This window comes from Tasmannia lanceolata, unplaced genomic scaffold (genome assembly GCF_043159265.1).
Source record: "Tasmannia lanceolata isolate RefF3 unplaced genomic scaffold, GAP_Taslan_0.1 ptg000015l, whole genome shotgun sequence".
Classification (NCBI taxonomy): Eukaryota; Viridiplantae; Streptophyta; class Magnoliopsida; order Canellales; family Winteraceae; genus Tasmannia; species Tasmannia lanceolata.
In genome coordinates, this window is record NW_027518692.1 from 26,021,896 (window position 1) to 26,093,984 (window position 72,089).

The 72,089-nt window shown below is 38.2% G+C and overlaps 4 protein-coding genes across 4 annotated transcripts in view; 2 read left to right on the forward strand and 2 right to left on the reverse strand.

Annotated features, from left to right (window-relative positions):
• Positions 1 to 3,053: 3,053 nt before the first annotated feature.
• Positions 3,054 to 13,621, forward strand: LOC143845777 (uncharacterized). Its single transcript, XM_077354191.1, has 3 exons — positions 3,054 to 3,561; positions 3,849 to 4,105; positions 13,360 to 13,621. Exons 1-3 carry the CDS (start codon positions 3,156 to 3,158, stop codon positions 13,516 to 13,518), a joined length of 822 nt encoding a protein of 273 aa, XP_077210306.1. The 5' UTR covers positions 3,054 to 3,155; the 3' UTR covers positions 13,519 to 13,621.
• Positions 13,622 to 21,497: 7,876 nt separating this feature from the next.
• LOC143845779 (folate-sensitive fragile site protein) lies at positions 21,498 to 45,229 on the reverse strand. The gene is made up of 11 exons (XM_077354192.1): positions 45,001 to 45,229; positions 44,853 to 44,920; positions 34,897 to 34,978; positions 32,764 to 32,847; positions 30,693 to 30,732; positions 30,206 to 30,251; positions 27,888 to 27,946; positions 24,321 to 24,388; positions 24,007 to 24,090; positions 23,832 to 23,899; positions 21,498 to 21,941 (listed from the first exon to the last, which is right to left on the reverse strand). The coding sequence occupies exons 1-11, from the start codon at positions 45,054 to 45,056 to the stop codon at positions 21,853 to 21,855; spliced, it is 744 nt and encodes a 247-aa protein (XP_077210307.1). The 5' UTR covers positions 45,057 to 45,229; the 3' UTR covers positions 21,498 to 21,852.
• A 1,462-nt stretch (positions 45,230 to 46,691) lies between these two features.
• Positions 46,692 to 56,624, reverse strand: LOC143845852 (nuclear transcription factor Y subunit A-1-like). The gene is made up of 6 exons (XM_077354257.1): positions 56,410 to 56,624; positions 55,187 to 55,493; positions 51,890 to 52,002; positions 51,646 to 51,717; positions 49,839 to 50,003; positions 46,692 to 47,663 (listed from the first exon to the last, which is right to left on the reverse strand). The coding sequence occupies exons 2-6, from the start codon at positions 55,452 to 55,454 to the stop codon at positions 47,232 to 47,234; spliced, it is 1,050 nt and encodes a 349-aa protein (XP_077210372.1). The 5' UTR covers positions 55,455 to 55,493; positions 56,410 to 56,624; the 3' UTR covers positions 46,692 to 47,231.
• A 9,369-nt stretch (positions 56,625 to 65,993) lies between these two features.
• The window catches only part of LOC143847158 (uncharacterized), a 6,302-nt gene continuing 206 nt past the window's right edge, over positions 65,994 to 72,089 (forward strand). The window contains exons 1-2 of the mRNA XM_077355879.1: positions 65,994 to 66,279; positions 71,823 to 72,089. The exon at positions 71,823 to 72,089 is cut by the window's right edge and continues 206 nt beyond it. Of these exons, the coding sequence (XP_077211994.1) occupies positions 66,036 to 66,279; positions 71,823 to 72,070 (492 nt within the window). The 5' untranslated portion in view covers positions 65,994 to 66,035 and the 3' untranslated portion in view covers positions 72,071 to 72,089. The remainder of the gene's footprint in view (positions 66,280 to 71,822) is intronic.

A 72,089-nucleotide genomic window follows, 5' to 3' on the forward strand; every position in this document is an offset into this window, starting at 1 on the left:
GCGATATTGCCGTATTTCGTGTATGCATGCGAGAAATTTTATCTCTTTCGGTGAAGCATGCGCGAAAGTCAGTTGCTTTTAGCGCGTGCGTTCACGAAAGTCAGCATTTCGGCTATTGGTTTATTCGGTGATTGCATGCACAAACCTGCCTTCGTACAGCTATAAATACATGCAGAGGAATGAAACAGAAGAGAACAAGAGCAGAGTGAGATACACTAGCACAAGTGCAGTCACACAGCAAGCACTGACACGAGCAGTGCAATGAGAGAGAGAGAGAGAGAGAGAGAGAGAGAGAGAGAGAGAGAGAGAGAGTTCTCTAATAATTGTGTAACTCGGCGAAATCTGAGAGAAAATAATGAGAGCCAGCGTGTGAGGGGAGTATTAGCTACTCATGCCTATACATTGAAGGCACAACTTTTGTATGCACTCTGTAAGAGACTCATCCTGCAGGTGATGTTGTAACACATTATTTACTATACTGGAAGTTTTCAAGTGGACTACGGTCCCGTCATTTTTCCCTTCACCCTCTGAGGGTTTTCCACATAAAAATTTCTTATGTCATTTGTCAATTTACTTTTCGCTTCCATTTTATCCTATTTAATTTCATAGCTTCATAACAACTTTATTTGAGCCTGTAATTCCGCAATAATGACCTTTTTTCCCAACAGATAGGCATTTCTCTCTCCCTGATTCTTATGTCCCCTTCTTCCCCAATAAGTGCCACTCTCTTCCAGCCACCATCGTGGCCTCTTCTCATCATCTACTAATTAACATAACTCACTTCCAAAAACTCATTTGTGAAATTCAACAACACAAGAAAAAGGCCTCAAGACACCTATGTGGTTCGGTAAATTCCATCATAAGAATCTCTTGTTCAATCTGGTAGGGCCATGGCAAGTTAAACAATTTTTTTTTATGGTTTTAGATAGGTATCATGAGCCACTTCCTCAGTATACATGTCCATCAAGGTCCCCATCATTTTCAATCCGGTTAAAGAAGAACAAAAGCTGCTTCCAGAAAAAATGCATGAACTCAAAACCTCGAAGTCCCCTAAACTCTGATTTATGTGTTATTATAGACATATTGAGTTGCTATTGTCTCTTTGGGCAATATTCCCACCACATCATTTACTTGCACACATGCAACACACATGCATGTTTTGTATTTTTCCACTTTCAAAACCTTCTCTAGAAACATGCTGTGTTGACGGATATACTTGAAACTTTATGAAGACATGGTACATCAAAATTTGGGGTATGCGGCTCTGCGCATGATTGATAAATTTAAGAGATTTCACTAATTCTTGGATGATTTTCATTAACAAGAGGATGTGCTTATAATGAGCACTTACATGATAAACATAGAAATAAATCAAGATAGTCATGGAGGGAAAGAATTCTAATCAAATCTACTTTCTAATTACGGCCCGCTCGTAATTTACTGGTCTGGGTCATAGATTAATGACCCGTTTACTTTTCAACCCGGCCCGTACGGGTCATGGGAAAAGTTGCCCGGGCCGGGTGGACCTGCGGGTACCCGCGAGGGCCCGTGAAAAACACATGCGCCAAAAAAAATTTCCTTCACAGAAATAAATCCCATATTTTCACAAGGCCAAAGGAAACAAAAGTGAAAAAAAGAACTCACCCAAATGGCCAAACCCTGACCTCAAGTTATTGTCCGACGACCTTCCCGTTGCTCTCTCTCTCTCTCTCTCCCTCCGAAGCTAGGGTTTTGACTTTTGAGGTCTCTGTTGGCTTCTTTTTTTTCCTTACATGAACATGATTAACTTGGTCTTGAATCTATGTTTTGGACTGTAGATGATCCAAACCGTCCGATCAGAGGGCTACATAGATCAGAGGGCTAGGATCATCCTATGGAAATGATTTTTTGGGCTGAACCTATTTATGTTATTGCCCATCACATGGACGGTCTGGATCATCCTATTACAGTGTGGCTGTGTGGGCATAAAAACAGGAAAAAAATAACAGAAAATATGTCCAAAAATATGGCAAAACACCGGGTGACCCGTGGGTCGACCGGGCCCGTTCGGGCCGGGTGCAGGTCCAAGATCCGTGACCCGTATTTTTTTCCGGGTCATTATCACCCGGCCTGTTTGACTCGGACCCGTACGAGTTGGGTCAAACCCGGCCGGCCCACCCATTTGCCAGGTCTAGCAGGAAGAGAGGGGGGGGTGCTTGTTGGTGAAGGAGAGAGAGACTGTTTTAGCGGGCGTCCCAATAAGAAAACGGGGTGAATTTATTAGCTCCATACACAAGGTGTAAAATGGTGGCCCGACTCATTAAAAGAATAAAAGGGAGATGATATTTTCACCCCGAGTACGCATGCGCCCCTTGTTAACGTGCGAACCAAATCACGTTAACAGGGGCGCATGCTTACTGCGGGAGGTGAAAATATAATCGCCCGAATAAAAAGGGGCGGATATGCCGATACGTTAGCTCCAAACACGAGGTGTAAAATGGTGGGCCCTAGCCCTACCCATTAGAAGGCCCTACACATCAAGTCAAGATAACTCAACTCAACTAAGCCTTTGTCCCAAACCAAGGTTTTAAATTTCGACCGAAATCCGAAATTTCGGGTTTCGGTCGAGAGCGAAACCGAAATCGGGTTTACCCGAAATGGTATAAAATTTCGACCGAAATTTAAGGGATGAGATTTCGTCCGAAATTTTCTCAAGAATAAAATATTGTTTTATTTGATTTCGTTGAGGACCGAAATCACTCCAGAAACCGAAGTTTAAAACCTTGTCCCAGACTAGTTGGGGTCGGCACATCAAGTCAAGACACCAAATGCAAAATGGTAGCCCCAACCCAAGTATAAAATTGTTGGCTACACCCCACCAAAACATGATTTGTGAAATGGTGGGCTTCACCCATGCTTATTCCTGAGGTTGTATGGAAAAAAAAATAAAAATCTCAAGCCTAGCAAATGAGTTCTAACAAAATGCTGGAAAATTTTGTATTCCATGTAACCAACTTTCCAATAAAAAATTTCCATGGAAATTTGTCCTCTATTTATAGTCAGCTAAATGAACCCTAGTTAGGTTTTTCTCGCTTCACCTTCATAGTCCAACCTCTCTGTTTCTCCCCAAAACTACTCCCCCATTTGGATCTTCCCACCCCTTTCCCAAACCAACCATGGCCGAGAGAGGAGGAGAACGAGGAGGTTTCGGACGAGGATTCGGCCGTGGTCGAGGCGACCGTGGCCGTGGTGATCGTCGTGGAGGGCGACGCGGTGGGGGCCGCCGCGAAGAAGAAGAAAAATGGGTGCCAGTAACAAAACTGGGTCGTCTAGTAAAAGAAGGAAAAATCCGAAGCTTAGAACAGATCTACCTCCACTCGCTCCCTGTGAAGGAGCACCAAATCATTGAAACCCTACTCGGACCTCAACTAAAAGATGAGGTCATGAAAATCATGCCGGTTCAGAAACAGACCCGGGCCGGCCAGAGAACCCGGTTCAAGGCCTTTGTTGTTGTTGGTGATGGTAATGGACATGTGGGTTTGGGAGTCAAGTGTAGTAAAGAGGTTGCAACTGCAATTCGAGGTACTGTTAGAATGCATAGGATTTTATGAGATCTGATTTGATTTGATTAGGTAACCCTATTAGATTATGTATTAGGGCTAGATTATGTATTTGATTAGGGCTAGATCATGGTAACCCTATTTGATAACCCTATTAGATTATGTATTAGATAACAATGTTAGATTAAGCATCAGGGCTAGATTAGGTAACCCTATTAGATTATGTTTATTCTTTTAAGTACTCTATGTGAGCACTGATAAGGATCTTATGAATTCAACTGAGATTAGTGGAAATCTCTGATTTTACAGGTTCAATTATTCTGGCGAAGCTTTCGGTGATTCCGGTGAGGAGGGGTTACTGGGGTAACAAGATTGGGAAGCCTCATACTGTGCCCTGTAAGGTTACCGGAAAATGTGGGTCTGTGACGGTACGGATGGTGCCGGCTCCACGTGGGGCTGGGATAGTCGCCGCTAGGGTTCCAAAGAAGGTTCTGCAGTTTGCTGGGATTGAGGATGTGTTCACGTCCTCGCGTGGATCGACCAAGACCCTGGGGAATTTCGTAAAGGTTTCGTCTTCGTTCTCTTTCTCTATATATATATCTCTCCAAGTTAGGTCCATGTTTGTTTTGGATTTTGGGAACCAATTGTGAGCTTCAAAAAATCAGTGTACTCAAAATTACGTTTAATTTTGTGTCCAATTTATCATTTTTGACTCACTATTTTTTCTTAAAATCTAAAACAAAGAAGGTGTTAATTTTAGATGATTTGCTAGTTGAATTATTGTTATCTATTTTGAATTTATTGATTTATTTTTAAGTTATCAATGGGTTTAAATTTGATTCGATCGTTGGTGTTCTTATTGGGTGGAAATTGTTGATGAGTTTGTGGTTATATTAGATAATATTGGGGATTATTAGGTACTTGGTTTTGCAATTATTAGCATTTCATAGGTCTGATTTTTCTCTGACTCGGGGATTGGTTTCTCGATTTAGGCTCCGTCTTCCTTTTTTTGCTGCTCTATTTTTTTTTGTTTTTGTTCTTAATACATGCATGGTTTGATTGCTCCAAGTTGTTGATTTTGTTGGAATGGAGATTCAATGCATTATTTGCACAGTGAAGGATGATCTTGTCGGCGCACTTTCTTCATTATGTTCTTTAGTCACAGATTGGTTATTAACTTGTTGATGAATGCTATTGTAATGTATCTACCATTACTAGCTTTAAAGCTGATAGAAGCCTTTGAGTTTCATGTAAGTGTTTGGGGTAGTTAATGATACATGGAATGCAGCAGAGACATTTCACAGACGTAAAAATTAGTCAAGCTGTTTTGTAGGATTCTCTACTTAATTAGTTGTTTTGTTAACTAATTGAAACCCACAAATCTTCTTCCATGCAGAAGTTTCCTTCAATTTCAAGGCATGCAAATATCTTAATATCAAAGGCTTGACATGATAAGTTTGGAAAAACTAGATCGTGAGTTAAGGAAGTACTTTTTCTCTTCAACGGCTTGTTGGTTCTCTTCGTCTTGTGATGTATATTCTTAGAGTCTTTAACCTGCTTTGGGAACTAAAGTTGCTGCCCGTGTTGAATTGAATACTAATTCATGCTCCAACGTTCCCAGAAAAGTATTCTGTGAACCCTAGGTTTGCACCATCTGGCCGTAAAGGTGTTTGATCCTTTTTCTTCTTTGCACCATCTGGCCATAAGGTGTTTGTTCCTTTTTCATGTTTCACAATCATTAACCAGAGCATTAGGTTCTTCTTTTGAGCATGTTCCTCATCTCACTTCCTCATGTTCATGTTATGATTTCTAATTGTATGGTATAATACACTTCTTTATAGGCTAATAACTTCTACTTATTTGACTTCCTTTACACAAATGAAATATTTTTTTGAATAACAATATAAATTTCTTATTTGCAATTTCATCTCTATCAATCTTTGTCAGCCGAATAGAAGATGTTTATTTTAGACTCGTTTGGAACTAAATGCTTATCTTGAGACGTATTGTTACTACTTGATTCCCCCCTCCTCTCTCTCTCTCTCTCTCTCTCCAATTCTACATCCAAATCTCTTTGACATGTCATTTCTTCCCCATATCCATGTGCTCTCTCTCTCTCTCTCTGAATGGTATCCATGTTTTCTCTCTCTGCTTGCTGGGCTGCCCTCCCACCTCCACCTACCACTCGATCTTTTTTTCCCACCGCAATCGATCATTGCACCGTCTTTATTTTCTTAAATCATTATATAACTCCTGATTGCTACCACTATTCTTGCTGGAGATTTTTTTTGAGACTTTATTTCTCTGTTATAGATTTGTTTCAGTTTACGTTGAAAATATTTTGATAGGTTGTAGGCCAATAGTTTCATAGCTATTTGACTCCTTATATTCTAATGAGATTTTATTTTAAATAACAATATAAATTTATGATTTGTAATTTTATCTTCTTTATCTATCTTACTAATCCAAATAAAAGATGTTTATTTCAGACTTATTTGGATTTCGATGCTTATTTAAAGGTGTATTATTACTACTTCATTGTTCTGCTAACGATGAGCTTACATGATCATGAAAGTAAGTGTATATTTAAACTCATTAGGTATTTACTTATTCTATGTACCCTTAGTTAGTATACGTGTTACTATCAAACACATGATATTTTAAATATTTGTTTTCCTAGATGCGGTATGACTAATATGTTCTGGAATTAACCTGCCATCATAGAATTAAACGTTTGTGTATAAGGAGATCTTCTTAGCCCGGACATATCTGCCCTCTGTTCTTTCAGAAGTATTTGAGAAGTAATTTCCATATGGCACGACTAATTTTTTGACATGTTTCCATGTTGGCATTTGGATACAAATGTAATAAGATTGCTTATCTTCCGATGCATCTTTTGACTCGGACAACGCTCATGACCCGTCAAGATATTTCATGACAATTTTTAATTGTATGTGATATGAGTAAAAGTGTTGCTTAATTGTTCTTCAAGGATAATAATTGTTTCAGTTATTATAATGTATTTTTCTGTAAATTACTTAGAGGCCATGTTTGGCCACCATGAAAAAAAAATATCTAATTTAATGTTTGTGGGGGCATTTGTGAGAGATGGGCGAGAGACAGAGACTTTAGAGCTTGGGAGTGAAGGGAGCATGAAAAGCTCCTAAAATTAGGAAAACAAAAAACCAATTCTAAACAAGCATTTTCTTTTCAATAGTTTTTAGTGATTTTAGATGCTATCTCTATTCTCGCCCACTCAATTATCTCCTCAGCACCTCTCACCAAGTTGGGCAAGCAGATATTTAGTGGAATATTTTTTGTGGTTACCAAACGCGGCCATAGTTTGAATGATAAACATTGCCATAGTTTATCATTAAAAAACAAGACCATACTTTTTTCATTGGTAGATTTGCACATGTACATTAAGCCATTAACTTCTGAAGTTATCGAGACTGTCACTCTCAATTTCGGAATGTGCGGTTTTCATCGTAATGATGACGAAGGATTAATTTTTCATCCTCCAATGACATTAATATAAAGTGAGATTTTACCTTAAATTGGGTCGGGTTCGGGTTGACGTTTGCACAGCTAAAAATTGAAAGAATGTTGTTCATGTTTATGTTGATTGATTTTGCAATGACGAAAATGTCGTAATTAATCGTAGACAAATGCTGTACAATATTAATCTTTATGTGCAAAGCTTTAAAATATTGGATAGATTTTTTTTATTTTTTTTTGCAAATAATGCTATCGTTTGCCTACGTATATGAATCATGAGACAAAGATATCAAAATGTAGGACGATACAATCTCTCAACTATGTCCATGGATATAGATATTGAATAAAACGAACTATTTTCAGTGCCACTGTAATTTTGAAAATGCACATATAAATACCCCTCAAAAGTAAGTAAATATGTCCGAAACATATAAAATGCAGTTAATCCCGCTGGTCGTGATTAATCATTTGATATTTAAGTACGTATATGTACTTAAATAAGGTCATCCTTTCTGGAGTTTTGATAGAAGGATTCTTCTACCAATGTAGTCAACCCCATTCGTTAGAACAGGTTGCACAAGTGGTTGTTGATGAGCCTGCGATTGCTAATTGTCTTCCAATAATTATGGTCGATGCTTCGCGCCTAGCACAATCTTCGTTCTTCAATAGCAGCATAAACATTGCCACAAATTGTTGGAAGGCACAGCCGGACTTGCTAAGTGTGTGTTTTCTCCTTTCTAGGTCGATCCAGTAGACATAAATTCTTGCATGCTAACAATACTCTCTTTCGGTGGGCGGAATCAATATCTGACACGATCGGTATATTGATCCTTCAACCATCATCTTTATATAGAAATAGTAGATGATACTGAAGGGGCATATATAGGTGGGGTGACAGTCGTTTATCCCTTACAAGAATCCTTGATTGGTGTAAATAATGTTGTGGTGCTCTGCAATCTCTGACCCATTGCCACTGCATCCACTTCCAACGTAGTTGGGAGATTGTATTTTCTAGCATCTTAAGATCTTTGTTCTATGATTCGAATTTGTAGATTGATGATAGTACTGTTCTCTAAAAAGTCCCCTCCCCCAATATATAAAGCTTTGTACATAAGGATTTGTGTTGTCAAACATTTATCTTGGATCAGTTACGACATTCTTGTCAATGAAAAAACGACCTTCATAAACGTTAACATTCATTCTATTTTTGGTTTTATCTTTAATGACATTTACATATAGCTTTGTAAACTTTGGTTTGCAATTACGCCGATACGTCCAAATTCTGTATTGTTAGAACTTGATATCCTAAAAGAATATGGACAATGACCATCAACGATGATCAATATTACTGCCAATCGAAGTGAAGCTAAACATTGAATTATATGCACGAATAAGCTCTCTAAAGCATGGACGCTCATTATCATACTTCCCATCATGCAACACTTTTAAGTAAGTTGGTGTCTAATGAAGTAATGACAACTCAATCCGAAGTAATGACAACTCAATCCTTCCATCTTGACATCACATTGAAAATCTTGGGAATACTTGGAAGTAGATCCTTTTTTATACCACATCAATGCACTACACATTTGGGACACTATATCTAAGGGGTCGAAATTTGTTGTTTTTGTAAACCTATTAAATTCTCGCGGCCTGATAATAGCAGTTACCTAACCTATAATTTCTAAGTAGTACATTGATAATATACAATAGAGTTAAACAAAATCTTAATCTTCGGGGGAAGATTATTGTCCGACCATTGCTATTGTATGTTATGCAGACGATTCAAATTTGGAAGAGTCAATATCAATGCCATTGGATGATGAAAAACACATACTCACGGAGTTATCTTTTTCTTCCGAAATTAGGAGTGACAATCCCAAGAGCTTCATAGGTTAGTGGCTTGCTATACACGTCATATACTAATGCCCACTACACATTTACTGATGAAAATAAAAGAGTAATGATAGAATGAAGGGCACCCTTGCAAAAGCCTCCTTAAAGGCCGCCCCTATTGGTTGATTTTCTGCAAAGTCAACAGGTTTCCACTTTTTTAGGCGCCATCCACTTTTTTCGGCGCCACCCTATTGGTTGATTTTCTGCAAAAAAAAAGGTGCATTTATGTGGTGCTGAAAAAGTGGATGGCGCCTAAAAAAGTGGAAATCGTGTTAACTTTGCACAAATCATCCAATAGGGGCGCCCTTGAAGGTGGTTTTTACAAGGGCGCCCCTCATTCTATCATTCCTCAAATAAAAATATAACTAATTGACAGAAAATGTTTTATAATAACAAAAATAATTATTATCACTTGAAATAAAAATTAAGCAACAGTTTGACCTGCACATACCATTAACAACCATCATGAAATATCTTAGTTGATCATTAGCGTTGACATTCGTCCTTGAACGGCATCATGGAAACATGACAAAGGTTTAGTAATGTTAAATGGAGACAAAGCTTCTCAAATGCTCTTGTAAGTGCAAATGACAGATATGTTCGGCTTAACCGAGTATATCTCTTCATACCCAAATATTTAGTTCTATGGTGGCATGCCATTTTCATAACATATATTAGTCATGCAACATTTGGGATAACAAATATTCAAAATATCATGAGCCGGATAGTAACACGTATACTAAGGTTATGCTATAACATATGCAAATACCTAATGAGTTTAAATATGTACTCAACTGCAAGTTTATGTGAGGCCATTACAATTGCGACAACTAAGTGGCAACAATGTACACCAAAATAAGCATTCGATTTCAAATACGTCTGAAATAAACATCTTCTATTCGTATCTATCAATAAAACGGATAAAGAAGATGAAATTGCAAATGAGAAATTTTTATTGTTATTCAATGTAAAATTTTATTAGTGTATAAGAATTAAGAAGTTAAATAGGTATGAGGTTATTAGCGTATAAATAAGTTGAATGTATCATACAATTAGAAATCATTAAATTGAATTGCGTAATGAAACAAATAAAAATTATCAAAGGCCTAATAGTACATAATCTTCATCTATGAAAGCACATCTATGGAAAATATAAAAACTGTTAAACTTACCAACTTCTCCAAAAGCTTAAGCTGTTGGAGAAAGGCGTTATTTATCTTTTATACTTAACACTCCCCCGCACGTGTGGCCCACTTGGCAAACATGTGGCACATGTGGTCCCACTTTGGGCCGACCATCGCATGTGGATTTGTGCTATCTGGGAGGTTTGAACTCGAGACCGTTGGTTCTGATATCATGTTAACGTACCAACTTCTCCAAAAGCTTAAGCTGTTGGAGAAAGGCGTTATTTATCTTTTATACTTTAACAAAAACAAAGATGCAAACATTCCCAAATTCAGAAACCTAACAAAACAATAGCAAAATAACCCTAAAATTAAAAACCTATCAAAATATTTTCAAAGGAAACTGGAACAAATCTACACCAAAGAAACTAGGTCTGAAAAATGAGAAATTTTTATTGTTATTCAAAGTAAATTTTATTAGTGTATAAGAAGTTAAATAGGTATGAGGTTATTAGCCTATAAAGAAGTTGACTGTATCATACAATTAGAAATCACTAAATTGAAATGCGTTCTCCAAAAGCTTAAGCTGTTGGAGAAAGGCTTTATTTATCTTTTATACTTCAACAAAAACAAAGATGCAAACATTCCCAAATTCAGAAACCTAACAAAATAATAGCAAAATAACCCTAAAATTAAAAACCTATCAAAATATTTTCAAAGGAAACTGAAACAAATCTATACCAAAGAAACAAGGTCTTAACAGATTATCTTTCGCAAGAAAATTGGTAGAATCTGGCGTTACAGAGAACGGGGATTTAGGGGAAAAATATGGAGTGGTCGGTGGGGGTAGGGAAAAAAAGATGGTGGGGTGGTTGGTGGCGGCGGGGAGAGCAGCCCACTGGGTTAGCAAAGGAGAGAGAGAGAGAGAGAGAGAGAGAGAGAGAGAGAGAGAGAGAGAGAGAGCACCTGAAAATAATCACATGGTTCCAAATGTCTAAAATAAACATCTTCTATTTGGCTCAGTAAGACAGATAAAGGAGATGCAATCGCAATTGAGAAATCTATATTGTGACAATGCACCTCAAAATAATCACATGGTTCCAAATGTCTAAAATAAACATCTTCTATTAGGCTCAGTAAGACACATAAAGAAGATGCAATCGCAATTGAGAAATCTATATTGTTCTTCCAAATAATATTTCACTAGTTTACAGGGAGTCAAATAAGTATGAAGTATTGGCCTATAAAGAATGGCTGTGCTATACAAGCAGAAATTGTCGTACGAACCTGAGACAAAAACAATAGAGGTATTCAAGACAACAAATTTTAGGGACTACTATGAACAAATGAAAATTGCTGATTTACTTGTTATATTCATTCGTAGTCTCATGCATTGAATTCCTTTGCTTAATTGTGCTATTACCGCATTCATACCCTGAAGCGCAATGAGATTCAACATTAGTGTGGATGTAATAGAGAATTGCAAATAGTAGGTTTTTGGAATGGATACCTGCAGCCTTGTTGGTAGGTGGGTAATGACAATTTTTCCCATGTCCATCTTTTCATTTATGTTAGCCATCTTCTTCATTTTTTTTAAGTTTCACCTTCCAATCTACACAAGTGCCTCCCATCCTCAATCGCCATGTTTACAATATATGCGCTAGTCTTTTGGAAATTTACTAAAGCAACCTACATGTCACAGAAACAATTTTTTCTTCTTTTCGCTTTATTGCCAGTCACCGGTTAGCTAGCGGTTTCAATGCGCGCCAGTCGCCCATAACATTCTTTAACAATAAAAACATTTATAGGTCTCAGGTTCGATCCCAGCTTGCCAATAAAAAAACAATAAAAACATTTATCTTAAAGACGTTTTCTTCATTCTTTGATATGCTATAATCTCATTCGAAGATAACTCTTTGTGTCGGTAAGGACTTGATACATCCTCATTAAGTTTCCAAGTTGTGTCCACCAAAACTCCTGCTTGATATCCAAAATGTGTGTAGAAACTGGTTCGCCTTGGATTTCAAATTCATCCAATGGCCATTGAGCAAATACTTCAATGTAGGATTTAAGGTTTTGAAAGAAAGCCAGAATGCTGCTAGAGTGCTAGTCTCTCATGCAAGAGCATAAAGCAATAAGAGATGTAGTATTTGTTACATGCAGTAATTATAGTGTATTATGCACATTTTACAATTTAAGGAAGGCAAAGCATAACATAAGAATTTAAACAACATCGTTTGTGACAATTGGTATGCATCCTAGATGTTGACTGCATAAGCTAACCATTCTTGTTTCACTGTCTGGTGATATTTCTCAACAGCAATTCCTCGACTCCTTAGGGCCGGATAGTATTGAAAATGTACTATTCTTTTTAAGATCCCGTCGAGAGATTTACGACCTCTTTGGAAACCACATAAAAATAGTTGCTTATAATCTTATAAATAAATAATTTTGAAGTTAAATGTTTATTTGCAAATAATGGAATGCGAAACTCAAGGGCACCCTTGCAAAAACCAGCTACAAAGGCGCACCCATTGGACCATCTCACCAAAGTGCATGACGATGTCTGGTAGTGTCTTTGAAATTAATATGAATTTTTGTATCATTCATAATATTTGGCTGTGTCATGCACTACATGTAATGTTGCTCAATGCTTATTGATGGTCTTGTATCATTCATACTCATAGTATTTAGCTGTATCGTGCACTATATGTAATGTTACTCAATGCTTATTGACGGCCGAGTTCTGATGAGATCCCATTTTCAGTCCTAAACATTATCATAAGCTAAAGCCATGTTTATGCTGTCTTGTCCTTTGTCTCAAATGAATTGGTTGCTGACATTATTAAGGCTTTGTGTGCAACCTCGAAGTTGCAGTTTCATATGTCGCAGACAGATTTAGATAGTGAATCCTTGTATCATGCATAATATTGGGTTATGTGTCATTCACTATATGAATCTTTACATTATGCATAATATCGGGCTATATATATCATGCACTATATGCGATGTCTCTATGCTTATTGACGGTCGAGTTCTGTTGAAATTCCATCTTCAGTCCTCAACATTTCATAAGCTAAAGCCATGTTTATGCTGTCTTGTCCTGCGTCTCTTTCTTTTCCTTAGTGAAAGAGCCAAATGACTTGGTTGCTGACATTAATTGAGGCATTAAACCTGTAGCTCAACTGGTTGAGGCTTTGTGCCCAACCTTATCGCAGGTTCTGTTATTGCTATCAGTACTAATGCTTATGCTTTTTTTACTCTATTTGAAAATTCATGCTTATATATATATCCATGTGCAGGCAACATTTGATTGCCTGTTGAAGACATACGGTTTCCTTACACCGGATTTCTGGAGGGAAACTCGCTTTACAAAATCCCCATTCCAAGAATATACAGATCTGTTGGCAAAGCCTACTAAGGCCATCATCCTGGAGGACGTCGAGAAGTTAGAAGGTTAGTTTAATGAGGAGAATTTGAGGTTAGTTTTGTTGAAGAACAACTCAGTTTAAGACACTACTGTTGAGAATCTTTTCTATTTAAAAAGAGTTTTGTTTGATATTATTATGTCATTTGTTATCATTGGCTATTTTCTGTTAGTATTACGTTTTTTGAAATTCATCGTGAACCTTGGGAATTCAATTCATGTCTTATAGTAGTAGCTTATGCCACATTCTTTAGCCCTTCTTGGCCATCGCCCCTCTGCTTTTATTGTTGTGGAGTATGAAAAAAAAACAGAGAATGACATTTGGTAAATCCCACCCATTCCTTCCAATTCTCTTCCGCCATTTTTCAAAATCTCGTGTGATATTTGGCTTTGATTTGCTTATTCTTGGAGCGAAGAAGAGTTGCTCCAAATGATTCTGTTTTGCCCATTTTTGGCGGCTCCAATGACAGAAGAATGATGAGTGTCGAGGATCAAAACTGTTAACAATGCTCCAAAAATCTCTCATAGTTTTGTCTTATCCCGGAATCTGAAATGTGGAAACTTATCTGATGAATGGTGACTGTTGTTAGGTTTGGTACTTATTCTCTATCTTTGGTTCATGTCCACCATTTCCATCCTAACAGGTGAGAGGTTTAGATCACTGTTTCTCCTCACTGAATCTCTCTACTTACGTTATCTCATTTGGAAACTCCTTTGGGTGGCAAATATACAGTGTATCGCTTGGTAATCCTTTGTAGTATAGAAAATCTCATATATTTTTAGCACTGTAGGGTGTGTTTGGCAACAAACATTATATTACGGGATTCTCTATCCCAACAGCTATTCATGTTTCATATTTTTACCACCTTTATCGACTAAAAGTTAGGATATCCCTCCAGCTATTCCTCTTTCATATTTTTCACCACCTTTATCGACTAAAAGCTAGGATTCTTATGAGTCCAGTCGAGTCGCTTATGAAGATTCTCATTAGTCCCTTTTTTGTCGGTAATGGGATTAGGTCCTATTTGTTTTGGATTTTGAGAAACGCCGGTGTACAAAGCTGATAATTGGACTCAAAATTAAGGGCATGTTCGGCAACACTTCTCATTCTCGCCTAAAGAATCGGGCGGAAATGGAGTGATGAGAAATTTTAGTAACGGTTTTATCGTTTCGAGGAATCCTATGTTTTAGTTGAAAAAGTAGCAGAAATTTTTGAAACAGACCTTAGCGGGTCATTTAGCTAAACATGATTTTGAGATTTTTTTGGCTTTCGTCATTCTCCACCCCTAAAAAGGGGGGAAATCCCGTAAAAGAATAGTTGCCGAACACACCCTAAATATGAATTTGAGTCCAATAATCAGTATTGGACTCAGCAATTGGTTTCTCAAAGTCCAAAGAAACAGGGCCATACCGGGGCGGGAGAGGAAGAGGTCTGAGGAGAGTCAGAAGGCTGAAAAGCATTGAATGAAGGCTAGTGTCAAATAATAAAAGATCAAGATGAGTTAGTGCAATTATCAAAACACAATAGTAGCGAAAAAAAATATCCCAAACGTTATTTTGGACGTTGAATGTGACTGATTGAAAATTGTTTGTCTTCTTTTACGTTCCAAATGGTCAACATTCAATGGTAAAAAAAGATAGGAAAATGATATTTCTACCTTTTTTATCTGTCCCTTCTCCTCTATCCCCTTTTTCTTTTAAGAAAAAAGTTGCAAAACAGCTGATTCAAAGGTGTCACCCATCTCTCTCCCTCTCTAAGAAAAAAGCTGCAAAACAGCTGATTCAAAGGTGTCATCCATCTCTCTCTCTCTAAGAAAAAAGTTCCAAAACAGCTGATTCAAAGGTGTCACCCATCTCTCTCTCTCTCTAAAAATGCTGCTCTTACCTAATCTACGGCGCGTAAGGTTGGGAATGATATTTGCACTCCTTTTTTATAATAGCAGCCCTCACCTAACTAAACACTTTTTTGATTAGTTGTTGATAGCTTGCTGAGAATAAGAGCCTTTACCAACTTATTAGCAAAGTGTAAGTGAGAGTATGTGAAAACATGGGAGTGGGGATATCATTTTCTGGTTTTTATTGTACAAGTTGCATCAGAAAAGGCACATATTGCAGCCATATTGGAATTTAGTGTATGTTCGAAGTGCAAAAACATCAACACCATAGTGATCCTTATGCTCATTTTTATGCTTTTGATAGTTGTATGGGCTTCCATATCATTTTTCCTTAACTTTAATGGTAAAATGGTTATACCCTGGCTCTCTTTTATTGAATGGCTCAAAAACCTCAGAGTTTTGTACTGAGTGGGACAGAGATGATGACAAACTGATCTTCTGCAATCTCCAATAGTGCCTTTCCTACTGCTGAGACGACAAAATTCCGCTTTTAAATACCCAACTAGCCCTCTCTCTCTCTCCCTCTCACTGTAAAAAAGAAATGAAATTTACCCATTTAAGACATTCACTCACTTGCTTGTAGAGTAGAAAGCCTTTCAAAGATGGTGCAGTAGAAATGAAGTTATGAACAGTTCTACTCCTACAAGTACCGCAAAATAAAAGTAAAAAGGAAGCAAAAGATGTGGAAAGAGAGAAATAGAGAACCTTGTAATTCTACAAAATAACAATTAGATGTACAACTAATCTTAACAACATTTCCCTAAGAGAGAAACTTATAATTCTACAAAATACCAATTAGATGTACAACTAATCTTCACAACGCTTTCCTAATCAACTTAGGCCACATTTGGCAATCATGAATTTTTTTCCATGGAATATTAGTTTTCAAGTGGTGAGAGAGGACAGGGAGGTTGGGAGATGAAGAGACTTGAGATCTCTATGAGTCAGGACTCAGGAGAAGATTAAGAAGTGGCTAAAATAAAAAGAACAAGTTGTATTTTGATTAGAGTCTTTCTTTTCCTTGTTTTTCAGCCCTTCTCACCCTATCCTCCTTCATTCCTTCTTTAGTCTCTCCTCCCACTCTCTTTTACCACTTTAATAAACTAAAATTCCATGGGCTCAGTTTCTTTTGACTTAAAAATTGGTGTAAAATTTATTTTACCGCCCATTTTTACTTCGAAAGAAAGGAGCTCATGGAAAAAGTTTTCATGGTAGCCAAACATGGCCTAATGAACTTAAAATTACCAAATTAGACATAAATTACAACAAAACCATAATCTCACCTTTCCAAGAAAGAAAATGATATAATCCAATCTAGACTACAATTGCAAAAAACACACAAACACATGGACCATATATTTTCTACATTCACTAAACTGATCACTCCTAACACTCTCAACTCTACCTTTCTCTCTCAAATCTTCCTCACTTCTTTCCCTCCTCACCTTCCGACGCCGTCTTCGATTCTTTCGGCGGTGGCACCGCGGCCGGAAGTCCACCATCAATGCAATTCCTACATTTCCTCTCCACCCAACCTTCTATGTCATGATCCCCACTTCCCGCCAAGTGTCGTCCCCCACATACTCTTGCGAAGATCCCCGCAAAAACACCAATAATTGCGATCACCGCTAAAACGACAACTAATGTCTCTATAGACTGATGTGATGTATGCGTCGACAATGCAACCGCTGGAGCCGCCTCCACTAGTAATGGAGGTGCCTCTATTATAGGCACCACTGGCTCTTCCAGTGCCACCACCACCAACAACATGAACATTAACATAGAGACCAACTTTGGTTTTACTTTGCCTTGGCAAAAACTAACACAAGTTTTGTTTACTTGACAACACAAAGTACTCCACTTCTATCTTTGTTGTGGATGAGAAAAGAAGAGCTGGGGCTAAGGCATATAGAGAGAGAAAAGAGAGCTTTGGGAGTAGAAAGAAGGTATCTCATTTAAAATATTGTTTATCTTGCTTTGGGTTCCTTGGATCTTCTTGGGGTGATTATGTTTTTGGTTTTTTACTTTATCTCCATTGGATTTTCTTCTTGAGTTGGTGTTTTCTTTTGAGGGACAGTGGGGCCCAAAAGAGAGACAGTCTTTCTGAGCATGGACTAAGATCCAAATTCCTCGAATTCCTTATTTTATTGACAGAAAGAAAGAGGTACTGCATGTCACAAGCTTAGATTGCTATATTGCTTGTGACCCAACTGGGACTTAGTGGGTTCACTATCATTCTGTCCAAGAACCCTAGGTCTCTCTCTCTCTCTCTCACTTCACATGAGATGTAGACAGCAAAAGATTTTTTGTTGATTCCAGGTTACTGGTATTGGCACTACCATGTTTCAATAATTTCAGAAACTCACCTTGTCTTTTCTTTTTTAATTAGTTTCTAATAACTGTTAAATAATAAAAGACAGATGAGTTTGTGCAATTATGAAAACATGGTAGTCCAGTATCATAGCTTTTTTTTTTTTGCATAAAAATAAGGAACAATTACCAATGGGGGACAAACATTAGGCAAAATTACCAACATGACCCATGCCTTTCAAAAATTATCAACGAGGGACAAAAGAGGTCTTGTCAGTAAAAGCTGGACGAAAATGCCCTTTGGCATTTACAACACGTTTTGACCTTGTTTTTTCCTTCTTCCCTCTTCTTTTACTTTTCCATTATCACCTTTTTGATTTTTTACCCTACTAGTCATCTTCCTCCTTGTTCAGCGACCATTGTTGCTGGCAAATCTTGAAAACTTGAATGTTGAGTTCTTACCATCTATCTCTTTGTATTTAGGTTTTGTTTTTCTTTTCTTTTTTAGGGTTTTGCACAATTTTTCATTCATCTATTTCTGATTTATCTTGATTAGGGTTTAAGCGATTTGTATTTTAGGGTGAGTTCTGGAGATAATGCATGGATGGCTTCACTCACTTTTTTGAAGACAAGTGGTTGTATAAGAAAAAGTTGATGTAATACATGAATGGATGGCTACACATTTTTTGATTTACTTAAATCCTTTTTTTGTAATACACAAATTGGGATGTAATACATGAAGCACATTTAATGAAAATAACATCAATTTCTTTTGTTATTTCTATCATGAGCAGAATTGTAATGCCATTAAAAGAGTTGCAATAGGCATTGAGTTTTGTAGCAGAAGGGGTTTATCAACTCTCTGAAAGGGGGTTAGTAACTCTCAAAAGTAGGGTTACCAATTTTTGAATGGGCTTATCAAGTGCTTGAAAATTGGCCGAGGGTTTTCAAGCCTTTAGGATTGGGGTTATCTAGTATAAAAAATGGGGTTACCAATTTCCGAATGGGGTGATCAAGTCCCTGAAAATTGGCCAAGGGTACTAGAGTTTTGGAAGGGGGTTTTCAAGTCTCTGGGATTTGGGTTATCTAGTATAAAAAAGGGGGTTACCAATTTCTAAATGAGCTTATCAAGTCCTTGAAAATTGTCCGAGGGTACTGGAGTTTTGGAAGGGGGTTTTCAAGTATCTGGGATTGGGGTTATCAAGTATCAAAATGGGGTTACCAATTTACGAATGGGCTTATCAAGTCCCTGAAAATTGGCTGAGGGTACTAGAGTTTTGGAAGGGAGTTTTCAAGTATTTGGGATTGGGGCTACCAATTTACGAATGGGCCTATCAAGTCCCTTAAAATTGCCCAAGGGTACTGGAGTTTTGGAAGGGGGTTTTCAAGTCTCTTGGGTTGGGGTTATTCAGTATCAAAATGGGGTTACCAAATTCCGAATGGGCTTATCAAGTCCCTTATGAACACGTTTTTACTTCCTATTTTTTTTTCACTCGTTCATTTTCACGTTTTTTTTCTTTCTACCGTATGATTCATCTTCCTCATCCTCCATTGAAATGGAGAAGGAGAAATGCAAAACCCTAAAACAAATGAGAAACAAAACCTAGATATTGAGAGATAGATGGGAATGAACTCACGTTTCAAATTTTCGAGTTTCCCCCCCTCCAATGGTGGCTAAATGATGAAGAAGATGACTGGTAAGGTAAAAAAAACAAAGTTGAAAATGAAAAAGTGAAAACAAAAAGAGGGAATGAAGAGAGAAGAAGGAAAAGTGGAAAAGCAAAACATGTTGCTTAGGAAAAGGGCATTTTCGTCCAGCTTTTAATGACAAGACCTCTTTTGTCCCTCGTTGATAATTTCTGAAAAGCATGGGTCCTGTTGATAATTCCACCTAATTTTTGTTCCCCATTGGTAATTGATCCTAAAAATAAAAACTAGGCACAAGTAGATACCAGGAAATGATATTTCCACACCCTCCCGAACATTTCCACTCTTCTTGTTTGTCTTTTCCTAAAAATAAAGTTATTTTTAAGAAAAGAAAAAAACAAGCAGGTGGAAATGCCATCATTTTAAAGAAATGACAAACAAAAGGCGGTGAAAATGCTGAGAAAGAAAATGGACATATCATTCCTTCTTGTGAACCCGCTATACGAACCAATAGGAGGCTTTATAAACAACTAAAGCGCAGTGCGCTGCAGCGTATGAACACTTTTCTCTTCTTTGGATTATGTAGAGTTTGAAGATAATAATTATTGTTCTCCTTTGATGACCACCTTGAACTCTTTTTATGCAAGGTGTAAGCAGTGATGGACAAGAAAAACTTAATTACTGCAAGTAACCCGTGCATTAGCATTAACCCAAATGTTACCTAATCATAATTATATCATTTCTTAAACTTAATTATTGCAAGCCATTGCCAAAGTTTATGCAAATATTTCTTAGGCTGTGTTTGGATTCCCAGAATCACTAATAGGAAACTCAACTCAACTCAACTAAGCCTTCGTTCCAAAGTAGTTGGGGTCGGCTAATGAATCCTTTTAGAAAATTTTCATGAAGAAAGTGAAACAATCTACCTGGCTCAAATTGACTAAGTCTAATCCTGACACTAGTTGGGTTCATCTACACGGATCATTTTCTTCCATTCTCTCCTATACTAAGTCATGTTCTCTGTTAAGTTCCTAGCCATCAAGTCTTTACTCACTATTTCTACCGTAGTTATTTTCAGTCTGCCCCTACCTCTTTTTACTCCATCCACTTGGCACGATTCACTTCATCTCACTGGAGCATCCAAAGGCCTTCGTTGGATATGCCCAAACCATCTTAAGCAGTACTCTCTAATCTTCTCCTCAATCACTAATAGAAACCGGAAAAAACAAAAAACTAATTTGAAGTAGCATATTATTTGTACTGTTTTTTAAGGGATTTCTCTTGCTCTCTCCGTGTTGTCTCCACTCTTGCCCTCTCAAGTCTCTCCCTTCCTGCTTCTAAGCTCCTCTTTCACAATCGGGTCCAATAAGTGATACACGTGAATATTGGGGTTCTCACATGGTTTATAAGGTATATTTGGCAACCGTGATAAAATATTTCATGGAATCAGTGGGGGCCAGTTGTGAGAGATGGGCAACCAATGACCGCCTACAATACAATAAGCATCAAGGGGCAGTCCCAGAATAAAAAAGGGTGGATTTATCAGCTCCCTTCATTTGTATCCTCATTAAATTCTACTAATATTTCTTACGTCTGAGTGGGACTAGAAGCAAGAAGTGTAAAAACCAAAATAACACATAAAAGACAATTACCAAGATGCACTTTAGGCCATGTTTGGCAGCCACGAAAGTTTTTTCCATGAAATACTAGTTTGGAAAGGGGCATGAGGAAAGGATGAGCAGAGGCTGAAAAATGGGGAAAAGAAAAACTACACTCAAAATAGAGTTTTTATGTTTCTTATTTTTCAGCCACTTAACACATCTCTTCAAAAATGCCCTCCCAATTCTCTCCCTCCCCCACTCTCCCCCTACGCCTCTCTGAACACTTAATAAGATAATATTCCATGGAAAAAAAAATCATGGTTTTTTCGAAACCAGAGAGCAAATGTTACATTTAGAAAACCAATTCAAAAAAAAAAAACCATTCTAGATTACAAGCTTGCCACTCCATATCTTGACCGTCTAATGGATGGGATCACTATATTGTTGGCCAACTTTTGTTGACCACATGAAAGCTAAATACCGATTGGCCGGCTATGGAATATAGTGCCACCATCCATCGGACGGTCTGGATCAATGCATACATGGTACAAAGGCAGAAATGGTTTACAAAGCTATTTTCAGTAGATAGCTTATCTACAGATCATCACTCTCTTCCTATATACAGTAATGGTTGTTTTATAATTTTGATAATTTATATAAAACAGAGTATAAGACCAAAGGTTTAGAGCAGATCAAGAATCCTACTCACCTCACAAAGTCACAATCCAAAATTCAATCTGATTTCACACCATTCCCAGCTGCAAACCAAATTTTGATCGCCAAAACTGATGCCATCTTTGGTTTCTTCATGGGTTATAGGGACTCCAATCCTGGTTAGCATTGTGTATTTTCATCCAATCTATATGCCGGCAAATAGAGTCCCTCTGGGCCATGGCGCATTCCTTCAGCTCCAGATCATGGAAACATTCCCTCAAGAAACTCCTCGAAATTTTCATCTGCGTCTATCTTGACATCATCCTTTGTTGAAGTTGAAGCCTTTTGTCCTGCAAATGTTACTTCGAACATGTCAAAGCATACCTGGTACTTCAGAGAGCCAAAAACAACGCACTAAGGGAAAATCATGCTGTGGATATCATAAACATTCTAAGAGCATCAAAACCACAAGGTTGAATAGATTGGTTCTTAAGATTGGGTACATGTAATGATTTTGAAACAGCAAGATGGATCGATGTACTCAACCAAGAAGCAAGACATGCATCTACTGTCAAAGGTTAAATCTACAAAAGAAAAGAGCGAAAGAAACACAGCACGAATGCCCATAAAAGGAATATCAAATATTTAACAGTAGCAAGGAAAATAAAATCTGGAAAGACCAAGAGTCGAGAATCACGCAGTGTAATCTGTAAGGATTAAATTTTCATCTAAAATAATTATTTGCTGTTTTGTGCTACATTACAAGTTACTGCATGTATTTTTATTTTCAAAGGGATATAAATCTATTTTTATAGTTTATTTGTTCTATATCTTTAAGTTTCGTGTCTATAGTTCCAAGGAAAATGCAAGTCATGTTTATGCACCTTCCTAAGGCCCTGTTTGGTTAGTAGGAAAGGTCTTTCCACTCTGGAAAGGCTTTCAGAGGACCATGTAATAACTTCAATTTAGAGCAAGAGAAAGACGTGCATGAAGTTTGCCCGATGTTTCTTTCCGTGCGGACAGGAAAGGGGCATCGAGGGTCTAAGATGGAAAGATTTTTGGGGATTTGCAATCAAATTTAAAAAAAATAAAAATAGAAAGACCCATCCCTCATGGATCTCCTTTCCGTCCACTTCCAAAGAACAAAGAGAGATCAACCCTGCCCTTGTACGGAACAACCTTTTATTGCTCTTAAATGTCAACCTGTGAACAAAAGGTTTGTACCAGTAATTGAGTAGAAGAAATTCTACATGCCATTTATTATGGAATTCGATTATTTCTATCCTTATTCTTGGTTCACAATTTTGTTGCTCTGCTTGAACAAATCTGTCCTCACCAGAACTCCATCCTTGAAACGGTAATTGAGTAGAGGAAATTCTACATGCAATTTATTATGGAATTCGATTATTTCTATCCTTATTCTTGGTTCTCGATTTTGTTGTTCTGGATGAACAAATCTGTCCTCACTAGAACTCCATCCTTGACATCAATCACAACGATCTTTAGGAGCCCCACAATGGAAGGGTTTGATGTCCATGCATTCTCCATTCAACTCCCCATCAAAAGCATCTTTCACCTCAATTTCCCTCGACGCGATAAATCCAATACCAACGTAGGTTGACCTAGCCTTTGGTTTTTTGAAGAATTGGCTCCAACAGATCAATCTTTACTTGTGAATCAATAGCCTTTTTCAATGCCATCGGGAATTGTCAAACAATTTTTCAAAATGAACTTGCTAGGAAACTATTAGAAACCCACAAAAGGAGAAAACTTGCTGGAGAATTGAACAATCACAAACAATCCAATAGATCTTCACACAGTGTAAAGAGAGAAAACAATAATGTATTTGATCAAAGCTTAGCCAAAGTCGGATAAAACCCAAAGCCCAAAAAGGAAAACTCATAACTATTCAATACCTCTTGAAAAGTACACAAAAACACCTTAGAACACTAGTTTAATTCTAACAATTGATATAGGTTCAATTTCAGCCCTTGGATCAACCTAAATAAAGCCCAATTTCTACTTTCGAGCAGCCCCAAATAAAAATAGCTTGTGACAATGGGATTCAGGATGAGTTGTCTGCAAACATTAACTTCAAGGGCAATATAATCCATGTAAAAAAAAGGATGAAAACAAGGCCAATGAGCTAATGAACATAAAGAATGAATATTAGCCTGATCCATACAATCTTTTAGCCAATATAAATGGAAAAAGTAGGATGTTGGCGGGTAGAGGGAAACCTTTTTTCCTTCTTCCATTACTTCTTTCAGATTCATCATCTGTGCTACCATCGCTTCTTTTTCTTTCCCTATAACAGAAATAGATTTCAGCTTGTAAACCAAAATGAAGATATTTCTACACTCGTCTCGAACTGAGAGCACTAATAAAAAGAGCAGAAGGGGCTCCAAAGAATACCTCTTTCTTTTGTGCTTCTCTTTCTCTCTTTTCTCCAATTGCTCCTTCTCTTTCTGTCTTTTATACACAAGTTTCTCTGCACATCTTAACGAACAAGGTCATCAACAAAAGACGTATAATCAGTATCCGCCTCTATACCAAATGTGTTCAACTATATTTCTATGAGAATGATTGGTATTCTGTAAATCTACTTTTTTTTTAATGGTAATTCTGTAAATCTACTATGCAAGCAAAACTATAATACAACCTTCAAATTAAGACGCCACTAGTGATTTCATGCTAACGTAAGGTGAGAAGATTATGATGAAACTGACCTCCTGCAAGCTACGAGTTTCACAAGAGCCTGTTTGTTTTCTCCCGCTTCAAAGTAAGAGAAGTTCACCTGCACAAAAGGTTCAGATGAGATGAAATAAAAGCATGTCAGAACTTTTTTTAGAACAAAAATCAGAACACTTATAAAAGAAGATATAAGCAAATAGCGAATTAAAAGATGCATCAATAAGTTAAAATGCCAGCTGACCTCCCCATAGGTATGCATAACATCTATGGGATTCAACTAGACATGGTTTTGGACCTTCCTAGTAAAATATTTTCATGTGTCGAACACAACAATGTCACAAAATCTATAAACAGGAGAGCAATCAGAAACAAGGGCTAATCTCTCTCTCTCTCTCTCTCTCTCTCTCTCTCTCTCTCTCTCTCTCTCTCTCTGTGTGTGTGTGTGTGTGTGCGCGCGCGCGCGTGTGTGTGTGTGTGTCAAACATTTAACAATAAAAGAATCATTAAATAAATAAAATGAGAAAAAGAAGAAGAAACGACAAAAATGCAGGAAAAAAAGAAGAGGGGATGCGGGGAATTATATATGCATGTTGGCCTCTACTTTTTTCTTTGATATGTGGGTTTGCCACTTAGTTGGAACATTCCCTTCCATAATGGATTCCAGAAAAAACAACTGCGGACAGAACATTTTGACCGAAATTTTGAAAATTCTGATCATATTCAGATGTTCCAAAAATTCCGATGGGAACACCCCATTCTGGCCTCATGCAAAAATTCAGGGAAAAACCAATTTCAACATTTTCCCTAAAATATGAATGTTATAATTTCGTCGAGGGGCTTCTGATATCATTTGTTCATGCTCGATAGTTTGGTTCTACAACACCATTTTTTGCTATGATATGGGGGCACGGAAACGAGTGTCACTTGTTGACACAAACACGGCATGTCGAATACAACAACCACACAAAATCTAAAAATGGGGAGACAGTCAGACATGGTTTTAAATTTCCACCGAAACCAACACGAAACGACCTAAATGTTTCCATTTCCATCCCCACCGAAACGATACCAAAATCGAAATGTATATCGAAATCAAAATTGTAAGTGTATTAGTGGTATGCTACATTTGTATGTATTATATAATATTATTTTTATGAATTGTATGGGAAATGCAGTGTATATTTATATGAATTAAATGTGAAATATGGTACGTATTGATTATCAGACATGTCCACAACCGTGTCCACAACCGTGTCTAAGTCCGCATTGACACGGTCCGCAACCGTGTCTAGCCCCTTTGGCAATGTGCCCCAATATCATAGATTTTTTGTCCAAATATTTTCCTTTTCTTCAATGGGTAAATGATATCAGCACAACCATGTTTTAATATTTGCACTAACCCATTGTGTCTTTTATTATTTAAAGAGCCATCAAAAGTTATCACAAATCCCAAAAGGCTCTCCCAAGCCAATTAAAAAACAAAAGACAAGCTGAGTTTGTGCACTTATTAAAATGTGGTTGTGCTGATATCATTTCTCTTTTTCATTTCCTTTTTTCAGTTTTCGTTTTTTTCCTCCAAATATTGTGCATCTTTTTTATAACAGGACTAGAACATTCCAATCTAGGAGAAAAACGGAACAGCCAGCATTGCATAATTGACAACTGAGCTTGGGGCTAATATGGAAGACCCATTCCAATAATCCAATCTTGGGTCTTTGAAAGAAAAGAAATGTCGGAATTTCTAAAGAGAAGGATTCTTTTGTTAGGTGATGGTGACAAAGATTAAATTTTCTATTATTCATTACGCGATTTCCTCAGAAGATAATTGGTGATACTCTATAGGAAACTTAATGAGGGAATATAAGGGGATTGCATATAAGGGGTTTCTTTGCAAGCAAATTCTGCTAAGTTAAATTTTGATGACCGTTTGAGAGGAAATCCAAGCCCTGCTGGATTCGAGGTTTGATTAGAAACGAGTTTGGTTCTATCATCAAAGCATTTTTAGGTCCTACCAATCTTACTGATTCCAATGAGGCAAAAGTCCAAGCTATTTTGGAGGGTTTGCAAATATCCTTGGATCACTTGTGGGTGAAGGAGGCTTGATTTTTTTTTTTTGGGGAATGGCGATAGGCTCAATGTTATGGCTTAGTCTGGCTCTTTGGAGGGTATGTGGATATCCTTGGATTACTTGGGTAACCACTTAGGTTAGAGGGAGACTCGTCGATCACCATAGCTTTGGGAGTCAAGAAGATGTCCCAACCCATTGAGACTCGAAAATCATATCGTTCATATTAGTGATCCTAGTGCTAGTCTTTCCATTTCATTCTCTTAGATTCTACAGAGGGCAAACAAAGTTGTGGATGGTCTTGTTATAGGAAAGGTCAGGATGGAATCAATGGTTGTGTGCCATAATCTTCCCTTATTTTAATGCTTGAGTAGAGTTGTGTTGCTGATTTTCTGATTTATTTTATGTTTCCACATTAAGGAGACATTTCAGCCCCACCTACTTTTTTGTTCCTCGTCTAACCAATTTTCATCAATAGAATTACCTTCAGAGAGGGGGAAAAGAGGCTCCTCCATCATATTTGACAATCCAAAGACCATAGACCAACACCTTGCATTTGAAAAAAAAGGACTTTGGAGTCAATTAAAGGAAACTATTCATGGTCGACCTAGTTTGATTTGGAAGGGATTGGACAAGTTCCAAAGAGGTTCCACATGTGATCCCCTTCGTACTTTTTCTTTTTTTTGAATAATTACGGATTTAGAAGAGAAAATTGGGAAAGATGTGCTTCCCTTCTTGCTCACTCAAATATGATGTGTTTATTTTTATCAATTTCTACATTTACTTGGTAATGAAGAATGTGACCCTGTCTTGAATGCTTCATCTTAGAGTAGAGTCGTAATCTAAGAATCTTCTTGCTCGTTACAACTTGTACACAGTGCTTCCTTAGATAGCTAGCCCTTAAGCCGCATCAAACACCAGCCACTAGCATTTTTTTGAGATGATTTAGTGTCCTACAGCACTTTCATAATGCTCTAATCCCCTGCTACCAAGGTTTTAAATGTCGGTTTCGGCCAAAATTATGTAAATTTTCGGAAATTTGTTTCTTAAAATTTCAGTGGAAATCTTGGATTTCGTTGGAAATTTTGGATTCATGTACTTTCGGTCCGAAATTTCAAACCTTGCCTGTTAGGAGACCCAGCTGCTCAACTGCAAGCTCAGAACAGAATCAATGCATAGGTAAGTACAGATAAGTGTATGGCATACCTTAGCCCACATTCACACATATACTGAAACCCACACACAAGTGGCCTTGATAATTAGGTATCATATGCTGGACTCTTTAACAAATATGAACATATCTCAAATTGGTTTCCCTCATCTTAGCATGTACAAGAAAGGGAAGCTAACTTAATCAAAAAATGGGAATTAATCGGGAAATAATCTGTAATTGACCCTTCATAAAACACATATGTATTAAAAGTATGATGCAATCAACTCCATCATTCATGGCAGATAATTATCTATTTTTGTTATCAATACAAGTAAAAGATCTACTCTACAGATCAATGAAAAAATTACTAGTACAAAAACGTGCCTCATAACTTGCTAAGTCATCTTTCTCATTGCATTGTTTGTTACCACATATGAATTGCCCTGTGGAACAAGTGATAATGAGTTAGTCCTCATTCCTACTGTGATTATCAAGACACTCTTTAAATGATGAACAAGAAAAGCAAAGAGGTGCAATCATAAAAGTGACTTGAGTTACAGGCATGAAACATGTTAAGATCTCTCTAATAGGACAAAAAAAAGTGTATCCAAACAGAAGAAAACAGATAATTTCAATGACCCACAATCAAAGGTAATCATGAAGCCAGAAAAAGAAGGTATTGGAAAAGCGATGCCCATATTATAAGTATAATCGTCACATATGTACACTATAATATTCCAGAAGTAATTGCAAAAAAAAAGTAGATATTTAAATACCAGTACTCTGAACGACAATCAGACAGCAAATACAACAACCTATAACCCACAGGATTTCAGGAGAGAACAATCTCAATGTACAAACAAAATAAAAGGAAATGTGACTACAAATGGAAAAACAATGAATACAATAAAAATTCTGTGCCACCAAATACCAAAATCTAGGTTTAGCTACAGGTATCTATGAAAGACTAAAGAAAATATGAGTGCTAGAAATGGATAATTCTACATTCATTTCTATAATAGACTAGACCTTGAAAGGTACAACTCTAGATTCATTTCCGTAATGTATTGCACTTCATTTTCTTTGGACAAGCATTTTTTTTTTCTGAATGGTGTCCTCTGGGTCTGGGTATGCATTATCGGCTCTTTTTTATTATTGCACCTCAAGTTCTACATTACAAAGCAAGGCCTTTTTGCAGTTACATTTATGAAATGAGGTTTTGGCTAAGATGATGATTTCAAGAATTATTGTTTCTGATTTTGAAAGCCAACTATTGTAGATTGTTCTTACTCTTTTTAACAGTGTGTTTGAGGTTATGAGTGCTGGAACATGAGTACAGCATATCCTTGAGTATTCCATAGACTATTTTACCAAAAATGAAAATGGCCTTGGAGTGCTATAGTTTTCCAGTCACTGAACTATGAGGAAATTGAAACCTGAATTAGAAGGATGAACTTGAATATAAATCACAATATGGGTTACAAATAAAAGAATAAAGAGTCTGGTAAACAGAGGAACCACACATGATCTTGACGGTATCACTTTTACTCAGTGTTTAAAAACGCGGTTTCGACGGGAACGCGGCCGAAGAAAATCCTTGTCGACTCGACGCGGATGTGGTCAAGAACGCGGTTGACGCGGCCAAGTCAGATCACCGCCCTAATGTTATTGCGTAAAATATTGATCAAACGTTTAAGATCACTCCATTAGTGATTTTTTGTGCGCCCATTAATCAACATGTGAACCTATTCAAATATAATCAAGCCAGGCATTTGCTAGATACACCAAATCCAAAAAAAGAGAAAGAATAAAGGAAATAAAGAGTCACCATCGGAGGCAGAAAAGCATTAAATGGGTCTCTGACTCTCTGTCAAAGCAATTTTGAATTTTTGTCCTTTTTTTATCAACTGATAGGGTAGTGATATATCCCCTCATATTTTACTTGGAAAAGCCACTTCTAGTGTGTGTATTACATAGATGTGGCTGTCCCAGTAAGAAAAGGGTCGAAAATATCATTTCACCCCAAAAGAGTTATGGCTTCATTTCTTACCTAAATAGTTAAAAAGTTAAAATAAAGAACCTTTCTTCTTCCTTCAACTTAGGGTTTCGTCTCTTTCTTTCTTTGAATCGTCGAAGGCAATGTGAAAATGGGATTTGCGAGAGAAACTAAGGGAGATCGGACATTTCCAGGGATGAATGGAAATGGGATACCCAGCAAAAGTTTATAGGTACAAATCACATTATTTGTTGTTGAAGAACTCGACATCAGATCTTTTCTTTTTTGTCTTTCTAAAGCTAAGATTTGGGAATAAAATTTGGGAAGATCAACCGGTCAGATGAGTCACGGATCACCAAGATCTGTCTGCCGGTCGATCAGTTCCAAGAAAAAGTGAGAAAAAAGTGTTATTCGTGTTTGACTCGGCCCAAACTCGCCGAGTCCACAACTCAGAAACATGGTCGGCACGAATCCGCGTCGACTTGGCCGAGTTTCGAGCCGAGTCAACGCGTTTTTAGACACTGCTTTTACTAGCATATCACGGTTTTACTTTCATTGCAATAAAACCAAGAGGAAAAAACATCAGAATGTAAATTAAATTGCAAGGAAAGTCAAGGACAAACAGATATGTACTGGGAGCATAACAAGATACCAAAAAATAAGTATAGAATAAAAGAAAAAGGTAAATGCATAAATTTCAAGTCACCTTTCCCAGACATGACTTCGTTTTCTGTCCTCCACCTTAAGCCAATCTGTGGAGAAGAAACCCACAACTCAGAAACAAACTCACTCAAACTGCAATATGATACAAAACCAAGGTTTGAAATTTCGGTTTCGGCTTCGGCCTTAGCCGGAATCGAAATTTTGGCAGAAATTTAGTAAAAAAAATTCAGAAATTTCCAAATTTTTAGCTGAAATTTTGGCCGAAATTTTAAACAATGTACAAAACACATTTGAAGGCGAGAAAAGGGACTACAAGCATATGCAATATTAAAGGAAATGGGGCGTACACAAACAGTGCAGCCATCACCAAAGAAAAAAGATAAAGAAGCACCAATTTTAAGATAAAAGAGAGGTCTGTCACTTACACTGAACCATCAAGTTAATATAGATGAAAGTCTATGCTACTCACAACAGATGCATCCAATTATTAGACAGCATATGAATTTACAAAATTCACAAGTGACTCGTACCTTGCCACTTTTATACTGTGACATGTCTGCAATGCAATATCTTCAACAACTTAAGGCCAACATAAATATATTTAAATCTGTTAGAAGAATCTGTTTCAGTTGGTGAACCAAGGTGCACGCAATATCGTGGAACATGTAGAACATATTTATCTCAAGTTGAGGATTAAATTCATAAGCTAAGAGGCAGACATTGCATATGGCAAAGCAAGAGGGAAAAAGTGTTAAAACCATCAACAATTCTTTCAGGATGAATGAAAGCCTAAAGCCCTATCATAGAAAAAGAAATTAGGACTCAGGAGTAGAACCATGTTGGTTGATACGGAAAATATCCTTTGCACATCGTGGACAGAAAATACTCGGATATTACACATGGTATATAAGAATTCCAAAAAAGTATGCATGGCTTTTAATTGTAATACTATACTTGTTGAGATTACAATATGTTTAGTGGTTAGTTTTATGGGTTATGATATGGCCCATCCCCATTAATGCCATTGTTGTAATTTTTGCGCGCGCGCACGCGTCACACACACACATATATAGATAAGACTTCTAAAGCCTACTACTTCTTTCATATTTCTTCTTCACTTCTCTTTCCTCTATTCCACATCATGGGTGATTTCTTCAAGACTCTTCTTCTTTCTTTTACTTTAGTATGGTATCAAAACCAAGATCAAAAAGTAACCTGAGTCTAGTTTCTTTGTTTTCTTCTTGAAAGCCCTAGAATGAACTATCCTTCTCTATTTTCTTGGAGTTGCTTTGTGCTGAGCAAAACCTTCCATTTATCCCTTTATTTTGAGCACAGAAAACTCATTTTGTTCTCTTTGTTTTTGTCGTAGCGAGTGCCGTTGAAGGTATTCCTCTTTTGGTGATAAATCAATGAGGGATAATTTGCAAAGAGGATGATTATATGCATATACTTTGCATAAAAAGGTGAGAGATATTACATGCTCATGTGGCCTATTTATACATGTGGATATTGCTCTTCGAATGTGGTGTGCCTTGGCTGTGTAGTATTGATTACTGTCTTGGTGCCTTGTTCCCGGGTTTACATCAGCAAAGCCATGCTACTTTGATGCCTTATTCATGGGATTATACTTATATTGTGTCCTTCGTTGATTGATGAGTGTACTGATTTGTTTGTGTTTGATAAGTGTGCAACTTCCTCCTGCCTTGATTGAGTACATAGTTGCTAGTTGCTACCCTATTTGTGATCTACTTGCTCATGTCCCATTTGTGAATCCCCACTACGAACGAAACTAAACCTAATCTCTACCAAGGCCATCAAGCATTCAACTTAACAATTGTAAGTTGCATCATGGGCATCACCATGATGCTTGAAAGATTAGCGAAATTAAACCTAATCTTTCAAGCAGATAGGATGGACGTAGAGGATGATGGTAGCCTTGGTAAAGATCATGCAGGTTGTGATTCAAGGGAAGGATGCGGCAGAGGGTGTGGAAAACTTCTCGGTTTGTTGGTGAGTCCAATAAGATCATCAATTCATCGTATCAGCTCTATGGTATGTTGAAACTGATTTCTCAGTGTAATTTCAGGGTCAGAGTTTGTATTATATTTATTTTAAATTGACATAAATATTGTCCCTTGATTTCAATTCATAATTTGATTTATTCTCCCTACCCTTATTATTAGCCAGTTTTAGTAAACAAAATAAATATCAGCACCAACAAAAAAAATTAATCCATCCAGTCCTAAAATATTGACAGGGAGGGATTAGATTGAAGCTTCAAGCATTCCCTCCCCAGAGTTCTCCATAAAGCAAAACCCTATTTGTATTCGTGTCTTCTCAATAGCTGGGATGAACCCTGACTCCCTATGCATGTGAAAAAAAAGGGAACACAAAATAATACAAAAATAGAGAATATTCAATATAAAGAGCAGCATAAAGGTGGAAGAAACAGTTAATTTAGAAAAAAAAAAGATTTAGGAATTAAATCTACAGCACATTCCTTAGGTAACCATTGTAAGATGCATGACAAATCAAAATGAAAAAGAGATTGTCTCTAATGCAATTTGAAAAATCCATGTAGTATTTATTTGCAAAGGATACTCTTTGAAAAGTTTGTTATAGTAACGCTTCACCAGCCTTTGCTCCCAAGATGGATCCATATCATCTTCCTCAGAACGGATGAACCTTTTTTAGAATAGTAACTTAATTACCAGATTAACAGAGTCAAAAGATTGTCCAAAGAGAAGGAAAATGTATAGAAGTTTAATGTATTTCACAAAAAAAAAAGGGAAGAAAAGCTTAATATATGGCACATGACTTTCCTGCAATTATAAGCTTCCAATGGATTCACAAGGCCAAATGAATTCATTCAAGTTTCATAAATGTAGATAAAAAGAAATAACTAATGCTAACAAGAAAAACTCAAGAATTGAATCCCAGATAGAAACAGCTTATAAAGTTTTAAAGATATGAATGATGATTAGAATCAGATAACCATCTAAGCAATGGTGACGGTAACAACTAACATGATCATATAAGTTAGGTTGATTTCAAAGTACAAAGAGTTAAAAAAAATATGAGTAGACTACTTTTCTCCGAGTGTCCAATAACTCATTAGCCTCACAACATATGTGATTGAAGGACATAGATACCTTTAGGCTTTAGCCAAGTCTGTGATTTCAAAGATGAAAAGAAAAATAGTGTATTCAGCTCCCATTTCTTCATGTCCATTAGTTTTAAACAAGCAAATAAAATACCGGTTCATATTGACTTGTTCCAACAGGAACCATTGAGGCATACATTTTTTGGCCCTAAGGAATTCTGAGAAGTAAAAAGTGTATGCCTTCCATTTTCAAAAAAAAAAAAAGTGTACACCTTCCACTTGAGGCATGTGCCTCCGCCAAGAGGTGTACGCCTCACAGGTAGATTCCTGTCGCCCCAGAATTATTCCAAAGCTCTTCTGATCAAACATTCACAAACAACCACACTCCATGCCACCTAAGGAACATAAACTTCTAGATAGTCACATGCCTTAGCATTAGGGCTGATGGGCCTCCTATCTACAAGAACACTCTCCCCATACTATTTCGTCTGGCCATCATCAATCACAATGCCATCTTTAAATTTCTCAAAACTAGGTTTACAACCATTTCACAGAGAAGTCTGTAATTACCTGTTAAAGAATAAATGATTAAATAATGCCATCTCCAACAACTTAAGCTTTTGGAGTAACTGGTAGTTTCACATGGTATCAGAGTGTAAGCCAACCCTAAAAAGAGGGGCCACATGTGAGAGGGAGTGTTAAGGAATAAATGATTAAATAACGCCATCTCTAACAGCTTAAGCTTTTGGAGTAACTGGTAGTTTCACATTTTCGAACCTACAAGATGGAGGTTTAAAACTCTTTTTCTGTATCTTTCTTTCAATATGTGAGCCAACAACTCATAAGTGGGTAGTGTTGATACTCCATCTTTCTATGCTCAAGACCAACATCTCTCTTGGACATACAAACTGTATCCCAGCTTTTTTTGATGAACTTTTTATGTTGTGAGCTTCCAATTGCAACTCAAATAATGCTGGAATTCTATAAATTGGCAAATAATCAATAGGAAGAAACTACCATTCAAAAAAATCAATAGGAAGAAACCCAATGTAGATCTGACAGGGATTAAAGAGAAAGAAACCTACCCCTTCATAATTTCAATTTGGACTAGAAACATTCTATGATTGGAATCCAAAAAGAAAAAAAGAAACATTCTATGATTGGAATCCAATCTTGGTCTCGGAGAGATCCAACACTTGGCAGCAAAACATTGTGGCCGGAAAGTTCCAAGTTTTTTGTTCTTTCTTCAGTGCGCTACTCAAAATATATGGATTAGGTATTAATTTCTTCAGGCACTATGAGGTAATCGTCCGGTTGCCCCCTTGTAAGCTATTTCTTATCATGTAGCATATTTAAATGCTTCCAAACTAAAGTAAAGAATGCTGAGAAGCATCACATAACTAGAAGCGCCGAATTTGCCCATATATAATGAAAGGTTAATTAGAGAATCTAACGCGACATGTAAAAACATAAATCAGATTAAAAAGAATTGAAGAGATCTTTTTTTTTTCTTTGAATGATAAGAATTGAAGAGATTATCCTATCCAAGCATGAACAACATGTACAAAAATCTTAATCATGCATGAGCAACAATATGATTGCATGTAACATATGTCGCCAGATGATCACACCTGTAGCCTTCTCTAAGTGTATCTTGATCAGTTTTAACAACCAACACATCATGTGTGGTCCTTGTCTTCCCATAGAAACCAACTGTGAATAAACAAAATTGTTGAGATCTACAAGTTACAAATGATATCATATAAATCAAGAGATAATCAAAGAAATCAAGAGATTATAAAGAAACACTTTTTCATGCCTTATACCCAGATGTTTTACTAAGCAGACTTATAGAACACAACATTGAGGAGTACAAGAAGCATTAAGTGAGCTTGTCACTAGGAGATATATATATATATATATATATAGAGGAATAAGATTGTCCGGTTGACCGCACCTAAGCTTAGGTGCGGTCGAGGGCCCAACCACATGGGTCCCACATTTTTTGTGCTGATCAAAACCATTCATTTGCAAGGTCCCATCATAGATAGGGTGTGTACAAAAAATCAGGTCCATTGGATCATCCTAACCCCTCCAAAAGTGGAGGGAAAAAATGGGAAGATTTGTGGAAAACGGTGTCTGTCCATTTTGCCCTCCACTTTTGGATGGGTTAGGATGATCCTATGGAGCTGATTTTTTGTACATACCCCATCTATGTAAGGACCTTTCAAATGAATGCTTTGGATCATCCTAACAAAGTGGGCCCACATGAGTTTGGCGCCCTCGAGCGCACCTAAGCTTGGTGCGGTCGACCGCACACTCCTTTTCGTCATATATATATACATATATGGTGCGGTCGACCGCACACTCCTTTTCCTCACATATATATATATATATATATATATATATATATATATATATATATATATATATATATATATATATATATATATATATATAGAGAGAGAGAGAGAGAGAGAGAGAGAGAGAGAAAACGGTTCGTACACACATGTGTAGATAAGTTATCTACACACTAGCTTAAAATACAGTGGGGGCCACATTATTTGGGTGATCCAAACCATTCATTTTTAAGGCGCTCACATACATAGGGTGTCCACAAAAAATCAGATCCATAGGATCATCCTAACCATTCGAACTGTGGAGGCAAAAAATGGACTAATTTGTGAAGGTTTAAAGACATCCATTTTACCTCCACAAATAGTAGGGTTGGGATGATCCTATGGATCTGATTTTTTGTAGACACCCTATCTATGAGAGGGCCTTTAAAATGGATGGCTTGGATCACCCAAACAATGTGGGCCCCCACTGTATTTTAAGCTAGTGTGTAGAGAACTCTCTACACATATGTGTAGGATCATATATATATATATATATATATATATATATATATAGAGAGAGAGAGAGAGAGAGAGAGAATTTTAAAAGTTCAGCATGAAAAGGCAATGCGAGAGAAAAAAACATCGGTAAAACTCTGAATGAACAACAAAGAAAATTCAACTCTTACAAATAAGGAGCGTGCACAATACAAGTGTGTGTATACAGTTTTTTATAGGAAAAAATTATAAACGTAGCATGGTTAAATGGAGAGAATATGAGATTGGGGCTAAGTCATTCAAATCTAGTAAATAAGTATTATGATGATTATGCATAGAACTCCCTTAGAAGGCGAGCATAAAGGAGTCATCCAAAAGGCCATAAACATGAACAATGACGATCAGAAATCAAATTTGCTTCACTAGCGTGAATCCAAAGGAGAGCGGTTTATAAACCCAACCGGGAAGGGTGGGAAAAGTGAAGGGAGAAAAGAGGAGAGTATAAAGAAAGAGAAATAGATGAGTTTAGGGATAGAAAACTGACCTAATATTAAGCATCACACTTCAAAAGGCATTACATCCACACGCGAGAGAGACTTCAAATCTTTCTTTTTTTAACATTCCATTCCATAGCATTTCAGAGAAGTGCCATTAGGCTACATACATATAAGAAAGAGAACTAGAGAGTTCTAAAATCCTAAACAAAAACCAAATATTTTGAACTAAAATACCCTCTAATGACTAAATTTTTGTAATACATATGTGAAGCCTATTTAGAACACTCATAACTCAAATAACATAAGTGATTTTGATGGGAAAAGACCATGGTACCACTCCTATAACTTAAGGGTGTCTTTGGATTGCTGGAATCAGGAATCAGAATCGATATCCCATTCCAATTCCCTCTATAAAAAAGAGTAGCAATTCTGATTCTAATATTTGGGTAAGCATAGGGAAGCAGGATTCGTACCTGAGGGTGGGGATTCGCGATTCCCCGAATCGCGAATCGGAATCGTGATTCCCAATTTATGAAAACCCCGATTCCCACTTTATAGGAACCCCGATTCCCAAGCGATTCCCTGCGAATCCCCAGTGAATCCCAACTCCCCAGCGAATCTCCGGCGATTCCCCGACGAATCCCCGGCGATTCCCCGACGAATCCCCGGCGAATCTCCGACGACTCTCTGGCAAACCCACGATTCCCGCTTCCAACCATCCCAGGAGCCTTCAATTCCCACTTTCGAATCCCCTTTTCGATTCCCGCCTTGGCAACCTTGTTGGAATATAACATGGGAACCAGTTATGATTCTTCTTCTCCTTTTTTTTTTTGAAAGTAACAATAATTGTATTAATAAGAGACATTGAGGACAAGATGTCCCACAGTGTCACATCCCAGTAAGCGACATCTTACATCACAGACCCAAAAACACCAATATAAAAATCGGATAAATCACTCATGGAATCTCTTGACTGGTTAAATATTAAGACCCTAGTCTCCTCGTGATCAACCCCCGCCTTTGCCAAATCGTCCGCCACGGTGTTCGTAGTCCTTCTCTTGTGTGAGATTTGAGGATGAAGGAGCCGAAAGAGGTCACGAGTAGCGCCGAGGGTGACATGCAGGCGCCACGGCCCAACCCTACGGTTCAGGGCCCATGCAATGGTATTTACTGAATCGCCTTATACTATCAATGTACCCAAATTATTTTTCTCATGCCATTGAAGCCCAAAGAGTAGCACCTTAGCTTCCGCTTTGTTTGCATTGCAAATACCTACCGGACCTGAAAAATACATATGACACGACCGTCGGAATCACGGACAACCCCGCCAACACCTGCCCTGCCCGGATTTCCGAAAGAACTATCGTCAAAATTCAGTTTGACTTTGAACCACCCATCAGGTGGTGGTGACCATCTCGGTGTCTCCCGCATTACTGCCTTTTTCTCATTGATAACCGCCATCCAATTCCTTAAAATTGTCCCCACCGAATAGGGAAGACCAACCTTGGCCCGAGACCAAGCTATGATGGCGAGTTTGATATCAAGTAATACATGCTGCCATGTTCTCGCCTTGCTCTGAAATATTATTTGATTTCATTCCAGCCAGATATGCCAAGTAATAGTGTAAGGTATTAACATCCAAAGAGATTCACCATGACATCCGTGAAAGGCTTCGCCCCAGCCGAGGATTGTTTTTGAAATCCGAACATGGAAAACCCAGGACATTCCATAAAATTTCATCATTCCCATCCAATGCCCGTAATCCAAATCCGGTACAAATACGGGCATTGGATGAAGACATGATCCAAAGATTCCTCCGCCTCGCAACACAATGCACAACAACTAGCAAAGTGAAAGCCACGTCTTTTTAGGCGATCACATGTATTGAATCAGTTCTGATTCTAATTCTAGCATTTGGTAGCGTCTAGAACAATGTCGGAATGGAATCACAATTTCCTGAAATAAGAAAAGAAAAAGAAATAGAAAATGAGAGTAGAATGTAGCGATCAAACCCAATAGAACGTTACCAGGGCACATTTGGATAACATTAATTTTTCCCCTAGAATATTAGCTTTACCCAAAGGTGATGGAGGGTGGGAGAGGGATGTGAGGATAGGGTAATAAAATCATTCCTTCTTTTTCCATTTAAAAAAAGAGAGATGGGGTAACAAAAGCCCAAAGAAGAAAAGACAAGAGGTACTGGTGAGACAAGGTAGGGGGGAGAGGGATAGAGATGGGAGGTACTGTGTGAAAAGAAAATATCTATTTTTTCCCTAGAATATTAGCTTACCTAAATAGTGCCCTCTCAAGGCTTTCCTTCTCCCACCCACCCTATGCTCTCTCGCCACTTGCAGAAACGATTTTGTCGGGAAGAAATTTTTTATGGTTGCCAGACATGGCCTAAATATATATATATATATATATATATATATATATATATATATATAGAGAGAGAGAGAGAGAGAGAGAGAGAGGGATGGAGACCTTGGTCCCTGAGATGGCTGTAATAGGGTTTTTGCTCGGAGGAAACGATCCACCGATGATCCACTGAGAGAAGGATATTGCCGGAGGATGGAAGTCTGCTAGCAAAGGTAATAGGGGTTTTTGGGTTTAGGGCAAAAGCAAACTTCTAATGAGAAGGAACCCAGAGAAGAGAGAAAACCAAGTTACAAATAGCCTTGATGCAAGAAAACGAGAATACAGGGTCGTGTAAAGTCGTGTTTTATATTTGGAAAAGTGATGATTCTAGGAATTAGAATACCACCTAATTAGTGGAAACAAAACGCGCCATTTATTCCCATAACATTTCCGCCTCCCCTTTCCAATTACGCCAGCGTTGCGAAACCAAACGTCTGAATAGGGCCAAAGAGAATCACATGCCAATTCTTATTTCCTATTCCAGCGAACCAAACACACCCAGAGGGACTTAAAAAAAAACACCTAAAAGACACTTAAATTTTATTATACGGGCCAAAGATGGCCCCAATCATATGTGGGCCCATGGACCATCTTGAATAGCGGGATGTAATCATTTAGGAGATTCAGAATAATAAAATCGCATGATGAGAAAAAGGATTGGGGCCGAGCTTTTAAATTTCGGTTTCAGTTTTGATTTTGGTTGCTGCGGAAATGGATATGTTTCTGTTTCAGTTGGAAATTTCGGTGGAAATCCTATAAATATGAAAACTTATGGAGGCACATGCAAATGATAAAATGTTAAGATGAAACTTCACGAAATGCTAGAATAAGCACAAATACACGCATAGAAATCATCACATAAGCAAGATAGTCATCCATAATGGTTTGATAACATCGAACACCTAGCAACATGTGTTTTCGTACATGTCTGATAATTCAGTATATACCGCATTTCACATTTAATTCATATAAATCTTTACTTAAAATATACACCACATTTCACATGCAATTCCTAAAAATATTATTATATAATTTACAAAGAGGAAAAGGATTGTACGCTCGACCGTACCTAAAGTTAGGTGCGGTAGAGTGCCAAATCACATGGGTCCCCCATTTTTGGTGGGCATCTAAACCATTCATTTGCAAGGCCCCATCATAGATAGGGTGCATACCAAAAATCAGCACCATTGAATCATCCTAACCCCTCCAAAACTGGAGGCCAAAATGGGCAGATTTGTGGACAAACACTATCTGTCCATTTTGGCCTCCACAAATGGATGGGTTAGGATGATCCTATGGAGCTGATTTTTGGTATGCACCCTATCTATGATGGGGCCTTGCAAATGAATGGTTTAGATGCTCACCAAAAATGTGGGACCCATGTGATTTGGCACTCTACCGTACCTAACTTTAGGTACGGTCGAGCGTACAATCTTATTCCTCATTTACAAATGCAGTTTACCACTAATATACTTACAATTTTGATTCTGATATATGTTCTGATTTCAGTATTTTCTCGGTGGGCCTGGAAACAGAAACATTTCGGAGGAATTTTAAAACCTGATTGAGGCAAATGTCTTCAGTGTTTTCTTCACATTTCAAGATCACCAACGGGTAGGTAGTTGATGTTCAGATGATGGGACTGTTTACCCCTTCGAGGTTGTATAGCCATGGGTCTTAAAAGTAATCCTATAATGGATACCTCGTACTTGAGGTTGAGAAGCAATAAATGTGAAACCTTTCACTAGAATCCAAGCAAACACGGTACGAGAGGGTGGTTAAGGATCCCTGGTTCATGTATAAGGACATACCAATACCATACTATGAGATGTTATTTATTACTTGCATAATGTAGGCACCACAATTTATGCAGAAATTAGGATTCTTGTCATGATGTCATTTTTCTTAGGCATGCAACATCGGTGCTCCTCAGTGATTCGACCAAGTAGTTTCGTTCTCGAGCACTTAGTTAGAATCTATGTCACAAATATCCTTCTCGGGAATTTCTCGGCAAGGGAAAATCTTGGGATATATTATTTTTTTTATTTTTTGGGTTTATATCAGGAAAAATGATAAAAATAAAATGATTTTAAAAATTTATAAATATATAAATTTAAGAAAAAATATAAAATAAAAAAGTACAAATATCAGGATATTATAGTGATATTTTATGATAAAAATGAAAATATCGCTACATTTTTTAAATCTCAGGATAATTTCGGGATTTTGTTGTTTTATCAAAATGTCAGGATAAAAAAGTGATATTTTGAAAATATCGGAGATAATTGTGACACGTAGTGTAGTCATAGTATGCAATGCCAAGAGACCCATCTGGATAGATAGGGAGTAATTGGATTGATTGCCAACTTATGCACACCAATGATTCTCACGATTTAGACTAGATCCTAATCTATTTACGTAATTTGGGTCTTAGATCGTTAATTTCGAGATTTCAGGCTAATTTTTGTAATTTATTTTTGGGGATAAGTAATGATGTACAAGGACATTAGTATATTAAGTAGTTGACAATAACATGTGCCTCACATTTATGCTAAAAAATGTTAGACATTTGCATATCGAGGAATGACAACAAACGGACGTAATGCATTCTTACATAGATTCTCTCTCTCTCTCTCTCTCTCTCTCTCTCTCTCTCAAAAAAAAAAAAAAAAAAAAAAAAAAAACACACACACACCCGGTTAAACGCAGGACTTAACGCATGTGATGAGCGCATAACATTGATCAAGTTGATAAAAGTAAAACTTGTTACTCTCATAATCTACTTAATTATGAAAAAACTTAAAATTCAGTTGGAGTGTAACAATTTCATGATTCAAATTTCAAAATATTTGACCAACTAAAGCAATTTACCAGAGCACCAGATCTAGAAGTATGTATGTCCTACAACAATGGTTTCAAATTTCTGTTTCGGAATGCGTTTCGGTCCTTACCGAAACCAAAATTTCAAAATTTCGGCCGAAATCTGACAAAACAATTAAAAACAAATACCAAATTTCGGCCGAAATTTCGGGAAAATATTAAATAATGAAAAAATCGAGATTTTTGGTTGAATTTCCTTAAATTTCGGGGAAAATGAAATTTCGGTCGAAATAATGTAACGTTTCGGGTATTACGGATTTTGATTTTCGATTTCGGTCTCAACCGAAACCCAAAATTTCGGATTTCGGTAGAAATTTAAAACCATGCCTACAACTAAGCATAGCGTAGTGCGTGAACAAAACCTGCTCCAATCATCACAGTGACTTGGTCTCGAAAACAGTGTGTGATTATATCCATGATCAAAAATTCTAATTCAATATAACATGCCTTCTTCACTAGGAAGTAGATTCAAAACCTGCTCCAATCATCACAGTGACTTGGTCTCGAAAACAGTGTGTGATTATATCCATGATCAAAAATTCTAATTCAATATAACATGCCTTCTTCACTAGGAAGTAGATTTTGTTGCCTCTCTTCTCCATAAAATTAATTCGATTTATATTAGGAGAAGAGGTTCTGATAGGAGAAATTGAAGACGGGATCCCGCAGGTTCCTTTTCAGCCATATCCTTCGACTTTCAACTGTTTGGCCTGGCTCTCCCTTTGACCACCAGGAGATCTTGGAGCTCCAAGGCACTGAAGAGAGTCAAGGCTTTTTGCTGGACAGCTTGACTTGATAAGATCCTTATTGACGACAATCTTGGCAATGTCAAAAAATCCTATTCAACCATTGTGCTTTAATGTATCGATGACGTTGAAACCATCGACCATCTTTTGATCCATTGTAGATTCACATGGGATATTTGGTATTTCATTTTCACCCATTTGGAGTTAGTTGGGTTCTTCTTGTTCAAATTGCCGATCTTTTGATGTTATGGGCCTCTAAAACCTCATTTCTATTGTTGTTTTATGAATAGATTGGAAGGAAATGAATAGTAGGGTCTTTAAAGGTGTTTTGGGCTGCATGCAAAACATCCAAAGGAAGACTCTCTCTACAGTAATCAAATGGGCTAAAAGTCTTCCCACTTTCAGGGATTATCCAGTGACTTACCTTCTACACATCCTGGGAGATACTGTCAAGTTGCTACAGGATGGAGCGTCCCTGCCCAAGGTGGGATCCCCCTCCTCTAGGTTTTCAGATGTTGAATTTCAACAATTTGAGCATTGGGAACCCGGGTCTGGCTGACATTGGGGGTTTTTAGCTTAAACAGAGAGATCAAATGGGTATTCTCATGTCCAATTGGTGTGAAAGACTCTTAGAAGGCTGAAGAGTAGGCTCTTTGATTTGGGATTTGATTGGTGGATCAAACCTTGATTAATCACTTGATTATTTAGGATGATTCTCTCAATGCAATTAGGTGGGTGAGGGATTATACAGTTATTAGTGGCCGACGCCATCGAGAAGATCCAAGATTTCTTTGAGGATCGTGACATTGAGATTTGGAATGTGTGGCAATCAGCTAACTGAGAGGTAGATCAGCTCACCTGTTCAGGGTTCCGGTTGACGGAGACGAGATTTTGACATTTGACTTCCTCCCTCCATAAGGAGTTTAGTTCTTTGTATTTTTTTGGTTTTTTCTCGTGTTTTGTTTGGCTTTTGTGTTTGGTTTCTTCTTGGCTGGAGACCCCCTCGGTCTTTTTCACCTTTGATTAGTGAACTTGCCATTTAGAGAAAAAAAAAGAAGCATGCCTTCTTTATTTTCATTTGGAAATGAATGGGTACACCACGCCACCCAGGGTCAGCGAGAATAAGGAGTGCTTGAGGGATTAAGATACAATAGGGACTTTGTTACAAATGTGAACTTTAGTGGGATTTCAATACAATTCCTAGGATTTAAAAGGAGCTACAGATAAAGAACCCAAATTTATTTACAGTTGATCACAAAAAGGCAATAAATTTAATCAACTAGCAAAAGAGAGTCTGATTTAATGTTCTAATAGTTTTTCACGTGTCTGGCATAACCTAAAACTGTTCATGGCATATCTTGTCCAAGAATCATGGGTTTAAAATAAAGAAATTCAACACCTTAATTATAAACATTGTGACTGTGCTTCTTGAATTGATCCCAAAACCTAAAACTTCCAACCGAAAGAAAACTGAAACTCGTGACTATACAGCGCATCGGTACCGAGCAACAGCACATATTAAATCATCAGAATTTTCTTAGCATGATACTGGAAAAACACGAGCAAGAAAAACCCTACAATGACTTATACACAAATAAGTGGATGACCTATCTACCATTTCAAATGAAAAAAAAAAAAGGATGAACAATCTCACTCCAACACTAGTTGAAATATAAGGATGATTGTAGCCCCCTTCCCTTTACTATGATGGAGGGGACTGTTCATCATCCTCTCGCTTTAGGACAACAGGAACGGACAAATAAAGAGCTCATTATCTGCATATTTCCTTGGTATCCATCTTTTGAATTGAAAAAACACACATTTTTCCTTCTCTATTGAATATGAATCAAATGCATTAGAAAACAAAAACCCAAAAAAATTATAAATATTATAAAATGAAATTGTAAATGGAATTGTAAGAGAACCAATTCCTCGCCCACCCCATAAAGAAAAATAAATATATTCAAGATAGTCTACAAAGATGACAGAAGAAGAAGATACGTGTAACTTTGCTAGATTGGTATAATTTGATAATATATTATCCCGACAATATTATTTCCTATAGCAAAAGAAAACCGTAATAGCAACATTACAAGATGAATAGCATCAGCGATGAATCTCATATTCGGAGATAATAGCGAAACTTAAAAAGAAACTGCAGTATTTGTCACGAAATCAATAAAAGAGGACTACTAGAAAATTAAGATTATACCGTAATCCTTCACGAATTTCTTGTGACGATCGTAGGCGTTGAGTCCACGAATGTGAGCTTGATACTGTCTGCAACAATCAATCGAGTAGATGAATTTCATGGAGGAAAAAGATGAGTCACAGAGACCGAATTTGATAAAGAAACTTACTGTTTTCTTTCTTCTCTTTCAAAGATTGCAGATTTCAGAGAACCTGACGAGGTCATTTTTTTTTTTAGGTTTTGGGGCGAAACCCTAGCTTTGGGTTGAGTGTTTTGGAGAGAGAAGAAAAGGGGGGAAATAGGTAAGAGAACACTGAGTCGAATGAGTTTTAGCAATAGAATCGTTTTAAAGGGATGGGATCGTGTTTTCTGGGAACTGGAATGTGACGGAACTTTTTCGGAGGCATTTTCTTACTAAAAAGACAAAAATTAAGGGCATTTTGGTCATAGAATGGAATTTCGGACTTCCCTCTGTCTCGATGCCCGATTGGTGAATAATCGCGTTACATAAGAGCCCGATTGGCACTTATCTATGGATTTGGATTAATCAGATGATCCCAGCCGTCCAAAATTTTGACAATATATCACTGCCAACGACTATAAAAGAGAGCAATCCAATTTGTTGTGAGGCCACGTTTTGATAGCTCATGTTTTTGTATTTGGATTTGGATTTGAGTTTTGGTACTAACAGAGATGAAGAGCCTGCCTGCTGTTCATGTATGATTGGGCAAGGAAGAAGAAACAAAGAAATAGTTGTTTTTTTGGCCTCCTTTTATAGTGTAGATTTGTAATGAAGCTCTGAGCATTTAGAGCTGGAAATTGTTGTTGTTTTCTTGGCTTAATAAAGAAGTTGATTTCATTCCACCCTCTTTATTTGCCTCCTTGGGATACAGAGTTGGGCCCAATCATGTGATGATTTTAGTAAACAAAATATCCACACACCCTTGGTTTCATAACGGCACTCCACATTTTATTAGCCACCTTTCTCTGTTGGCTGCTGATAGCAGATCTGGAAACTGAGAGGGCAGCTAACAAAACGGGAACCCGTTCTTGTTTTGTGTGACCCTTGCACCATGAACCATTCTTAGTTTTTATTTCCTAGAAGAAGCCCCTGTTTTAGAAGTGCTTTCCGTTTTTCGAGAAATTATATGATGCCCGACTGTCAAGTCACGTGAAGGTGGTACTTCAAGAGTACCAACCTTGATGATATTTGATCCAACAGCCGCCTCTTAAAAAGTAGGTAGCTGTTGGATCAAATATCTAAGGGGGTTACCGTTTTGACTGTAACTCCCTTTTTAAAATGGTACTTAAAGTGCAAAGGAGTGGAGTGCCATTGTGTCTTAGAGCTGCTTCAGCTTGGAGGATTTACACGCCCATTAAAGCAAGTCCCTGACATCCCTGCATAGTGTGCAGCATGTTCAAAACTATATCAATATACATTTTTCATGGCAATAATACCCCTGTTTTTTGATAAAATTGTAAATATATCTAAGGGTTGCTGTTTTAGACAACGAATATGATTTGAGGATGATGAAAAACATCAACAGAAAAAAAAAATACACAACTTTTATGCATTACAGATAGAAGATAAAAAAAAAAGGTACCTGATGAATCTCTTGTGAAAAGAAGGCCCCATTCAAGGGAAAAAAACAACATTAAACTGTCATGCTTTTCCTAAAAACAAGAGGTCATTTGCACACCCTGATGAATCTCTTGTGATAAGAAGGTGCCATTCAAGAAATAAAAAACTAGAAAAATCCAACATTAAACTGTCATGCTTTTGCTAAAACACAACAGGTCTTATGCACATTCCTGATGGATCTCTTGTGATAAGAAGGCCCCATTCCAAAAAAAACAAAGGACTCCCAATATTAAACGGTCATGCTATTGCTAAAAAAGAGGTCTATTACACACCCTGATGATATATTGGCTGTTAAGTCCCCAAATCTAGTAAGTACAAATGACGTACTTAATCACTTCATCATTCACATTAATTTGATTCAACAGAGGCCATTCGTCACTTTCGTTTTTACAGGAATGGATAGGAGACAGAACAGAGAACTAAAACAGCCTACCTACTACCTCTCACTTTGTCGAACGCGCCCCCCAACATTAAAAAAAAAAAGAAAAAAGAAAGAAAAACCAACCAAGCCAAGAATGAATTGCCTTAGAAACACCAGATAAACCAGGAGTTCGCCTCTCTAGTTGAACGGGTCGAACGCTCCAGCACACCTGCTACTGTTGCTCTCATAGAGGGGTGCCACACATGAGATAGGACTCTCAATAGTTACACCTACAGAAATATGCATGGGAGCAAACCATTAACAAAATGAAAAAGGTAATACTGGAACCAGTAGAGTGATGCTGGAAACACCCTCTGACCCCCCTTGAAAAGGGGGATCATTGGATGGTGAGTGCCCTTTGTGGGGCCGGGGCCTGGCTCACAAGGACCCCACCCCGTTGCTGTCCCGAGCAGTCTCCTTCCTCTCCCCCCTCACCAGAGAGGCCATGGAAAGCTGACATTGGGAAGCTTTGATGTTGCTGGTAGCATCCATTGCCATTAGAGTATGAGTGCTGTTCATGTGGGTCCTGCATCATAGGCCCTTTTACTTCCTGCTGATTCTTGGAGGAACCAAGGGTACAATCTCTTTGCAAGGGTTCCGAACCCGATGAGCTTGTGGACTGTGTGGGGCGAGCTGAACACAAACCCGTATCCCTATCAGAGGTGGGATTAGTGGCATTATCATCGGACTTCTTTGTATTTAGGAAACGGCCTCCACATCCTCTTGCCCTTCTCATCGCGTGCCGGTGACGAGATTCGTGAAGATACGGCTGTAAAAAAATGCAAGTCAGACCCCTACCCTATATCTAGCCCAAAAGAAGAAAATCCAGAAGTCAATTGGCACAATTCTCTTTATTTTGAATAAATTTCATTGCTAAACTGAGAAAATAAAATAATGTGTCCACATATTAATAGATGAGCATTATCAAGCAGTGCTAGCATTGGAACTTTTTTTTTTCGAGGACGGGACATGATGTCCCACATATGTAGTAGAAGTTACATCCTTCTAAAAGATCTCCCACTCATTGGAACCTTAGTTAGCCAACTTAAGAGCTAAGTTTGAATCCAGCTTGAAGGAATCACACTGTTCATTTCCCCATGTGGATCACTTTACGCAAATGAACTCAGTTTCAGCCCTTCCAAGTCAATCAAAAACTCCCTTGACTTGCCCGAGTCAATAAAGCACTTGCAGGGTCAATAATTGACAAGCCAAAATTGACTTGGTTTTACCATAGGCGAGTTCTTGTCCTAGTATGAGTTTCTAAACATTGGCCAATCAACAAAACATGGAAGATTAAGCAAAGGGTTTTGCTAATGAGTGCCTAAGGGCACCCGTTAAGGTGCATTCGGAAAGAGATTTTACACATATATTTATAAAGAAATCTCAAAATGAGTGTAAAAGAATGAAAGTATGTGTAAAATGATTGGAAAATCTCTTTCCCAATGCACCTTAACGTTAGCAAAACCCTTAAGCAAATTATAACAATATTCCCTTCTAAAAATGCCAAAAACAATCCTCATGAATGTGACAGCAAAAACTAATTCATAAATATTAAATTAGTTCATCGAGAATTTTTTTTCAGTTCCTCAAGAAATAATTGACTTCTGTGGCAGATTCAAGAACATACCCTGGCAACAAAGAATAGAAACCACACCTACCAGACATAGTAAACCCAGATAGATCTGCCCATTAGCATGCCACTTTCCGAACCCTATCGAAACTGGCCATAATACCGGTACGATAGTGTACCTACCATCAAGGGGCCAATATTGAAAGTAGTTCGATAAAAATAATGATATGTCACATGCACTCCACTAAAGCTTGTTTCTTGGATTAGATGAATACTATCATCTTACATTATCAAGCTACCTATAGATAAAAAATTATTCCAAAAAAAACGAAACCTATGGTCAGTAAAATTGCATGACTATTGAGCATCATGGCTGGTATTTCAATGGTTCATAGCTGACGGATAAGTTGCAATCGGTGGAACAGAGGATCAACCACCAAAAGAAATAAGGGCTATCAAATGGATACAATTCATACAAGAACACTACCCAACACACACAGGCTTCCTTTGTGCACAATACAACAAAATACTCGGTGGAAAGTCGTAAAAACTCAAGCCGCAATAAAATTTCAAAATAATTCCCAATCTAAGACCTCACATCTGAATGGATTAAGTCTTCCAAAACTACATCAGAAGATCTAAGCCACGTGAAAAGTTTGACAATAAACAAATGTGAGTTCAGCATGATGACACACTGACCCCAATCCCGTGAATTTATGATTTTCTCGTAATATTCTCAATTTCTCATTGATTCTCTGTTTTGTTTATAAAAAAAGTTTATCGGTTTCAATTTGATGTCAAAGCTAGATTCTGTTCGATCTTAATCCACCCTGTTAGACATGATGGATGTAAGACAACCTATGTAACTTAGGCACAGACACGTATTTCATTGTCATCCACATATACAAGGTGTGGATCACACTGCCTAGAAAACCAGAAATGGCAGGATACCTATGCAACACTCATATAATATTAAAAGAGATAGTACACATAAGTATTACCCACATAATCATAATGCATAAAAAGAATTCTACAGATAATTAGAAATATTTTAAATTAGATAAAAGAAAAATAAGTAATTTATAAAAAAAGGCAAAAAAGCTGCCCACCATGAGTAAATGGTCACAAACAAAATCACCTGCTCTATTGCAATATGCAACTGTAGCACGAAATCAAAGATTGTGAATGCACATGAGATTTCCAGTAGTAAAAAAAAACAATGCCAAAAAACTGAATATTGCTGCCATATATTATTTGCCCACAGATTTAAGCATCATTCAAACCTCAACAGCGCCATACAGAAAAACAATCAACTATGATTATTTCTTACGGATACAATTGAAGGTGTGTGTGTGTGTGCGCGCGCACGCATACCTTTCTGACTTTTATCAATTTCCTTTCCAATTCAGCCTTGGCACGTGATTGTCTTCGCCTCAGAATACCATGGTATTGCTTGGCATTCACATAAACAGGCTCCTCTGCCATTTCAAAAGGCAAAGGCATACGAGTATGATGCATTCCAAGTAAATGAGGATGTACCTGACATATTTGGCAAGGATCATTAATCATAAATTCTTCGCATATTCAAACATCAGCTTAATTTATAATATTCTTTAAATGGAATTCATTGGTCTTGTGGATTGTGGAAGATACATCACAACAAGTTCAACATCAACATTTAACAGTATGCATCGCTATAGGAAAGGTTACAATTTCTTGGATACATACCAAAACTCCATTTTCTAGCCAAAATATATCCAAAACTGTTAAAGTATAAAAGAATAAATAACACCTTCTCCAACAGCTTAAGCTTTTGGAGTAACTGGTAGTTTGACATGGTATCAGAGCAAAGGTCCTCAATTCAAACCTCCTTGTTGTCAAAAATCCACATGCAATGGTCAACCCAAAAGTGGGGCCACACACGAGGGGGAGTGTTAAAGTATAAAAGAAAAAATAACGCCTTCTCCAACAGCTTAAGCTTTTGGAGTAACTGGTAGTTTGACAAAAACAAAGGTTACAATTTTGGTTGCAGCATAATATTTCATACAATGTTATAAAATGGCATATCAAAGAACAAAATGAAATCATGTCTAGGACTCTAGCAAGAAAGGCGTCAAACGGCTAGAACTTGGTATTGGGTAAGTAATGTAGGACCGGGATGAGAAATAGAAGGGGAGAAAAAGAGAAGAAGAAGAAGAGAATAGTAGAAGAAGAATAGGGGAAGAAGAGAAGAGAAAGAATAGATGAGAAAGAGGGGGAGGAGGAAGAAGAAGAAATCTAAGGGAGAATAGGAGAAGAAGAGGAGGAATAGAGGGAGGAGAAGAACCTGTAGAGGGGAGAAGCCAATCAATCTTTATTAATCATCCAAACTTAAAATCTCTAATACATGAGGCCAATTTATAGGCAATGGAACTAAAATTCCATGGAAAATAACTAAATCCCTAATTCTAAATAACACGGAAAATAAAATTCTGGAAACTAATAACATGGAAATAAAAATCCTAGAAACTAAATAATACAGAAATAAATCCTAATGGGCAAATATGCCACTTATTGGCCTACTATCTGCATCAATAGATTCTAAGTAAATGATGATGTACCTGACGTATTTGGCAAGGATCATTAACCATAAATTCTTCACATATTCAAACATTAGCTTAATTTATAATATTCTTTAAATGGATTTCGTTAGCCTTGTGTATTGTGGAAGATACATCACAAAAAGTTCAACATCCACATTTAACAGCATGCGGATGCGCACCAAAACTCCACTTTCTAGCCAAAATATACCAAAAACAAAGGTTACAATTTGGTTGCAGCATCATATTTCATACAACATTATAAAATGTCACATCGAAAAACAAAATGAAATAATGTCGAGGACTCTCTAGCAAGAAAGGCGTGTCACATACACACACGGCTAGAACTTGGTACAGTGCACACAAGTAGTAACTCATAAGAGTACTAGAATTAACTAGATGGACAGAAGTACGTTTACACAAATTAAATAGCAAACGAGTAATCCAAAATACAAGGATCTATCTCTAAAAGCATTCGTGTCAAATCCATGTATTGAGATTGGATAGATACTGAATAAAAGCACAAATAGTGCAGTTGACAGAACTGAAAAGCTCAAATAATAAGGTGAATTATTTTTAATCATGTGATAAAGGTACCATACCGGAGTGTGAGCTCCATAGGCAGCCATAACCCCACCACAATAAGGATCAGAAAATGGATATGATGAGCAAGGCTGTAAAAAAAAAATTAAAAGGCACTTCGAATCCCATCAGAAGTATTGCATGGGAAAAGCACATATGGAATCTTCAGTTTTTGTTAATAAATCCGCAATATATTAAAAACCAAGATAAGAATGGAAATAGTAATGTTTCACATTAAAAAAATAAGGGGAAAAAAAATCTTACAACTGGATGACCATGTTCCAACTGGTTAAGTGGTAGAATGTACTCAGCGATCACAGGATGGGTGGTAGATGTTGCAGTCTGTGGATGCTGATGTTCAGGTCCATGATTACCATCTACAACGGGAAGAACCTTATTAATATCACAATAGTACTTACCATTCAAAAAAATATCTATATCACAATAGTATTTACATCCAGTTGAATAGATAATAAAACGTGTGCATAAGCTACTACTTGATGCTCCTTTATATAGCAGAATATATGGATCAAGATAATATGCTCAACTGATCTGAGACATACCCACTTCATCACTCATGGCATGCACATAAAATAAACATTAACAGATACTTGAATGAGTTCAACAAATAAAATACAATAGCACTTGTTTACATGAATACTGATTTTTTAGCTCACGTTCTTAATGTGGCAGTTTACTAATACACCCACCTCAAAATTGACAATTGACTCGGTTTTACTTTGGTGATTTCTTGTCCTAGTACAGTAGTATACTTTTTTAGACAATGGTGTCGAATACAAAATTTCAACTAAACAATACCAAACTAAATTTCAAGAATAGGAAATAGCCGGTTACCCCAAATTATAGTATTTCCAAAGGCAGGGTGGGATGTGGAATGAATTTAGAAACTTAAATAAGAATAACTCTGTTCAGTTTTTCAATTGGCTATCAGTTCAACAAAATAGTATAAAGACATGCAAACTTGCAAAGTTATCTTTCTACCAAAAAATAGCTATCTGAAAAATTACAGACTACAACCAACCCTTCGGCCATGTCTGGCTGCTAGGATTTTTTTCCATGATAAATTAGTGCCCCCAAGTGGTGAGAGAGGGGTAGGGCAGGTGAAGTGGCAAAAAATCAGGAAACTAGTGTCTCCCAAGTGATGAGAAGTGGCTAAAAATCAGGAAAAAAAACCCTCTCAAATCTCTCTCCGTCTCCATCCGCCCTAACCCTCTCTCACCACTTGGAGACACTAGTTTATCATGAAAAAAAATTCATGGCAGCCAAACTTGCCCTTCAAGTGAAAAATCCAATGGCAAGCAGAATGAACTCTGAAATTATGAATTCTAAGGAAAGAAAAGGTAATAGAGTACCAATACATTCAATACCCACAAATAATGCAGATTTAAGGATCCTTGGTCAAAACCTATCTGAGTGACTTAAATAGATATGCATATCCAACAGTTCCCACACTATAAAGCTAAAAGAGAAAATCAAGCTGCAAAAGAAACGGGAGCCGTGTAGATATTGATTATTCATAATTAAAAAGTTTTATCCAGTTCAGCCTGCATTGCCCAATCCATGATTTTCCCTTGTAGGCATCCTTGGAGCATAATCATAAAACAAAAGTGATTTTTTTTCCTTGCAAATATCACAATTTGTTGATAGTGTAGGTGAAGGTGCGAAGCTGAATCAGATGAGACTGGCTACCAATGGTTGCAGTCGGACAAAGTACCAATATAGGATAGGAGCATTTTTTGGAGTGAGAACAATACCTCAAGACAATTATTTGAAAGGTAAATCATTTGAGAATTTAACCAAAAAAAAAAATCATTTGAGAATTAGGGGTTAATTGTCGTGAACGGTAATCATTTGAGAATGAGAGGATATTGTGGTGGTGGTTTTATTGTTCCTGAGGGTATGTTCCAATAGGGGTAAATGGGGGATAAAATTTACACCCCACTAAAAAGTCATGGTAGTTAGTCCTGCGGCTTACCCCTCAGGAGGTCGCAAGTAGCTTCTTCATTTGCCTGTCATTTACCCCAAAGTGGGGTAAGTTGCATTCCTCTTGGAGGTAGTAATTAGAAATGGAGTAAGCTGCATTCTCTCTCTCTCTCTCTCTCTCTCTCTCTCTCTCTCTCTCTCTCCATGCTTAGCACATATCATCTACTAGTTAACTGTAAAAGAGTAATGAAGATCTTTCATGATCATGTGAGATCAAGGTTTTAAATTTCGTCCGAAATCCAAAATTTCGGATTTCGGTCAAGACCGAAACTGAAACGACCGAAATCTGAAATTGGCAAAACGTACCAAATTTTGGCCTAACCATCAATTTCGACGAAATTATAAAAAAAAATAAAAAATTAAGCCAAAAATTTCGGTAATTTTCGGCCGAAATTTCAGCCCAAAAATTCGAAATTTCGAGCGTCTTTACCTAATTTCGGGATTTCGGCTGAAATTTTGGTTTCAGCTAGGTCCGAAATTACCCCCGAAATCGAAATTTAAAACCTTGTGTGAGATATCACAATGTATTGTTTATCTTCCTTTGCCTGTGAAGGAAAAATCTTTTGCTTTTTGTCTTTTTATTGGAAAAAATTTAATCGAATGATCATAGTTGCTTGATCAAGGGTGATGAAAAAGACATCCATTGATGATGTCTTCATGCCGTTGATTCTTTGCATGCCTCTATCATGGAGAGAGAGAGAGAGAGAGAGAGAGAGAGAGAGAGAGAGAGAGAGTGACTGCCATTACGGCCACAGATTCCACATGGGTCCACTAAAGTGTGCTTGATGCATCGTTTATGCAGAACGCTTTAGGTGATCACGATCACACATTCCACATGGGTCCACTAAAGTGTGCTTGATGCATCGTTCATGTAGCAAGTTTTAGGTGATCAGGTCCATTGATCTAGTGGGCCACCTTGAATGTTTTCAATTGTCAATGTGACACATATAAAGGGTGATTAAATTTATGTCTTTTGCTTGGTCCTCACCTTAGATAGGTTGTGACATAAAAAATCTCCTCGAAAAGATGATCCTAGAACTCTAATATATTTGGTGACAAATGAATTGTTCATAAAAGTTATACATTTACCCTCTATAAATTACCCTCACTGAAACACTGGAAATCAAATATCTCCCTTAGTTTACCCAACATAGTGGGACGACAAAAATTAATTCAAAGGTAAGCCAATGCAAGGCAAGTAAATTCCTCTTAAATGGTTCACCCCGAAAAGGGTTACCCTCTTGTATTTACTTCAATGGAACAGACCATAAGTGATAACCATAAAGCTCCATTAGATAAAGAAAATAAGTACATCTTGATAGTAATGTAGTGGTTGATTGGAAGTATCCTCAAGTAAAATTAAGTTCACTATCAAGAGTGCCTTATCTGGTAGAATCTGTTGAGGCTTGTCAAAAATTATAAAACAAGAGTGAGTCCTCACTCCACTACTCTAAAATAAATGAACCTCTCTGATCTAAAAGTTATTAAACAATAAACAATTTCATGACACAAGCAGGTAGACAACTAAAAAGGCACACAATTCAAAAGGAAAAAAACCTGATTCCGTTGCCATAGTTTGAACTTCTTTACTAACATCAGCCCCCTGATCCACACCACCATTACCTACCGATTGATCAGCCTTCGGCCCAGAACCTCCGCCAGGAAGTTCTAGTGAAGACGATTTTGATGAGCTCTCCGATAACACAGACCGAGCCACTGCATTATGCCCATTAACACGCCACCAAGGGTGAGAACAGATTGTCGGTGGTGGAACACCATTGGCACCAGGTTCTATTGAATTTCCATTTTCGTGTTTTGGGTGCATGCTTCCCAACTTTCTTCAGGGAACAAATTATTTCCTACCCTATTGTATCAAAGAGATAAATACAAATCAATACAACATAGCATACATCATTACGAGAAGTGATTGTAAACATAGCAGGAGAAACAGAACAAGGCAAAAATGTCCACATCACCAGATAAAATAAAAAAGAAACATAGCAACTAATCAAAGTTACACTAACCAAGTAAAAGACCAGGTGAAATCAACAGAACAATAAAAAAGTACCATTGAAAAAGACAGGAAGAAAAGAAGATAAAAAGTGGAAGCATGCCCAGATAATCAGATTGAAATAAAACTCTTTATCAAACAGGGTAGTAAAAAAAACTCATCTCAAAGCTTAATTCTATTCTGTAAGCACAAGAAAAAGAAGCAAAATCATGAGAAACTACAGATAGTCAGAGAAGAAAACTGAATCAAAGAAAAAGAAAATTTTCATATAAACAAAAGTTCGTAATTCGCCTCTAAAGGAGAAATTTCAAATCAAAACAGTGTAGGAAAATCATCATAAAAGAGAAACACACAAATTAGAAACAGTGAAAACTCCTTAGATCAATCCATTAACCAGAAAACCCTTACGATTTGACATCTTTCTCACTAATCGAACCCTAAAACCTCAAAAAGTAGACGAAAATACAATAGAAGGAAGCGTTTTCTCGAAGCTAGGGAAAGAAGAACAAAAACCCTAATCCCTATAATCATTTTGAACGCGCTCCAATATGAACTTCTAAACCCGATTGTACGAAAAAGAAATTTAAAAAAAAAAATGTAAATATTCTAACGAATTGATCGTAAGCCGAGAATTCTTCCCGACTAATCACGAAACCCAAAACCCTAACCCTACTAAAATCTAACAATCATTCAACTGAGAAAGATAAGTCAGTAAGTGACCGATTAAAGGTAAGAAATGAACTGTGAAATCACTACTGAGAAAACTTACCGATCGAGCACTAGAAAAACCCTAGAATTCTCTTCTTCTATGACTTTCAAGACATCACTTTCTCTGTAAATCCATTCCTCTGCAATTCTCCGGAGAAGGAAAGAAAATAAAAAATGAAAGAGAAGGAAAAAAAACCAAAAAGAAGAAAAGAATCGATTTTTGCTCTTAACGCAAAGGTCACTGTCTCCTACTAAATGACTTCAAATTTGGCGAAAAGACTCTTATTACTTTTGGGAAGTGCTATATTTACCCCCTTTTCTTACCTGGGCCACCCAACTAGACACTAGTTTTTCTTTCTTTCCTTCTTTTTTTTTTTTTTTTTTTCCCCTAATGGGTAACTGAGGTTAGGCAGGACCCCGACCAGATATATTGATTAAGGAAAAGACAAACAATAAGCATAGAAAGCAAACCCTCTACATGCAGAGGGGAATAACAACCAGGATGACCCTACTTAACAACCAGGATGACCCAAAAGTAGGGACCCATCTAAAACCCAAAAACATGAAAAAACAAGCAGCTTGCTAGAGCTACAGCATAAAAAAACAGGAAAGTACCAAACACAGAACTCCGGGAAAAACAAAAAAGAAAGGGACAAGGGCCTCCAAGCCAAAACACCCAAAATGGGGAAAAGACAAGAACCCCACAAAAACACAACCAAAGCCCCAAAATTATCCAAATTTTAGGGGTATATTTGAGGTGGGTAAGGAGGGGAGCACACAGGTAGGAGATGGTCGAAGAAGCGTAGCTGGTGATTTCCCTTTCCTATCTTTCCTTTTTGGAACTGATTGCCATGAACCATCTAAGCAAGAAGTGACCGAGGGGCGGAGGGGGGAAGAGCTTTTGAGTATGAGGGCTCCCCTATAGCATCAGAATCAAGACCATCAACGGCTGCGAATTTGTTTTCAAGTTGAGACCATCAAGGGCTGCGACCTGAGGAAGAAAAGGGGCCGAATATATCATTCCCCTTTTCTTTTTGTTTAAGTGTAAAGAGTTTTTTTATTTTTAATTCTGGAAGGGGTACATTAGTCATTTTGTATTTTGGGACTGATTGATATTCACACCTCCTTTTCTTCCCAAGGCCACCCCCCTGGTGTATTTATGAGTTATGAATCTTATGACTTTTTTACACTACAAAGAGGTGCCCGGGCAAGCAAATGGGGTGAATATATCATCTTCTCGGATATATCATTCCCCTTTTCTTTTTGTTAAAATGTAAAGAATTATTTAATTTTTAATTCTGTAAGGGGTACATTAGTCATTTTGTATTTTGGAACTGGTTGATATTCTAACCTCCTTTTCTTCTCAAAGCCACCCCCTAGTGTATTTATGAGTAATGAGTCTTATGACTTTTTTACACTACAAGGAGGTGGCCCGAGGAAGCAAATGGGGTGAATATATATCATCTTCTTTTCCTTCTGTCGGTAAGCTTTAGTCTATATGACTACTCTTTATAGTCTTCTACACCAGAGGGGGGATGTTGAGAATATTGGGAAGCGATATATTCGATCCTTCCACCTTCTTCAAGAGAATTTTCTAAAGGATTCATTAGGCCGATCCCAAGATTCCCAACTAGTTAGGGACAAAAGCTGAGTTGAGTTGAGTTAGTACACTAGAGGGGCTGTCCAAGTGAAAAACGGTGTGCAAATATCGGGTTTTCAATTACTTCAAAAATTCAATCAAAGTCCAAAAGTACCCTAAAAAGGATACAACCGTCATATATCCAGATCGGGGTTCGAGAATATCACGTTGAAGAGCCATCTGAACCTTCTACGAGAAACTTTTGGCAAAATTCTCGTGTGGAATTTTGTACAGAATCATACACAAAGACGGCTGGATTTTGTGAAAGACGTAATTAACCTTCATTTCTTACAGAATATAAATCACATATAAGTCACGCATCCAAATTTGATCCGAATCACATACAGTTAACGGAATAAAGACGGCATCCGTCCTCCTGTTGGGGCACAAGGGAGCAGCCTGGACCCCTTCCCGAAAATCTGTCAACCACATGACGGAAACCGTCAATAGCCATAACGAATGATTTCTTTACACGTGGCCGCAGCTCACCGTATAAAGATTATCCAAGTAAAGGACAAAAAATGCGTGTTGCTTACTCGCTTTCTACCAATTCTACGTGGGATTTCGGTTTCATTTGGGGAGTTTTGATTTCACCTTGTCGTCTTTCGTTTTTTTTTCTTTTCTCAAAGTTCTCCTTCAAAAGTTTTCATGGGCTCAATTTGGTTGCAGGTATTTTTACCTCGTAAGAGTAGTGGTTTACGTAGTGAACACAGGTATTTACCTAAGAGAGTAGTGGTGTGGTGTGGACCCCGATCCGAGAGAGGCGGGGGGACGTGCCCCCACGCGAGTCTCGGGATCATCCACGTGAAGGAGAGCTCCCCCAAGGAACTCTCGAAAGAGTGCCCCTCACAGCATGAGCGGCGATGTGATGTGAGATACCTCTCGATTCGGGGACCAGCCCGGATTTGAGACGCACCTCGAATAAAGAAAGAGTCGTCATCCAAGGAAGTGGGCCCTGGATCCCATGCTGTGCTCTGTCGCAACAGATAACCAGAGATACAAAGGGTCCGTGCCTGATGACGAATGGGGAAGGGGTTAGGCGCCCCCAATTCGCCCAAGTGCAAGCACCTGGTCTCTTATGCCATTTATTATTAACTTTGAAGAGTTTTGGGCAAAAATCATGTGAAATGGGAACCATCATCCCCGAGATAACGTCTATCTAAGCATGCATGACCCGGGGATGGGCAAAGAAAGTGAACATCCAAATCCTAACTCATCGCATCTAATCCTAACTCATCACATCTAAGAAAGCAATAAATAATCGCATGCATAGCTACAGTTAAACAGATAATGACAGATATAATGAGATAAGGAAAGCAAATATCTAAGTTTAGACAGATAATCAAACTAAGACGAATGGATAAACGCTATAGCTAAGCAATCAAAACAGTAAGGTAAACACACTACCATGCGAGCCTATGCAAGAGATAAGACTAAGAAAATAGCAATCGATCGCACGCTAGAAGAACAAACAAACTAGAATGCATAAGAAATCTAAGATAAGCGCACAACAAGCTAAAAGGTGTAAGAAAAGAAAGAAATCGGAAAATCAACGGCACGTGAGAACCAAAATGCCAGGGGAAAGAAGATGGAACACACGATAGGCTCAGAGGGCGATTCAAAAGGAATCAAGCCCAGCGATCATAATCTGCTGAAGATCGGACAAGTCTCGCGATCGTCATAACCTATCGTTGGGCTCAGCGAGGGCAATCCCTGTAAAGGGGCCACGCTACGTCATCGCCCGTCCCAAACCCGATAAAACATCAGAAAACCGATGGAAACCGAAAATCACGATGAAAACCGAAAATGGAATGAAAAGAGGGCTCCGAGTGACCGGATAATCACCATCCTTGCCAATTTTTGCTTTTGTTTTGAAATGTTTGAAAATATTTATTAAAAATGTTTGACTGAACTTGGGTGGACGAAAAGATGAGAAATATTTGTAAAATGATGAAAGGGTGCAAAAATGGTGTGTGAAAATAGTGTAAAAAGAAAGGGTGACTGGACTCAGGATGCCAGCAGCACGCCTGAGCTGCCTACGTACCCCTCAACTAGGAATCAAGCCATCCGTAGTTCGGACTAGAATTCCTAACTACACTCCTAATGACTCAAGAATTTTGGGATTTTTTATTTTTCAGATGTTTTTGATGTTTTTTGACTCAACAAGACAGAATCCTATCATCATAAGTGTAGGATAGACTCATGATATCCCGCAAAGGTTGGACAGCATCCTATGCTTTGCGGGGGGAATGAACAGAATAACAACTCTGCAAGGGCTGGACAGCATCCTATACCTTGCAGGAGCGGACAAAATCACATGACTTGATGAGGGGATGGACAGAATCCTAACCCCAACGATGATAGGACAGACTTCTGAAAGACTGACTCTTATGCTGAAGACTGATTCTGAAAGATGGAAGGACGGAATCCTTAATTTATGAAGGGATAGGACAGAATCCTAAACTCTACAGGGGTAGGACAGACACCTAAACCCTAGGATGGTAAGACTGACTCCTAAACTCTCTAGGACTGACTCTAAAGAGGAAGAAATCCCTTAACCTGCGAAGACTCTAAGACAGGAAGGGAAGGGGTTGGCTCAAGATACATTCTGTCATAGCCTTGAACCCAAGGAAGCTCTTGAATGCTAACGAAGTTCCGAAACTTGCAGTGAATCCCTAAAAATGCATGAGTAGCGACCTTGGAGGTACAACTAACGAGAGATAAAAATAAACTCCAAATCCCAACGAATCAAAATAACCAATTTCTACTGACGCCCTAACTCATCTTGTAATCCAATATCATAAACACTAATCAAGGTCATGATAAATGCCCAGAAATGACTCACCTTGTATTTCCTTATTTCAAGTTGGTGTGCCTGTCAAGCATGGTTGCATGATATCATTCCCTAAACAAGGCTACTTCAGCTATTCATAGTTAATAAGGTGATCAGATCAAAGACATGAACCAATTCCTTTGAATTGCAAAATTAACTACAAACTTAATGAAATGGAAGGCTCTTAGCAGATGATCAACAAGAAGATATTAGCTATGCTTATCACGCCTAATCACGTTTATTGCGTTCTAAGCGAAACTTATGTAAAAAGGGAAAAATGCTACCTGCAACCTAGAACCAAAATGAATGGGGCTTCAGATTTCAAAATTCCTCGCCGAGATTTTGGATGAAGAAAATCTCAGCTCATGCTGCGTTAGAAACCGAATCTGAATCTGCCTGAGACGATGACCGTCGGAGCGAATCACCGGAAATCAAAATTAGTTATCGGATAAACACCGAGGGTTGACCGAATTTAATGGAGGTGCGGTGATGGCTGAGGGTGGATGACAGAGAGGGGAATAAATGGGTGAATAGAGGTGGAGAAATGGGATTTTGATGGAGGGTTTAGGGAGATAATGGAGAAAATGGTGGAAAGGGTATGGTTGGCGGCGAGGTGGTGGAGACGATAGCTTGGGAGGCCGGAGATGGTGGTATGGGCGGCAGCTTGGGAGACCGGAGCTCCGGCGAGACACCGGAGAAGACAAGGTAAGGCCGGGCTCTCCTCTCTCTCTCTCTCTCTCTCTCTCTCTCTCTCTCTCTCTGTTTTCTCTTGCTAATGAGAAAGCCCCTTCATTCTTTTTTTTTCTTTTTTATGAGGATGAGGGAGAAGATGGTGGTAGATGTATGGGGATGGCTGGCCGATGAGGGTTTGGATGGGGTTCGGTGGCTGATGGTGGTGGGTTTTGGGTTTGGGAATTTCGGGTTTGAGAAGATCGGTAGCTGTGTTGGGGGAGGTGGGTTTGGTAGGTGGTGGCTGAGAGTGGAGGTTGCGGCTGTGGAGGAGGGTGGTTTGGGTGGCAGAGGGGGTGGAAGAAGGTGGATGGATGGGCGGCTGTGTTGGGTTTGAAGAGGGTGGTGGTTCGGTGATGGGTTTTTTGGGTTTTTTTTCCGAAATGGGTTTTGGTTTTTTGGGGTGTAGAAAAGGGGGTTTCGGTTTTGGGTTTGGAGGGAGGTGAGGGTGGAGATGGAGGAGGATTTTCGAAGGGTTGGGTGGTGGTGGTGCTGGAGGTGGAGGATGGTGGAGGTGGGTGGAGGATGGTGGATGGGTTTCAGTTTTTTTTTGGTGTAGAAAAGGGGATTTCGGTTTTGGTGGGGTTCGGTGGTGGAGAAAAGAAGAAGAAGAAGGCAAGGTGGAGGGGGATAGGCTTGCCGGATTCCGGCAAGCTCGCCGGAGAAGATGGTACTGGTTTCTTCCTTCTTCTTTTTTTGAAAATGAGCTTTTGTTGGCTGATGGTGGGTTTGGTTAGAATCGGTTTTGGGGAGGAGCCTAGGTGGTGGCTGTGGTGGGTTTGGTGGTGATTGCCGGATTGGAGGTCGGTAGTAGGTTTGGTGGTGATGGCCGCCGGGGAGTCGCCTTGCCGGAGGTGGTGGCCGGAATCCGGTTGGGTTGCCGGAGATTGGAGGGTGGTGGGATTGGAGGTCGGTAGTGGGTTTGGTGGTGGAGATTGGTGGTGGATGGGGTAGATGGAGGTGGGTAGTGAGATAGATGGTAGTGGAATTCGGTTGGCCTCTCCCCTCCCTCTTTCTTTTTTTTTTCTTCTGCTGTTTTTTCTTTTTTTTTTCTCTCCCTCTCTTTGTCATATATAGGTAGGGTTTGGGGATGATATTGGCACACCCATATCCTATAAGCACACCAAAACCCACCCTTAATGAGTGCACGGATTTGGCTCGTCTTGTCTGCCATTTCTCACTCGATTTCCGTGAGATTTTGCAGGCGCATTTCTTGGGGTTATGACAATCTTTTGGGAGAATTGCACCTATAAATGTACACCATAAGCTGGTAAAATTCAGGTTTTCTCCTCGCTTGGGGTCCGCTTCTCGGGAATTTATTTAACTTCAAAGCTTCGACTCAACTTCGGGACTTTTGGAGCCTGTCAAAATGGGGTGTCTACATGTGGGTACTGAACATGGAGGAGATAAGCGTTTGATTTGGCTGGAACTTACCTTGTAGAATAATAATAAGTAGTATTTTAGTGGCAACCTTGTAGACAGTGGCGGAGCAAGGATTTATACATGAGGAGGGCAAAATAAGATAATATATTTAATCCAAAAAAAATTACATTGTTAATGAAAAACTCACTACAGTTGTTCTCGACGAGTCTTCATGTTCTGAAAGCAATGCATGGTTGTTTCATTATCAATGCTACAAAATATATCCTTTTCAATGTAAGTAATCAAACTATCAGTCATCCATTGATCTGCCATCTGATTCCGTAAATTTCTAAGGTTTTATCATAAATATCTAGAGCAAATCTCATCAATCAAATGCTTTAGTCTTCAGAAATAAAAAAATAAAAGAAAAAAGAAAAAAAATTTGGCCTTATCTCCTCCTCCTCCTCCTCCTTCTTCTTCTTTACTTCTTAGATGAGAGTGGCAGGGGTGAAGTTGAATCGAAAGGCTTTAGAGTTGCCGAGTTGGGACGATGAGACCATGGGAGGAGTGAGAGGGGCGAATAGTTTCCAGAGAAAGGAAAAAAGTACTCTATTTTTTTAGTGTGAATTTTAAGTTAGGGTTTACTTATGGGCAGTGATATTTTCCCAATTTCCCCCCTTGATGGATAAAATCACCCCCCTTGAGTCCTTGACATTTTCCTTTATTTTTATATTTTGCTACTTTTCCTCGTGCAGTGAACCAATCTCACGATTCACGAAAAGTATCATTGCCCTACTTTATTTTTATATTTTGGTACTTTTCTAGTATTGTTTTCTAGAAACGCTACTTTTCAACTGTTGTTTTCTAGAAAAACATAGAAAATTTTTAGAAATTTATTTCCAAGACTTTTAAAACATGTACTTTTTCCTTTTTTCTTTTTCAATCATGGGGGGCAGCAGCCCCCCTTATTACATACGTGGCTCCGCCCCTGCTTGTAGAGTAGGGGTAGGGAGACAAAGCATCATTCCTGGGTCTGTTTGGTTGGAAAAAAAAAAGTGTTGGAATTTCGCTTGGACCTAACATGTTGGTTGCCAAAATAGCATTGGACTCCCCTTTGACTCCCTTGGGTGTCTCCCATGTAATAATTGCTTGTCTGATTCCTTGTCCCCTTCTTATTACTTTTAAAGTAAATTCTTCTAAAAGCAAGAAATTATGGTTGAATTTTCTAGGGAATGATGTTCTCTCTCTTCTCGCTTTTCTGTTCTCCCTCCCTATATTGGTAATGACCCCCCTACTTATTCTCCTACTTTATGTTATTCTAACGAGTTTTGTTATCAAAGGTATCATGTCCTTGGTAGTTCTGCCTCTTCTTTAGACATTGTTCTAAGGATTGAGGAGTTGTCTCGTTTCTTCTATTGTATCATTTTCTTTAATATTCTGGTAGGGGTCCACCTAACCTCAGCTTACCGATTAAAAAAAAAAAAGATTTACTGGCTCTCTATCTGGTATTCTGGAGTAAGCTTCTAATTTCGCATGTCTGTTCTGTACCTAATTGGTTAGTGCATTTTCAATTCCCTTAAGATATGCCATGCTGAAGTGTGTTTCTTGCTCCATTGTCCTCCCTTTTTCGCGACTAATTGTCAACTTGTGAAACAGCCAATGACTCCAAAAGCTCGAGCTGTTTTGGTGTTTTTAATCATTTATACTTCAACACTCTCCCCCACATTTGGCCCTTCTTTTGGATTGGTCATAAATGTTGCACATGTGGCCCCTCTTTTCGGTTGGCTGTACACGTGGACTTTTAATATCAAGGAGTTGTTGGGTTTTGAACCCAGAGTTGCAGCTAGGTTAGCTCTCATACCATGAGAAACAGACAATTACTCCAAAAGCTTGAGCTGTTTAGAGTTGGTGTTATTTACTCATTTATACCTCAACACAACTCACTATATGGACACTTGTGTTGCCTCTTGATATCAGAAACATGTCTGTCCACTTTGATAATTAAACAAGCATGGCCACTAGGCGAAGTAAGGGAGAAGCAAGGGCTTGCATTGGTAATCTCTGCTGTTGCCTCATAGTAGCAAGGACTTGCATTGGTAATCTCTACTCTTGCCTCATAGTAATCCTGAAAGTTTTCTTTAATCAACAACAGAAAATGATAGAAATGAAGCCCAGAAAGCATTTCTTTGCTTCAACTGAGACTGTGCAGAGACATGGCGAGAATACTTGAATTGCATGGATCAGATAAGTTATAAGTCTATGGTGGGCCCACCTCCTACATAGAGAGATTTATGATGCACCCTAATGATCAGACGTAGGCTCCACGTGTGCCGTGTATATATGATTGAGTCCGTTGATCCAGAGCCCGGATTGTCGCTGATGTACCACCATGATCAAATCTTAGCCCTTTGATCAAGTTGGCTTCAAGGAATCTCCCAAGAGAAGCTAACCATTGATTTTTTTTAGGAGTTGTTCTAGTGGATTGAATGTTCATTTCAAGATGGGTCTTTGCCTCACAGGATCAACGGTTTGGATTACACAATTTTCGCATGGGACCCAAGCTTGATCGTTAAATTCAATAATCACAAGGTGACAATCCCTAAAATTTTCATTTCTGGGGCCACCTGATACCATCCTTAAATTGTGCCAGTAACCCCAGCTGCCAATTTGATGGCTTGCAAAAGATTAAGGATTTTGCTTATAAAATCCAAATTATAGAATCCATGTTTGCTTCCAAATTCAACGGTCAGATAATTTGAGTAATGCACTTGATAACTGCTAAGAATGGATTAGCATAGCCATCGAGCAATTAGGACTCTCCATCTTGTGGGCTCCAGGCCTATGGGCCACACATCTTGTTGGGTTTCCACTTGAAAGCAAAGATCCCAACCATCCAGTTGCTGGAAGTCATCCATCTAATCTATACCGATCTTTGTCAATGGTTAGGATCATCTGGCTCACAGATAATGGGTCCCCCCACCAGATGAAAGCATTCATCAATAACTTCATGCCACGTGTCAAGTTGTGGTGTATGGAGAGAATGTTATACCGTTGTAGATAAAGTACTGCATGCCATTTGAAATCAGTGTCCTTTGTTATCTGGCTATTTTAGGGTTCTGTGGTCATGCTGCTCCGATTCTTCTCCTCTCAGGCGCCATTAATCTCTTCTTCTTTTAGGGTTTTGTCCAATGGCTATGATAATTTTACGAGAAGAAGATCATATGCTCTGCGTGCTGTCGAGAAAGAACCCCAATTCGAGATTGATCGAGAAAGGGCTCGAGAATCACTGCAAAAGCTGGACGAGCAGCTGAAAGCCCTTTCTCAGAAACAAATCACTCCCAAGAAAAGGGTCTCTCCTTCTTCCTTGGGTAATCCCTATTTCTCTCTCTGTTCTTTCTTCATTTCTCCTCTTTTGATTATTAGTCAGTATCTGTTTTTGCTATGATTTGTGGAGGATTGGAGATTGTTATCCTGCGTTACTGGTGTATCTCTGTAAAGGGTGTTTATTGCATTAATGGGTGAGTGATTACCAGGGTACTATTAATACTCAGTATCTATTTTTGCTTATCAGTTACTCTAAAAGCTTAAGCTGTTAGAGTTGGTGTTATTTAATAATTTATACATCAACGCCCCTCTCACACGTGGCCAATCTTTTGGGTTGGGCGCACATGTAGATTTTTAATATCAAGTAGTTGTTGGGTTTTGAATCCAGGGCTTGTGGCGAGGCAATAGCTCTGAAACCATGTCAAAAGCTTAAGCTGTTAGAGTTGGTGTTATTTAATCATTTATACTTCAACAACAGTTTGTGGTTTCTCTGAGTAGTGGGGGATGGAAAAGCTTGTAACCCTAATCTCATAGAAACTAGAATTATTCTCATCTCATTAGATATAGGCACACTTCCGAAGCATGTAAATCTTGGCGTGTCCTGTTTTTCTACTTTAATTTTGTAGAAAATCGAGTCTGATCAAAACCAGCAATCAAAAGCAAGATTAAAAAAAAATCCACAATGGCAACACATAGAGAACACACCCAATTTATATGGTTCAACAGAAAGTCTTACGAGTGATCCAGAGAATATTTCACTAAGCAATAAATAAATAAAGATTACAATAGGTTCCTAAATCAATCCAGCACTTGATCAATTCCCATACCTTTCCTTTCAACCCTTTCCACAATCTCTTCTTGCCGTCCTCTCTTGTACTGCACACACGAGAATAACAAAGATTTCTCTTACCTCTCCTCCAAGAGAGAGATCCGTCGTTGTCCTTCTTCATAAACCAAGAGAATAGCTCCACCAATTAGGTTTTCCTTCTTTTCTCTCTACCCGGAGAAAACTGTAGCCTCTTTTCATTTCCTCCCCTACTTCACCAAGAGAAATCGTCTCTTGTTTTGGTCATGTGATGGAGCCTTTCACACCCGATCGGTTTTCCCAAGAGAACCTCACGCCTTTCCTTTCAATTTTAGGCATCCCAACTAAATCCCATATAACTAGGTAACCTAGCTATGATAGGAAGCTTTGGTGTGGAAACAAGGCATCTTACCAACAATCTGCACCTTGGCTTGTTTTACAGCCCCAAGAAGATAAATTGTACGATGTACTCTCAAGAACACAGCTCCACATGCCCATTTCCTTTTCCCATTGATGTGATATTTGTCTTCTATTCTGTTGGTCAGTGCTTACTAGGTTACTAGTGGACACTTATCCACCACGAATGAAGGTTGCAGAGGTGCTATTCCTTGCTCTAGAGCCCCAGCCAAGTTACTTGAAATAGTTACGGTTTGGGGTTTCTTGGAGTGGTGAGGGATGGAAAATCTCAGAGTAAATGCAGTTCTTCTTATCTCATTGCATATGGGCACACTGACGAACCATATAAATCTTCTTGTCTCCTTTATTTCTACACTGCCGAACCATATATTTTTTTAGTTGTTTGATCCATTTTTTTTGTTCACTCTCTTGATTTACGTTTTTAATTTTAGTTTTTTCCTTGTTCATATTTCCATTCTCATTTTTTATGTGGATGGGATGATTTGAATGTGGTAGTTGAACACCCGGGTGATAGGACATCAAACCCAATCTGCACTAGCATAGCCAGTTGAGAGTCTGGGACACTTTTGGATCCTTCAAAAAAGTTTAGGATACTAGGGTACAGATACTTTTATTTTTTTTAATGGCCAAATCTTTCATTTAATAGAGAAATAGGGGACCAAGATGGTCAATACAACAGTAGAGGAAGATAACATAGCAAGTACATATAGATGAAAGAAAGATAAAAGAAATATAAGAGATAAAGAGCAAAGTCAAGGAGGTAGATCATCGTATAACTCCAATTCATCCTTGGAAACCCTTCCCCTAGCAAGCCTATCAGCTACTTCATTGGCGGATCTCTTAACATGTTGGAAATATAAATCCAATGCCCCCATCCAGTCACGAATCTCATAAAAAAGATGAGCAAATCTATAGGGACACCCACGATAACCTCGAAGCCATCTAATCACGTTGAGGGAATCCCCATCCATCACTATTTTGTCCAAGCATCTGGCCGCTAATAATTTTATTCCTCGATGTGCAGCTCTCACTTCCTCCTCACTAACGCCGGTGATACCTATGGGGCCCGCAAAAGCCCAAATCACAGACCTGGCTTCATCTCTCAAAACACCACCAATACCGGCTAGGCTTGGATTTCCCATGCTCGATCCATCAAAATTAAGTTTTGGAGAGCCATGCGAAGGGGGTTCCCACCCCTTCAAGACCTTAGGGCGCTGCTCTTTGCTAACACATATTTCTTACCACCCTTTCCATAAGTCGAAAGCGGACACAAACCTAAAGCACGGGACAATCTTTACTCAGGAGATGACTAGGGCTATCCTTTCCTTCCAAAGGAACCAAATGGTAGCCAACAACGATACGATGCAAATGATTTTTCCTTTTTTCTTTCACGGGACAGCCGTCCACCCCTCCAACACTTCTATAAGCTTGGCGGGGGAAACCCATGATAATCCAAATCTAATCAGGATACGGCTCCATACCTCCCTAGCCACCCTACAATGAATAAAGATGTGGTCCACCGATTCCCCGGCCTATATTGTAAGAGCGCAATGGTCAATGATCAGCATCTCCCGTTTGCTTATTTATTCGACTATCTGAATCCTATTTATGAGGGCAGCCCATCCAAAGGTACATACCCTGGGCGACACCTGGAAGGACTAGATTATAGCTACTCTGGAAGATGAAGGGCAAGGCACAAGATAATGATAGAATGATAGACCGTGAGCACCCTAAGGAATTCCATATCCAAACCTGTTTATCCTCACCATCCATCTCTATGTAGCATCCAATGTCACCAATAACCTATCGACTAATTGAAGCTCTTTGTCGCAGAAGTTCCTTCTGAACGCCGGGGTCCACAACACCTTGAAACCTCTTCACTCAAAACATTCTTTCACTAAGGCCTCATTAGATGCTACTACCACAAATAGGTCAGGGAATATGTCCCTTCAAGGGAAGCTGTGAGCACCACTTATCAAGCCAAAACCTTATTCGATCACCAAAATAAATCCTGAACCGTACTCCTTCTGAGAAGTTATGTTTAAATCTCAAGATGTCCCTCCACACCGTAAAGGTGCGACTCCTCCTCCCAAAACCTCCATAGTCGTTTTCCCGAAGAGCCTTGTTAACCACCTTGATTCTTCTAATACCCACACCTCCTCCCTTAATAAGTCTACAGACCTCCTCCCAACTCACCAAGGGAAAGCCTCGCTTTTCATCTGATCCCCCCACCCCACAACCCAACCCAATAGGAACCTTCTCTGGATTTTCTTGACGATGCTCATAGGAGATTTGAACAATGATAGCTGTTGGATATGGATTTCTGTTCAGTTCCCCTGATCTGGCGAAGGTGCTGAACCTTATAGCGATACTATGTTGTTGTTTTTGAATGGTAAGATATCATTAATAGAACGACTAAAAGAAAAAAAAAAGAAAAAAAACGCAAAAGAGCATCAAGGAGGGAGAAATTCGAATAGCTCAAGCTGTTGCTTCCCTACTCCATCCCTAGCAAGCTTATCTGCCTCCTCATTTTCCGATCTTTTGACATACTGAAAAATTACATTCGGCCCTCCAATACGATCCCTAATTTCATCCATCCAACTCCCAAACCTCCAAGGAGACGATATTTTACCTTGAAGCCATCTGATGACGCTAACCGAGTCTCCCTCCACTATAAGCTTGACCAAGTCAACACACTCTGCCAACCTGATACCTTGCAAGGCAGCCCTGATTTCCGCCTCATTAGAGTCTGCCAAACCGATGGGGCCTGAAAGGCCCACAACGTGACATTAAGCGATACTCCGTTGTTATGAGGTGATATCTGGCCAAAGGTCAAATCTCTATAAATCTAGAGTATTTGGGGTAAATATGGATTATGAGGAGCTAGCTGGCCTTCCATGGATTATGGGATGCAAGGTGGATAAACTCCCTTCAACCTATTTAGGGCTTCCTTTGGGTGAGGGAAGACCAAAGAAGACTTCCTGGGACCCAATTGTAGAGAGGGTGGAGAAGAGACTGGACACTGGGAAGCGTAATCTGGTTTCAAGGGGTAGCAGAATAACACTGATTAAGGTGGATACTTCTATTGGACTATTCAAGACAATGTAAGGATTCATCAAATTTATAGGATCCTTGCTAAATCAGATACCAAAATCCTTTTACAGGTAATTTAGGTGTGCATGGGCGCTGATGATTTCAAAGTCCAAGCTTAGGAGAATACTGAAATGTAACAAATAACCCAATAAACAACAGTGAGATGATGTGGAGAGATGAGGGGTGGCTGTGTCTGGACCATTGGTCTCTGGTATTTAGGCTATATTTGTGAAGTTAAAAACATTACGTTGGCATATCATCCTCCAAAGAAGCAGGATCAAATTGAGAAGAATTCAACATATCCTGACCAGACGAAAACTATGACAGTTGCTCAAGTAATTGAGGTCGGTTAGTCATGCAGAGTTGTTTTGAAGATAGATCTTAACACTTGTAGTACCAGTTAAAAGGGTTTTAATGCTTTAGATTTGTGCTTATCGAATTGAACTGTATATATGAGGATAAATGCCAACTTGGTGACATAAACCATCAGGGAAGTGCAAAGAAATTGACAAAGATAATGATCTTAATGTACATATCTTGGCATACATGTATTAATTGCTTAACATTTTTTATTGAGCTTTTAAAAGTTCAGAACCAATTAGAAGAAGAAATGGCCGATAATGATTCAAAATAGAAAGGCTCATAATGATTCAAAGTTCAGAACCGATTAGAAGAAGAACTGTACAGGTTAACAATAGGCGATCAAAATAGATAGGCGAAACAGCCATAATGCATTTTATGATTCGAAACACATTGAAACAGGTTTTAATGGTTTTACATGCTCTTAAGATTTTCTTCTGTTCAGTAAAGTGTTCCATGAGAAATGCTAGCCATAACATTTCCCATGTAGATATCCACGCGATAAATGTTTCCTCTAAAGTTGTAGTCTAAAGATCAGATGCCCAATTCCTTCTCGTCTTTCTGATTCCCACTAGCACATAGTTGATTCTAGGAGTTGTTTTAGTCAGTCATTACTAATTCCTTCTCATCTTTCTGATATTTTAGTTAATTAGTACTGTCAAATTGTCAATAAATGAAAAGTTTAAATTATTATATCCCTTCCAAGTTCTATATAAGATCTTTGTCTACAGATGAAAACATATGTAATGTTTCTGCTCATGAATTAGAATTATAGTTAAGCTCAAGTAGTTAATGAATTGAATCTTTGGAAATTGGTTTTTCTTAGAATTGCTGTTAAGCTCAAATATTTAATAAAATGAAACTTTGAAATGTTGTTCTAATTTGATTTGTTTTGAAATGTTGCAATCCCAGAGCTGAATCTCGAGAGAGATCTGATCACCGGTCTGAGGATCACCAAAGGAATGCCAGAAATTTCTGGATCTTTTCTTACATATTCTGCGGTCGCTCTTCTCATCCTCACCTTCTTTAACAATATCCTGTTCAGCATTTTAACACAACCATCTGCGGAACCCAAAGAGGCCGCTCTGCCTACTGTAAACAGAGGACCTTCAAATGAAGTTGTGGTGCAACAGGCACCCCCACTTGTAGACCAAGAGTGAAATTTCTTGACTGTTGGTC

Bases quoted from the DNA above. Each gene is read 5' to 3' on its own strand.
- LOC143845777 (XM_077354191.1), top strand. From the start codon at position 3,156: ATGGCCGAGAGAGGAGGAGAACGAGGAGGTTTCGGACGAGGATTCGGC. The intron at 3,562-3,848 runs GTACTGTTAGAA...CTGATTTTACAG, and splicing joins GGTTGCAACTGCAATTCGAG to GTTCAATTATTCTGGCGAAG. The intron at 4,106-13,359 runs GTTTCGTCTTCG...ATCCATGTGCAG, and splicing joins CCCTGGGGAATTTCGTAAAG to GCAACATTTGATTGCCTGTT.
- LOC143845779 (XM_077354192.1), bottom strand. From the start codon at position 45,056: ATGACCTCGTCAGGTTCTCTGAAATCTGCAATCTTTGAAAGAGAAGAA. The intron at 32,848-34,896 runs GTGTGATCATCT...ATTCTAAAAAAG, and splicing joins ACACTTAGAGAAGGCTACAG to GTTCATCCGTTCTGAGGAAG. The intron at 24,389-27,887 runs GCACGTTTTTGT...CCTTTTGTGCAG, and splicing joins ATGACTTAGCAAGTTATGAG to GTGAACTTCTCTTACTTTGA.
- LOC143845852 (XM_077354257.1), bottom strand. From the start codon at position 55,454: ATGCACCCAAAACACGAAAATGGAAATTCAATAGAACCTGGTGCCAAT. The intron at 52,003-55,186 runs GTTTTTTTCCTT...TTCCCGTTGTAG, and splicing joins AACTATGGCAACGGAATCAG to ATGGTAATCATGGACCTGAA. The intron at 51,718-51,889 runs GTAAGATTTTTT...TTTTTTTTACAG, and splicing joins TGGAACATGGTCATCCAGTT to CCTTGCTCATCATATCCATT.